The 67,432-nt window shown below is 55.5% G+C and overlaps 6 protein-coding genes across 9 annotated transcripts; 4 read left to right on the forward strand and 2 right to left on the reverse strand.

Moving 5' to 3' along the window:
* Positions 1-1,309: 1,309 nt before the first annotated feature.
* SLC12A9 (solute carrier family 12 member 9) lies at positions 1,310-9,952 on the forward strand. Of its 2 annotated transcripts, XM_068967969.1 has the most exons (13): positions 1,310-1,490; positions 1,706-1,840; positions 2,295-2,426; positions 3,053-3,361; positions 4,191-4,298; positions 4,417-4,528; positions 5,053-5,210; positions 5,323-5,405; positions 5,571-5,695; positions 5,867-6,059; positions 6,223-6,397; positions 6,645-6,791; positions 8,738-9,952. In XM_068967969.1, exons 1-13 carry the CDS (start codon positions 1,310-1,312, stop codon positions 9,622-9,624), a joined length of 2,745 nt encoding a protein of 914 aa, XP_068824070.1. In that variant the 3' UTR covers positions 9,625-9,952. The 2 variants fall into 2 exon arrangements, with proteins under 2 accessions (XP_068824070.1, XP_068824071.1); XM_068967970.1 differs by lacking the exons at positions 1,310-1,490; positions 1,706-1,840 and having other exon boundaries at positions 2,326-3,361; positions 5,053-5,228.
* Positions 9,953-10,451: 499 nt separating this feature from the next.
* Positions 10,452-14,169, forward strand: TRIP6 (thyroid hormone receptor interactor 6). The gene is made up of 9 exons (XM_068969144.1): positions 10,452-10,636; positions 10,888-11,015; positions 11,106-11,231; positions 11,483-11,869; positions 12,190-12,283; positions 12,391-12,560; positions 13,263-13,441; positions 13,695-13,815; positions 13,950-14,169. The coding sequence occupies exons 1-9, from the start codon at positions 10,528-10,530 to the stop codon at positions 14,079-14,081; spliced, it is 1,446 nt and encodes a 481-aa protein (XP_068825245.1). The 5' UTR covers positions 10,452-10,527; the 3' UTR covers positions 14,082-14,169.
* A 973-nt stretch (positions 14,170-15,142) lies between these two features.
* SRRT (serrate, RNA effector molecule) lies at positions 15,143-28,657 on the forward strand. 2 transcript variants are annotated; one of them, XM_068966868.1, is made up of 20 exons: positions 15,143-15,416; positions 15,684-15,823; positions 21,330-21,458; positions 21,698-21,844; positions 22,070-22,258; positions 24,076-24,245; positions 24,372-24,556; positions 24,744-24,842; positions 24,923-25,040; positions 25,234-25,391; positions 25,714-25,775; positions 25,883-25,961; positions 26,247-26,435; positions 26,782-26,955; positions 27,043-27,196; positions 27,346-27,539; positions 27,727-27,883; positions 28,062-28,163; positions 28,271-28,397; positions 28,499-28,657. In XM_068966868.1, the coding sequence occupies exons 2-20, from the start codon at positions 15,702-15,704 to the stop codon at positions 28,572-28,574; spliced, it is 2,631 nt and encodes an 876-aa protein (XP_068822969.1). In that variant the 5' UTR covers positions 15,143-15,416; positions 15,684-15,701; the 3' UTR covers positions 28,575-28,657. The 2 variants fall into 2 exon arrangements, with proteins under 2 accessions (XP_068822969.1, XP_068822970.1); XM_068966869.1 differs by having other exon boundaries at positions 28,074-28,163.
* A 400-nt stretch (positions 28,658-29,057) lies between these two features.
* UFSP1 (UFM1 specific peptidase 1) lies at positions 29,058-29,711 on the reverse strand. Its single transcript, XM_068969316.1, has one exon. The coding sequence runs from the start codon at positions 29,593-29,595 to the stop codon at positions 29,146-29,148; it is 450 nt and encodes a 149-aa protein (XP_068825417.1). The 5' UTR covers positions 29,596-29,711; the 3' UTR covers positions 29,058-29,145.
* Positions 29,712-30,456: 745 nt separating this feature from the next.
* On the reverse strand, positions 30,457-34,372 carry ACHE (acetylcholinesterase (Yt blood group)). 2 transcript variants are annotated; one of them, XM_068969260.1, is made up of 4 exons: positions 33,308-34,372; positions 32,458-32,678; positions 31,493-31,662; positions 30,457-30,578 (listed from the first exon to the last, which is right to left on the reverse strand). In XM_068969260.1, the coding sequence occupies exons 1-4, from the start codon at positions 34,370-34,372 to the stop codon at positions 30,457-30,459; spliced, it is 1,578 nt and encodes a 525-aa protein (XP_068825361.1). The 2 variants fall into 2 exon arrangements, with proteins under 2 accessions (XP_068825361.1, XP_068825360.1); XM_068969259.1 differs by having other exon boundaries at positions 32,458-32,942.
* Positions 34,373-63,901: 29,529 nt separating this feature from the next.
* On the forward strand, positions 63,902-66,892 carry LOC138075654 (mucin-2-like; the record flags this gene model as incomplete). The annotated part of the gene is made up of 6 exons (XM_068967559.1): positions 63,902-64,234; positions 64,316-64,684; positions 64,835-65,290; positions 65,372-65,740; positions 65,900-66,346; positions 66,428-66,892. Coding segments are annotated over exons 1-6 (2,439 nt in total), but the record flags the coding sequence as incomplete, so codon positions are not given.
* Positions 66,893-67,432: the final 540 nt, after the last annotated feature.

The following is a 67,432-nucleotide window of genomic DNA, read 5'->3' on the forward strand; positions in this document are numbered from 1 at the left end:
GGCGTAGGCCGACAGGGCCCAGCCTTCCTAGCAGCGCACCTGGGCCAGGTTTCGTGGCCCCGCCCACCTGCCGGAGGCCTTTCGCCGTCAGGACACGCCCCTTTCAGCAGCGTCACCGCCCAGCTCCGAGTGGGGTCCCGCCCACGCGGCGGGCGCTCGTTTGCACCAGGGTGATGGGTGCAGTGGGAGCTGTGGCCAACGCCGTGCCGGAGACGCGCGTCTGAGGGGCTACCCCTGGCTGCACCCCGATCGCACGTGGGGTGGGGAGCCGCGCTGCCAGCGTGAGCCCGGTGGGGCGGGGCTTCCCCCGGGCGCGCCCAGGGGGCGGGGCCGGGCTCGGGGACCAATGGGGCGCGTGTGTGCTGGTGGGGGGCAGGCTCCGGGCCTGGCATCCCGGTAGCCGCAGCTGTCTTTTCCGGCCCCCGCGCCCCCTCAGCCAGTAGCAGACCCCTCCCGCTGTCGGGGATCACCCCCGAGCGACTGCGTCCTCCAGTGGGTGAGTGAGCGCGCTGCCACACCCGGGCTGTGAGGGTGCGCCTGGTCGGGGAGAAGCGAATCTCGGCCCGCTCCAGCCCGCCCCGGGGAGAAAGTGGGGAGGAACCGGTGCAGGAAGGAGGACCACCCTATGTGGCCGGCGATGATGTTTTTGTTTTGGTCGTCGGGGAGTGGCGGGGACGGTAGAGTTTGGGGGATGCCTTGTGTGGGTGGGAGGAATCTGGTGAGGTTAAAGAGAGAGGAGGCTGTCTGAGATGGGCTGAGGGAAGAGGGTTGATGGAGGGCGGGGCTTTGGAAGATTGAGAAGTTTCCTATTGCCCGGGGATGAGGTGATTGCATGGAGGATCTTGGGGGGTAGCTCAGGACCCCGGAGGAACGGGTGAGGAGGGCCTCCTGTCCATAACTCACTTCCCCTTTGAGGGATTTGCTTCCTCTTGTGCTGCTAGTTAAGAAGGTGGAGGATCTTTGCACCTTTCCAGAGCTGCTGCCATCCCTCCTCTCAGGGATATGGGGGAAGGGGTGGCCCCAGGAGCTGGGAGGGGCCTTCATACCCAGTCGTGAGGCTTGGAGCCTGCCATTGGTGGGGCAGTGGCCAGAATCAGCCTGCTCCCCCACCCCCGCCCCCCCACCCATTGACTCTTGGAGTTGCTGGTGAACGTGAGTGTGAGTGTGTGTGTGTGTGTTTCCTTTTGGAGGAAGTTTCTGGGTGTTTGATTAGAGGTGTTTTGTGGGGTCTCCACAGAGCTGCTTTCACTCAGCAAACTCTTTGCAGGCCTTGTAACCCGTTGGTAGCTTCCTCTGCCCGCTCTGGACCATGGCCAGTGAGAACTCTCCTCTGCTGGCCTACCGGCTCCTGGGGGAGGAGGGGGTTTCCTTCCCTGCCAATGGGGCCGGAGGTCCTGGAGGGGCACCGGCCCGGAAACTCTCCACCTTCCTGGGTGTGGTGGTGCCCACGGTCCTGTCCATGTTCAGTATAGTGGTTTTCTTGAGGATTGGTGAGTTGGCGCTGGTTTACTCGAGGGTGGGACTGGAATGAGGTTGGGGAAGGGCCCTGGGAGAAGCTGGTGAATGAAGGGCTTGGGGGAGGGGCCCCCAGTGGCCTTGGGCTTAGCTCTGCCCTGAGGTAACTGATGACCGGTCGGGGTGGGAGGGATGGGAGGGGCGGGAGGGGTGAGCCGCCATCTGACCTGCTTTGCCACTCCTGTCCCAGGGTTTGTGGTGGGTCATGCTGGTCTGCTTCAGGCTTTGGCCATGCTCCTGGTTGCCTACGTCATCCTGGCCCTCACCGTGCTCTCCGTCTGTGCCATCGCCACCAACGGAGCTGTGCGAGGGGGCGGAGCCTACTGTATCCTCAACCATGGGTGGACGGAGGTCTGGGCTCTTCTGTCTTATGTGGGGAGAAGAGGGCCCCTCCCTGCATCTCCTGCGGGGCAGGCCAGTTCTAATGAACATCCAGTGGACAGGTTGGCATGGAGAAGGTCACCAGCGTGGCCTTACACTGTAGAGCCACCGTCGTCGAGTCCCCTGGGTGTCTCCGTGGCTGCCGTTTTGGCTCTAACAGTCCTGCCAGATGGTCTTCATCTTATGAGCAAGGACATTCAAGAGCGCTAGTGACTTGGACAAAGCCACGTGGCTCGGGAGTGGCCGCACTGGGACACACCACGTCTGGGAACAGTTCCGTGTGTTCAGGGAGACAAGGCCTGGAGGGCCAGCTGCTCAGTGCTTTGTGCCTGGGCCCTGCCTCCCATTCCGGTTCAGTTTCTTTTCCCTTAACACTCACCCCCTACTTCCACTTTCAGTCATGATCAGTCGGACTCTGGGGCCTGAGGTTGGCGGCAGCATCGGCCTGATGTTCTACCTGGCTAATGTCTGTGGCTGCGCCGTCTCCCTGCTGGGGCTGGTGGAGGCCATACTTGACGTCTTCGGGGCTGGTCTGTGCGCCCCACTCTGGTCTGGGTGGCCCCGAGGATTTGCAGGGTCAGGGATTCGGGGATCACAGCACGGGGAGAAGCCCTCTCCTGGGAGAGACGCACTTTCTTGAGTGCCTGCTGTGTGCCCAGCCTCATGCAGACATCCTAGAGAATGTGCTAGCCCACAAGGAGCTCACCATCTAGTCGGGGGGGGGGGGACGGCAGGCTGACAATCTGAAAATTGACAAAGCAAGACTGCTGGCACTGCCCACGGAGGGCTAGGATGCTGGAGTACAGTTGGGTGAAGTGCTAGTCTCTCAGTTATGTCTGACTCTTTGCGACCCTGTGAACTGTAGCCCGCCAGACTCCCCTGTCCATGGGGATTCTCCAGGCAAGAATACTAGAGTGGGTTGCCATGCCCTCCTCCAGGGGATCTTCCTGACCCAGGCATCAAACCCAGGTCTCTTGCATTACAGGTGGATTTGTTACCGTCTGAGCCACCAGGGGAGTCCAGTTGGGTGGGGAAGTGGGAAAGATGGCCTTTCTGAGGACAAGTGGGCCAAAGATGGGGTCTCTGCCTGCTCTGAGTCATGACTGGGGTCCCTCCTTGGAGGCGTGGGCATCTAACTGTTCCTTCCTCTCTGCAGATGCCTCGGGGTCCAGTGGCCTCCGGGTTCTGCCCCAGGGCTACGGCTGGAGCCTCCTCTACGGTTCCCTGCTGCTGGGCCTGGTGGGCGGGGTTTGTACCCTGGGGGCCGGCCTCTACGCCCGGGCCTCCTTCCTCACATTCCTGCTGGTCTCCGGTTCCCTGGCCTCCGTGCTGGTCAGCTTTGTGGCTGTGGGGCCCAGGGACATCCCATTGGCCCCTCGGCCTGGCCCCAATGGCTCCTCCCTGCCACCTCAGGTCGGCCACTTCACTGGCTTCAACAGCAGCACCCTGAAGGCTAATCTGGATGGTGAGCTGGGTGCAGGGGTCCTGGGGGTTCTCAGGGTGAGGGGTGAGCCCGTGGTGGGGGTGGCTTGGAATCTCTGGATGAGAACAGATGTCAGAGGTCATCAGTGGTGACAGACTGGACCTGGAGCAGCGCAGGTTGATTAGAATCTGTTGGGCACGTGTTGGCCACTGTGTGTTTGGCCCAGCAAGAATGACCGTGAGACAATCTCTGCCTTAGAGGAACTTGTTTAATCGAGAGAGATAAGATGTACATTTAGGAAACAAATTGCATATTAGGATGGGGTGTGATTCAAGGAGATAAGAATCACAGAGGAGTCCAGAGGAGGGAGACCTGGGTATAGGCTGGGTGGGAAGGGGGTCAGGAAAGCCGGTGGAGCTAGAAGTGGCCTGAGTGGGGCCGGGAAATGCATTTTTGTCTGTTTTGCTGTGCTGGGTCTTACTTGTGGGATGTGAGATCTAGTCCCTTGACCAAGGATTGAATCCGGGCCCGCTGTATTGGGAGCTTGGAGTCCTAGTCCCTGGACCAGCAGGGAAGTCCCAGGGGTTGGAAAATTCAGATAGGAGGGTGAGGAAAGGCAGCTGGGAAAGAGCATGGATGCAGGTGTTGAGGGAAGAACAGAGGTGCATGCAGGAGAAGGAGGAGATGAAGTCAGCTGAGCTCGGGCCAGAGACAGGGCTCAGGGCTGGGGTCTTGGCGAGCTGGGCAGGGTGGCAGGGAGGCAGGGGGTGTGTTTTAGAATAGGAGGGGAGGGAGGCGAGGCCAAAATGCCTGGATCCCTAGGAGGGATGCTGACGCCCTTTGGTCCCTGGGAATAATCCCTTCTCCTCAGCTGGCTACGCCAAGGACTACACCACAGGGGCCATGATGACCTTCGCCAGCGTCTTTGCTGTTCTTTTTAACGGCTGCACGGGCATCATGGCTGGGGCCAACATGTCAGGTGAGCGTCCCTGGGGGAGGGGGCTGCCTTGCCACCTGGTGCCCCTACAAGGTGCTGCGGGGGCTCAGGGATGCAGGGGCTGGTGGAGGACCTTCCCCCTCTGCTCCCTTCCCTCCAGGGGAGCTGAAAGACCCCAGCCGGGCCATTCCTCTGGGCACGATCGTTGCTGTTGCCTATACTTTCTTCATCTACATCCTGCTTTTCTTCCTCTCCAGCTTCACGTGTGACAGGTGCCTGGGCACGGGGCGGAGTGGGGTATGGGAACGGAGTTGTCACACCTGGTTCACCAAGTGAAGCGCTGGCTGGGGATGGTGGTGGGAGAGTTCCACATGGTTGGGGTGCGTGGAAAATGGGCAGTGAGTCGAAGCTGATACCTGAAATGGGGAGGGCTGGCGCCATGGTAAGGGCCCCCCGGAAGCCAGCGTTTGCTTCCTGCCTGGTGCTGACACGTGGCCTGGGGGTGGGGCTTGCCAGTCAGTTCGTGGCTCTATAAATATGTGGCCTCTTGTGCCTATACCGTTGGGAATGTCCACCCTGTGATGAAATCCACAGGAGCCCAATGACAACCAGTAGAACGCCCAGTCTGACCCCCAGGCCCACTCCGTCTATCAGTATGATCTTTGAGGTCAGGGCTGGGGTCCAGTCCAGAACACCCAGCGCTGAAGCCACCTGGTGTTGAGAGCACCGTTCTCACCAGGTCCCTGGGGGTGGATGCACCTTGATTTCCGGCCTTCTCCCCTCTCCGTGCCTGCAGGGTGCTGCTGCAAGAGGACTATGGCTTCTTCCGAGCCATCAGCCTGTGGCCCCCGCTGGTGCTGGTCGGGATCTATGCCACGTCGCTCTCCGCCTCCATGAGCTCCCTCATTGGCGCCTCCCGCATCCTGCACGCCCTGGCCCAGGACGACCTCTTCGGTGGGCTTCCCCTGCCTGGTGCGAGGCTCTGAGCACACCTTCCCGTGCCTGTCTCTGTCCCCTGCTCGGCCTCCGGCTCACCTTTCTGCTTGCCGCCTTTCTGTTTGCACAGGAGTGATCCTGGCGCCGGCCAAGGTGGTATCCCGAGGGGGGAACCCCTGGGGGGCTGTGCTGTATTCCTGGGGCCTCGTGCAGGTAAGCCTGCCTCCTCAAGCTGCCCTCACCCTCAGCCCCTCCGGTTACACTCCTGGGACCGGGGAGGGTTGGGCATGCGTGCGGGGAGACGTGCCCAAGGCGGCAAGATGTGTTGGCGTTTGATGAGGGCGCAAACGAGTGCCCAGCCTTTCGGTCCTCGTCCAGCTGGTGCTCCTGGCCGGAAAGCTGAACACGCTGGCTGCCGTGGTCACCGTTTTCTACTTGGTGGCCTACGCTGCCGTGGACTTGTCCTGCCTGAGCCTGGAATGGGCCTCTGCTCCCAACTTCCGGTGAGAGAAGGAGCTGCCTGTGTCCCCAGAGGAAGGGTGGGAGTAACGGCGGAAAGACGGCGGGAAGGCCTGGGACCACGCGGGGAGATTTGGGACGGGAGCAGAGGTGATGATGTGATTCCGGGCCACCCCGAGCGCTCTGAGCGCTCTTCCTTCTCTGTCGGCCCCCAGCCCCACCTTCAACCTCTTCTCCTGGCACACCTGCTTGCTGGGGGTGGCGTCCTGCCTGCTCATGATGTTCCTCATCAGCCCCGGGGCCGCCGGCGGCTCCCTGCTCCTCATGGGCCTGCTTTCTGCCCTGCTCACGGCTCGAGGAGGGCCCAGCAGCTGGGGCTATGTCAGCCAGGCCCTGCTTTTCCACCAGGTCCAGGGAGCTGGCGGGGGGAGCATGGGGCGGGTTGGGGAGGAGAGGAGGCGGGCTGGGAACACCCCTGCTCCGGGTAGACCTCGGGTTGATTCCCGTCCCGGGTGATGGATGAGGGCCATCTGCCAGAACCCTTCCTCCCCCCGCCTCCCCTTGACCCCAGGTGCGGAAGTACCTGCTCCGGCTGGATGTTCGGAAAGACCACGTGAAGTTCTGGCGGCCGCAGCTGCTGCTCCTGGTGGGGAACCCCCGGGGTGCCCTGCCTCTGCTCCGATTGGCCAACCAGCTCAAGAAAGGGGGTCTCTATGTGCTGGGCCACGTCACCCTGGGAGACCTTGGTCAGTTACCCTGCACTTGCACCCCCCCCCCCCCCCCCGCCCCAGTCCTCTCTCTCTCCCTCTCCCTCTGGTTCCCAGATGCTCTTTGTGTTCTTGGTGTCCCCGAGACCTCTTGCAGTCTTCCCAGATCGCCCTTCCTACCAGGCACGTCCCTGCCCAGACCCTTCTTTTCTGCCCACGTGGGATCTGAACTTGAGGAGAAAGTACATGAGTCTGGCCTACATGTGTTTGCCTGCCTTCTCTGCAGACTCTCTGCCCTCGGACCCTGTGCAGCCGCAGTACGGGGCATGGCTGAGCCTGGTGGACCGGGCCCAAGTGAAGGCCTTTGTGGATCTCACCCTCTCGCCCTCCGTGCGCCAGGGGGCTCAGCACCTGCTGCGGATCTCCGGTCTTGGTGAGCTGCCCTTGGCCCCTTCTGTGGCCCCTCTCACTCTCTGCTCCCCGCCCCCCGAGAGTAAACCACAGGTTGCGTCCTCCGAAAGGAAGCCACCGTCTCGTGCAGATAGGACTTGATTCTCAAAGATAAAAGACAGTGTGTGAGGAGGTCTCCGAGGAGCTGCCTTAGGACTAGAGATGGAAGGACATGGCTTTTTTGGTTTCTTTCTGACCCGTGATTGGGGCACAGGCTCTGAAGAGCGTGTTGTTTTCCTGGGGACAATGGGAGAAGGATTTGAGGCTGGGCATTGCCTCCATCAAAATCCAGGGCAGATGCTTTCTAACCACTGGAGTTCAGAAAGAGGAAGACGGTGGTCACTGATGTGGTGGGCAAGGTTTTGTGATGAGATAGTATCACAGCTGAGCCCTGAGCAGAGAAGGGGGAAGTGATGTAACTAACGAGGCCCTCAGACACTATAAAGGGTGCCGAGGGTGGCAGGGGAGTGGCTGATGCTCTCAGATGGAGTGGAATGTTCCTGGGTTTGTGACCGTGTCCTCTGGCCCAGCACCCCACCTTCCTCCAAACCCCTGCTGAGCCGCCTCCTTCTTTTTCAGTCTCAGGACTAACGTTTGAGCCCTCCCTGAGTGCGTGCTTCCTGCCCCATTACAGTCTGGCTAAAGTTCAGGTGTTGGACATTGCCCTGCTTGTTTGGTTGGTTTCAATGAGAACCCTGGAAAATGCTCAAGATGGGGTGTGATTAGTTTAATTTGCAAGATCGGTTGGAGTTCCCACCTGGTAAGGAGTGCTAGGGGTGTTACCAAGTATTATCAGATAGTATAAGATAGACCCCGCAGTGTCTCCTCCTGTCCCATCTTCTGTGGGGGAGCCCGGACTAGAGACCACGCCTTTCATGCAATTCATCCCACTGAAAATAACTCACATAGAAAGGGAAAGGTTTCCTTTAAGCAGTCAGTTCCCCAGCAAGGAGAATTTGATTTACTGGTAGATTTTGAGTAAACCAGTTGCCCCTTGAGAATGGGTCTTAGAAGAGGTCTGAGTCTTCCTGTAAACCCAACCCTGCCACAGGGGAAATGATCCCATCCCCGGTTTGTTGTTCAGATGCTAAGGCCCAGGAGCTGTCAGCAAGGACTGGGGGCTTTGTGGTTGGCGCAGCACCCACTTAGTGGCTAAGAGAATGGGCTCTGGTGCCCAAGATATCACGGTCACTTGCTGGCCCCAGTGTCTACCAGCCATGAGCCTTTGGCCTAGTTACTTCACTGCTCTGGGTTTCACGTTCCTTATCTGTAAGAGAGGGTGAGTAATCATCTCTACCTCATAGCGTTGCTTCAGGGATCTGATGAGTTAAAAATATGAAGTACTTTCAACAGGACAGGGCCCCCGGTCAGTGTCCAGGTGGTAAGCTCACCGGAGACCGTGCTTTGGACAGGCCATCATTAGGACTCTGCAGTCCTAGAAACGGATTGTGCAGGCCCCCGTCCTGAGCTTTCATCCTCTGCTAGCAGGGTCTAAGCATTATCTCCCTGGGAGTAGAGGCTATGAGTTTGGTTAATCGAGGGGTCCCATCTGCCAGTGGAGTCAGACTTACTTTCCATCACGAAAAGGTGTGCGGCTTGAAGCCCAGAATGAATGCATCCTTCTGCCATGGACCGGAAGTGCTCCTTAGTTAAAGCAAGCTTTAGGGCGCACTTTGCTATTTAGGTGGGAGAGATTACTCATGGAGATAAATCAAATAAACGCATGTGAAAGTGTTTGGGAACATGGAAAGTCATTATGCAAATGTGCATAATGTGGCCTTAAGAGGCCAAGTACAATGCACATGTCATGCCTGACGGCTGACACATGGTGCCGTCAGTGTGGGAGCGGGTGCCCGTTGGCACTCTGTGAGCTCAGCTCACCCGTCTGACTCCCCTGGGTTCCTTCCCACCTACCTCTCTGCCCCCCAGGTGGCATGAAGCCCAACACGCTGGTCCTGGGTTTCTACGACGATGCTGCACCCCAGGATCACTTCCTGACTGACCCGGCTTTCTCTGAGCCTGCGGATGGCACCCAGGAGGCTGGGACCCCGGCCCTGAGCACCCTGTTTCCTCCACCCCGGGCTCCTGGGAGCCCCCGGGCTCTCAGTCCCCAGGACTATGTGGCCACCGTGGCAGACGCCCTGAAGATGAACAAGAACGTGGTCCTGGCCCGGGCCTGTGGGGCCCTGCCTCCTGAGCGGCTGAGCCGGGGGTCTGGGGGAACCTCCCAGCTGCACCACGTGGACGTGTGGCCCCTCAACCTGCTGCGGCCGCGGGGTGGGCCTGGCTACGTGGATGTGTGCGGCCTCTTCCTGCTGCAGATGGCGACCATCTTGGGCATGGTGCCCGCCTGGCACAGTGCCCGCCTCCGGATCTTCTTGTGCTTGGGGCCTCGGGAGGCCCCGGGGGCGGCCGAGGGGCGGCTGCGGGCACTGCTGAGCCAGTTGAGGATCCGAGCCGAGGTGCGGGAGGTGGTGTGGGGCGAGGGGGCTGCCTCAGAGGAGCCGGAGGAGGAGGAGGAAGGGGACTTTGTGAACGGCAGGCGGGGAGACGCTGAGGCAGAGGCCCTGGCATGCAGCGCCAACGCCCTGGTTCGGGCCCAGCAGGGGCGTGGTAGAGGAGGGCCTGGTGGGCCTGAGGAAGGGGATGGCGAGGTGGGGCCCGCCACTGCCCTCACCTTCTTGTACCTGCCGCGGCCGCCTGCTGATTCTGCCCGCTACCTGCGCTACCTGGCGCTTCTGGAAATTCTGAGCCGCGATCTGGGCCCCACGCTGCTCATTCACGGTGTCACTCCTGTTACTTGCACTGATCTCTGATGCCCATGCCAAGCAGAGAGAGCATCCAGGTCCGGCGGCCCACCGTGAGAGGAGGGTGAGAAGGGGAAGGGCTGCCTTGTGCCAGCCTCGCACGTGGGACTCAGCCCCTGGTGGACATATTAGGGCATCCTGGTCTCCTGGCCCTGGGTGCAGTTACTAACGCAGGGCAGCTGTCCCCACCACCTTCCTGGGGAAGGCGTCCACAGCCCTCCCTGCGGGCCTCCCTTCCTTCACCCGTGCCTTGACGGGGGCTGGGTCTCCGCTTGTGACTCTAGGCTACCTCAGTCTCCCCCCCCTCCCCCGCCACCTCGCCCAACAGACCCGCCCCCCGGACCCCTGAGGTTGTGATGTTTTTGTTCTTTCATTTTTCTAACTGCTCAATGTGAATAAAAGATCAAGACACTAAATACCGGCTGAGCATTTCTGGAGGCAGAGGGGAGGGGGTGGGTACGTGGGATGGAAAGAGGGAGAAATCTGTATGGGGGATGGGGACAGAGGGGCGTTGGAGAGACTCCGAGCAGGGAGGGGGCCACGTGTGGGACCTGGGGCGCCGGCCTGGGGGTGGGGGGGTGCTGGTGGAGATGCAGGCTGCCGGCAGCCTGAAGACTCGAGGCTCCCGGGGCTCCCGAGGAAAGCGCTCCCTGCTCGCAGGAGGGGGCCCGACTCGGGGAGGGACGGCAGTTTAGGGCCTAGGGGGCCACGTGACCCTCCCCCAGGAATGCGATGATGTCACCGGGGGCGTGGCCATCCCCAAAATTAGGGAGGAAGGGGAAAAAAAAAAAGCCAGAAAAAGTTTCTTTCCTGGAGTCCCAAGCAAGGTGTGGGACGGAAGAAGGGATCCAAGTCAGAGCCCCGGGGCTCTGTGGGGCCCGACCGGCTGTCTGGAGTCCCCCTTTCCAGACCATGTCTGGGCCCACCTGGCTCCCCCCGAAGCAGCCGGAGCCTGCTCGAGCCCCTCAGGGGAGAGCGCTCCCCCGAGGGGCCTCGGGGCCACCCCCGGCCCACGGATCAGGTAAGGCAGCCCCAGTGAGGCCCAGAGGCCCCCGGGCCACCAGCGCTCTCAGCTCTGCCTTGCACCGTCCACGCCCCGCTGAGCAGGCCCCTGTTGCCCCTTCCCCTCCCAGCCCTCCCTGCCCCCGGCCCCACTCGCGGACCCCAGGTGCAGGGCGAGGGGTGAAGAGGGACCCCAGACGGTGGCCTCCACGGGTGTCGTCACCCTGACCTTCCTCATCCCCACCTTGGCTCTCTCTTCCCTCACCCCAGCGCTCCAGCCCCACCCCCGGGTCAATTTTTGCCCCCTCCCACCCGAGCAGTGTTACCAGACCCCCGGGGGACCAGAGGACCGGGGGCTGGCCTGGGTGGGGTGCCATGGAGCACCCCAGCACTCGCAGGTGAGCACAGGCGCTGGGGGATGGGGCGATTCGGGGCAGGAGGGGAGACCGTGGGATTGCATTTCTCCCTGCTTTTTGCTCCTTCCCCAGGGCCTCCCCCCAGACAGGGGGGGCTTGCGCCCGGGAAGTCTGGATGCTGAGATAGACTCCCTGACCAGCATGCTGGCTGAGTTGGACGGGGGTCGAGGTCACGCCCCGAGGCGACCTGACCGGCAGGTGACTCCCCTGTCCTGCCCCTGCCCCTTCCGATCCTTGACCCCGCCCCTCCCCTGTTCCCTACTCTGAATCCCCCCCATTCCCAACCCCCCCCCACCCGCCCACAAGCCCCATGTGAGGGATGCTTACTCCGGGCCCTTGTCAAAGCTGGTTCTTGCCTGGGTGCCTCAAGGGGTCGGGGGAGGGGGGTTCCTACAGATGGGTGTCCTGGAAATGGGCCCAGCTCACTCCTGCTCTACGTCTCTCCCCAGGCTTACGAGCCCCCTGAGCCCCCTGCCTACCGCTCAGGCTCAGGCCCCTTGAGGCCGAATGGAGGGGCGCTTCCTCCCCCGCCGCTCCCAGGGTCCCCCTACGGGGCCCCCACTCCGGCCTCCTATGCTACGGCCAGCACCCCCGCCGGCCCGGCCTTTCCTGTGCAAGTGAAAGTGGCACAACCCGTGAGAGGCTGCGGCCCTCCCAGGCGGGGGGCCTCTCAGGCCTCTGGGCACTCCCCGGGCCCCCACTTTCCTCTCCCAGGCCGAGGTGAAGTCTGGGGGGCTGGCTACAGGAGCCACCGCGAGCCAGGGCCGGGGGTTAAGGAGGAGGCCCCGGGGGTCTCCGGCCCTGCAGGCGCAAGAGGAGGCGGCTACGGGTCCCAGGTACGCCCTGGGCCCTGGGATTTCGGGTTCATCAAAGACAACTGGATGCTGACTGGGTGGGGTGTGGGGGAAGGGGTGTTAATGTTGGAGGTCTGGGATGTCGGGGCTCTGGATCCCCTGTGGATGTGGGGCAGGTCAGGACTAAAAGACGGAGGGGCCTAGATCTACACCCTGGCTGCCAGAGGGGCTCCCCCGGCCCCTGGGCTGGGACTTGTTCTGTGATAAGCTTTCTGGGTAGAACGCTCTGGTCACCCTGGGGACCCTCAGTGACAGCACTGGGACCTAGAGGTAGGGTCAAACCCCTGAGTCTCACCTCCCAGGTGCCCCTCAGCCAGCCTCCCGAGGAGGAGCTTGAGAGGCTGACCAAGAAGCTGGTGCACGACATGAACCACCCGCCCAGCGGGGAGTACTTTGGTGAGCTGACCCCCGGCCTCAGGGAGGTGGGGCTGCAGAGTCAGATGGACAGTGGATCTGGCTTCCCGGCCTGTGAGGGGGTTGACCCTGTCCCTTCCTGTCCCCAGGCCGCTGTGGTGGCTGCGGAGAAGACGTGGTCGGGGATGGGGCCGGGGTCGTGGCCCTGGATCGCGTCTTCCATGTAGGCTGCTTTGTGTGTTCTACGTGCCGGGCCCAGCTCCGGGGCCAGCATTTCTACGCCGTGGAGAGGAGGGCTTATTGTGAGAGCTGCTATGTGGTGAGTGCTTGGGGGCCGGGAGGGCTTCCATGCAATTAGAATGAGTTGGAAACTAGAGGAATAGGGCCTGAAGCAGGGGAACTGACACTGATAAACGAGAAGAAGGGATGAATGAAGTAAGGAGCTCCACACTGGCTGCTGGGAAAGAAGGACGATATTCCCTCATACGTGTGAAGCCTTTATTTATCTTTGGCTGCGCTGGGACTTCGTTGCAGCCAGCCGGCTTTCTCTTGCTGCGGTGCGCGGGCTTCTCATGGCGGTGGCTTCTCTTGTTGCAGACCACGGGCTCTAGAGTGTAGGCTCAGTAGTTGTGGTGCATGGGGTTAGTTGTTCTGAGGCGAATGGGATCTTCCCAGACCAGGGATGGAACTCATGTCCCCTGTCTTGCAGGGCAGATTCTTAACCACTGGACTGCCAGTGAAGTCCCAGGCATTTATTTTAGATTTACAGGAAGGTGCTACATTCCCACAATATCCCAGTGAAGCAGCTACTGCTGCTGAAGGAAAATGAAGCTCAGAGAGGTTAAATAACTTGTCCAGGAAGCTGCAGTGCTGGGGTCAGTACTCAGATCTGTTCAAGGTCACCTTTCACTGAATCCCATGCAGGGGGCTACAGAAATAAGATGGACGGGCTGGCCGGATGCCTGTAAGGGCTCCTGTGGGTCTCCACAGTCCCCGACCTTCCTGCCCTCTTTCCTGCCAGGCCACCCTGGAGAAGTGCTCCACGTGCTCCCAGCCCATCCTGGACCGGATTCTGCGGGCTATGGGGAAGGCCTACCACCCAGGCTGCTTCACCTGTGTGGTGTGCCACCGCGGTCTCGACGGCATTCCTTTCACTGTGGATGCCACGAGCCAGATCCACTGCATCGAGGACTTCCACAGGTCAGCAGGATCCCCAGCTTCTGTCTCAGCATGTCTGGGCTGACCTTTCCCATCTTCCTCATGACTCCTTCCTATTGCAGTACCAGCCTCTCCTGTTTGGCAACCCTGGCTGTGCCTCTTTCCCTAAGATCCCAAACCCTACCTACCTTTGGTCTCTCCCATCCTCTGCTTCGTCCCGCCTTCTTTGGGATCCACTGTTAGTCCCCTCCAACCCTGGGGCTTGACGGCCTCCTGGGTTCCCTTCCGCCCCCAGGAAGTTTGCCCCAAGATGCTCAGTATGTGGTGGGGCCATCATGCCTGAGCCAGGTCAGGAGGAGACCGTGCGAATCGTAGCTCTGGATCGCAGTTTTCACATTGGCTGTTACAAGTGTGAGGTAAGGGGGCCTGGGCAACAGTTGGGGGAGGGAAAGGGTGGTTGGGGTCCAGGGTGCTGGGTGTGGTAAAGCATGCTGGAGAACGATCTCAGGGGTCCAGGCCTGATGGAAAGCGGTTGCTTCTTTCTAAACAGGAGTGTGGGCTGCTGCTCTCCTCTGAGGGTGAGTGTCAGGGCTGCTACCCACTGGACGGGCACATCTTGTGTAAGGCCTGCAGCGCCTGGAGGATCCAGGAGCTCTCAGCCACCGTCACCACCGACTGCTGAGTCTCCCCAGGAGCGTCTGCTGTGCCCTCCCTTCCCGTCCACCACCCTCCCTGACAACTATCTTTATAACTTTGTCACCAAATGCTGTCTCCTTGTCCTCCGGTCATGAAATAACAACCCCACCAGAGTTTACAAAACACTTTGAAGTCTTTGGTCTCATCTGATACTCTCACATCAACCCAACACAAGCAGGCTGTGGTGACTGGTCTGCATTTTTAGGTGAGAAGTGACTTCCTCAGGTTGCATGGCTCCCAAATGGCAGAACCAAGATCGGAAGGGTCTTCCTAGTCCTGGGCCAGTTTTTTGCAACTCCATTGTACACGCTTTTAAAAGTAGTTTCTGTAGAGACACTCCCCCCTCCCAACCCCCTCTCAAGCCCTGGGAACAAGGCTGCAGTATGTGCAAGAAAGGCAGCATTTCCTAAAGTCTTCACACTCAACTCACTTAACAAGGACTTTTTTGTTATCCCTGGGGTAGTGGTGCATTTAATCTGGGGCAGCCCAGATCCTGCTTGGCTCTCAGGCTCACAACCTACAACCGATCTCATCAGGGTGCTGGTTGGGGTCTGCCACTTTTACTTAAAGATCGGGTGCCTTTGTGGAAGAAGAGCAGGATCAATGGGTTTTGCAGGTAGAGCATACTGACAACCAATAACGGCTGGTTCTCTGGTGGGATCACAAAATGGTGGGAAATGCTCTAAAATGGTTGCTGTATCCGCGAAAACGGAAGAGTCCCTAAACCTCTGCCCTGCGCAAGGAGAGGGGAGAACCACTCCCGATGAAGTCGGGGGGCTCCGCGATTAAACATAGGGGGAAAGCGGCTGAATGCCAACTGGTTTAGACTTCGGACACATCCGAGGAAGCGCGACCTTCGACCTCGGCGGGAGGAAGCGCTCCCTCACGGCCGAGGGGGGAGAGGGAGTTTACCGCCCTCCCGAGGCTTGGTCCCGCCCGGCTCCCGTAGTTCCTCTTGCCCTCACAGTTCTCGTCGCGCAGAGCGCGCGAGACTTCTGGGTGCCCGCCCCTTCCCATGAGCCCCCGGTGCTCCCCACCTTTCCCTCTCCGAGTTAGTTCTCCACCAGGCCCTGGTGGGTGCAGTTTGTGGTTCCGGGCGCTGGTCTGTGGGTGACGCAGGCGCAGCTCGAGCTGCGCGCCCCCGACAGTCCATCCTCGGCTGTCCCGGTTTCTTCGCGTCTATTCGGCGCCGTCGCCAAGAGCCCCCAGTCTCCTACCCTCCTCGCCGTCCCCGTCGCGCGCCCGAGGCAAGGGGCGGGCCCAGATCTCCCAGAGAACCTGCTGGCTGGACCGCGAGACTAACGGCCGCGACCGCTTCCAGGTGGGGGGAGGGGCCTGGAGCGGGAAGAGCCGGGCTGGGGCGGGAAGCAGGGAGAGGGGCTTGCGAATGGGCGGGGAGGCCCCTGGGGGCGACTGGAGAGTCGAAGGCCTCCAGCTGCAGAGGCCGAGGCCTGATGATGGAGGGGTCGGCGGAGGGCTGGCCTTTGTGGAGGGAGGAGGGCATGCTGCTGCAAAGGTGGGGTGGGGTGGGGTCCTTTGCTCTTGCCGTCATTGTTGAACGCCCAGATTATCCCTCTCCGGATTCCAGGCCCCCTCAGCCAGAGCCATGGGTGACAGTGATGACGAGTATGATCGAAGGCGCAGGGACAAGTTTAGACGAGAGCGCAGCGACTACGACCGTTCCCGGGAGAGAGATGAAAGACGTCGAGGGGATGATTGGAATGACCGGTAAGACAATTTTTTCTTAATTTCGTCTTCCTCTTTTATTGTCTGGCATTCAAGTTTCATTGCAGTTTTCTTAAAGCTTTATTAGGTCGAGCCATATGAAATCGCTCGTTCTTCACTGTTTTATGTGGTTCGACTTCATTGCTCTATGGCTTAATTTTTGAAATGTCCAGAAGATCAGAGCAACGGAGGTAAGAGTTTGAGTAGGAAAAAGCAGTGTTTGTGTGTGCATTCTATTGTTTGTAAATTATACCCCCAGAAAGTTGACTCAGAAAAAGTAGTAATACAGAATTGGCTTGATTGGAGAGGTTGTCAGACTAGTTCTCTATTAGGATATGATTAAATTTCTTGTAATAGTGTAGCCTAGAATCAGAAAGAGTTCTTTGAGCAGTGATCAGTTCAGTTCAGTTGCTCAGTAGGGCCTGACTCTTTGTGACCCCATGGACTGCAGCATACCAGACTTCCCTGTCCATCACCAGCTCTTGGAGATTGCTAAAACTCATGTCCATTGAGTTGGTGATGCTATTGGTGATCCATGGACAGGATTAGTTGATTAGGTTTGATGTAGCTAGTGATTAGCTTTCTGGGATGTTCTAAAGTAGATTAGAGTTGAGGTTTTTTCTGTTAAATAGTTGACATTTAAAGGAATTGAGGAAGATTTTTATCTAAGGAATGTCATAAGTATCTAGTCAGTTGATATCAGACTTGATTTGGAAATAGGTTATCAGAAAAAAAGTTTGAGATGGCTTATTGCAGTAGCATTTATTCATCTAGTGTCGTCTTGAAAAAGAAATTTAGTAAGTTGTTCAGTGTTTCTCTCAACGTATCTCTTCACTGTGGGGACTGTCTACGGCACCTTGTTTTCTTTAGTATTTTTCTAAGAAAGTCAGGAGACGCTTTTCCAGTAAGCAGCCTGGGGTGACTTCTAAAAATGGTGTGCTATTCACTTGATCCAGAAAACCCCACAAAATCATGCAGATTAAGAGGTTCAAATCTTTGTGTTCATTTAAGAACATTTAGGAGACTGCCCAGGCAGTTAAGGGTATGCATATCTGAAAAGCCACCAAGTATCTGAAGGCTGTCACTTGAAAGAAGCAATGTGTGCCATTCCGTTGTAACGGTGGAGTTGGTAGGTGTGCACAGGCCAAGCAGTGAGGCTGGACCCAGGGTTGGTGGCCCAAAAAAAGTGCTGAATTTTTACTGCACGTGCTCAAAAATGCAGAGAGTAACGTTGAACTTATGGGCTTAGATGTAGATTCTGTGGTCATTGAGCACATCCAGGTGAACAAAGCCCCCAGGATGCCGTGCAGGACTTACAGAGCTCATAGTCGGATCAACCTGTACATGAGCTCTCCTTGCCACGCTGAGGTGATCCTTACTGAAAAAGAACGGCTTGTTCCTAAACCAGAAGAGGAGGCTGCCCAGAAGAAAAAGATATCCGGAAGAAACTGAAGAAACAAAAACTTAAGGCTCGGGAATAAATGCAGCAAAAAATAAAAGCAAATAAAGGTGTAAAAAAAAAAAGAAGACAACCAAAGCATTCTTCTGAATTCTGAAGATGGCCAAGGGATAGTTCTTGTCTTTAAGGAATTGACAGTCAGGGGCTTGGAGTGTGGGGCAAAATGGCCTTGGGTGTATGCTGTAAATGAATATATTTATCTATGAGAGGTCATGATGAAGATGTGAAACGTTGAGGGAACAGATCTCAGGGAGGGGAGAAGTGGTGGAGGTGTTGTAGGGGAGGCTGACAGGAAGGGGACGCTTAGGAAATTTTGGAAAGATTAGTGGGGATTCCTCAGACACAAATTGGGTGTACAGCTTGGAGTTAGGGACATAATGTTGTTCACAGAAAAGAACATAGGTTCTAATTTTTTTAGAGTAGTGGTTCTCAAAATCCCTCAGAGGTCTGTGAGCCTACAGCTGTTTTTTATCTTAAAAAAATTTTTTTTTAAATTCTTTTTCACTAAGGTTTATCACAGAGTACTAAATAGTTTCCTGTGCTGTACAGTAAAACTTGTCACTTACCAATTCTATATATAATAGCTTGCACTTGCTAATGCCAAACTCCTGCTCCATTCCTCTCCTCCCTTGGCAACCACAAGTCTGTCCTGTATGTCTGTGAGCCTGTTTCTGTTTCATAGATATGTTCATTTGTGTTATATTTTAGATTCCACGTGCAAGTAATATAAAGTCTTTGTCTTTCTCTTTTGGAGTTACTTCACCTAGTATGATAATCTCTAGGTCCATCCATGTGGCTACAGTGGGATTACTTCATTCCTTTTTATGGCTAAGTAGTATTCCTTTGTGAATACCATACGCCATGTCGGTTTATCCATTCCTCTTTAGGTGGTCATTTTTATTGTTTGCATGTGTTGGCTGCTGTAAATAGTGCTGCTGTGAACATAGGGTTGCATTTATCTTTCTGACTTACGATTTTGTCTGAGTGATGCCCAGGAGTAGGCCTTCTCTGGTGGCTTAGACGGTGAAGAATCTGCTTGCGATGTGGGAGATCTGGGTTGGGAAGATCCCATGGAGGAGGGCACGGCAACCCGGTCCAGTATCCTTGCCTGGAGAATCCCCATGGACAGAGGAGCCTGGTGGGCTGCAGTCTGTGGGTTTGCAAAGAGCTGAACATGACTGGGTGACTAAGCAGGATTGCTAGATCATATGGCAAGTGCAATATCAGTCTTTTGAGGAACCTCCATCCTGTTTTCCGTAGTGGCTGCAGACAGCTTACATCCTGCCAGGAGTGTAGTGGGGAGGTCCCCCTTTCTCTACACCCTCTCCAAGCATTTGTTATTAGCTTGCAGCATTCTTTTAGTAATACTAGGGTAGTAGTGTTGCTTTCACTGTATTGACATTTGGTGCTCTAGCGGTGAGTAAACCTGCTTTGATTTGTGCTGGTGCCCTAGCACAAATCAAAGCAGTGGCACCAGTGTTTGAAAAAGTTTCATGTACTGTCATTGATGAAGCAATAACAATTTTAAGCTTTATTAATTCTTAACTTCTTAATATAGTTTTTAATACATGTGATGAATAGGAAGTATGCATAAAGCACTTCTGCATATGGTATCACCTAGGCTACCTACCAGGTGACACAGTGGTAAAGAATCGCCTGCAAGGACGGGGTTCGATCCCTGGGTTGGGAAGTTCCCCTGGAGTAGGAAGTGGCAGCCCACTCCAGGATTCTTGCCTGGAAAATCCCATGGACAGAGGAGCCTGGCGGGCTATAGTCCATGGGGCTGGAAGGAACTGGACACGACTGGCCAACTAAGCCTGCACGCCTGTGGTACAGTGATTATCTCGAGGGGAAGCTTCTGTGGGATTGAGTTGTGAGCTGAATTAACAGCTCTGATCCCTCCTCTTCAACCTGTGAGATGCTATTTTTGTCTTTTACCTGAATGGACGGCTGTCAAACAGTGCTCATTCGTATTTGGATTTTTGGTAGACGTTTTCTTGGGAATAAAAGCTAAGAGAACGTGCTCCTCTTGTTCAGTCACTAAGTCATGTCCGACTCTGTGACCCCATGGGCTGTAGCACGCCAGGCTCCTCTGTCCCCCACTGTCTCCCAGAGTGTGCTCAAATTCATATCCATTGAGTTGGTGTTGCTGTCTAGCCACTTGTTACTTTAGGGAAAATTGGCAGTTTTGTTGCCGATAAGAAAGTGGAACTTTCCAGTGAAAACTAAATTTTGGAAAACTTTTTATCCACAATGTCAGTTTGTCAGCTCCCCATTGCTTTAAAGACTTTTGTGGTGAGATAGGTAGTGATACTAAATGATTATATTTTAATACTGTGTAATGAGATGTGCAAAGGTCCATTAAAAGAGCAAAGTAGAACAATGAACTTTAATGTAGCAGAGTACAAAATGTTCATTGATTTGGTTTCAGATTCAACATTGCAACTAGCCTTTAAGATACTATCTCTTGCCGAATTTTGGGGAGTATCAAAAACAGTGAATAGTGAATTCCCTGGCAGTCCAGTGGTTGGGGACTCTGGGCTGTCACTGCCGAGAGCCCAGGTTGGATTTCTGGTTGGGGAACTAAGATCTTGAAAGCTGCATGGCACAGCCAAACCAAACCAGCAATATCCCCAGTAATCCGAAAAGGTTGTTAAAGTACTCCCTTTTTCAAGTACTTATCACTGTGAGGCCAGATCTTCACATTTTCCAACCAAACAACGCATCTTAACAGATTGAATGGAGAAGCATATACCGTGAGAATCCAGTTGTCTCCTTTAAAATTAAGCCAGACCTTGAAAAAATTTGTAAGGGGGAAAAAAACAGTGCAACTTTTTTCACTTAATTTTTTTTTTTTGGAAAATAGCCATTTCTTGTACAAATATATAATTTGTATTACTGTGTGACTTCAAAGTTAATAGTTTTTTTTTTCTGTTCTGATTTTGAATACAGTTAAATGTTGATAAATATAACTCATATAAGCAAAAGCTCTTTAATTTTTAAGAGTGTAAGGAGGTCGTCCCAAGACTGAAAAGTTTGAGAACCACTGGGTTATAGCAGAGGATTTTCCTTTGTTAAGATGGAGATGGGGTTCACTGGTGATTGGTAGAGAATCTGGAATGGTCACCAGGAACCTACGTTTTGAATTTAAGCAAAGGCATGACATGTTCGCATTTGTGTTTGAGAAAGAGCCCTTTGACCTTGGAGAGGAGGAAGGGGAGAGACCAGAGGTAGGGAATACAAACCAAGGCTGAAAAGGAGAAGTGGCCAGGACCAGGGCACATGGACCTGGGCTGAGTTTATGGGGATGGCAGGGGAAAGGACAGCCTTTGTTGGGTTTGAGGCAGAGAATTAATAAGCTGATAACAAGTTAGCGGTGGGAGTGACCCTTGATAACTGGATCCGGGGCAGTCTGTTGGTGCAGCTGAAAGTGGGAAACTGTGGGTGCGGGGGGCGGCGAGTTTGGGCCCATAGCGATGAAAATAACAGGCTTGATTCTGGTCATGTTGAATTGGAGGTGGCAATAATAGAAGGGGTTGGTAACGTTGGTCTGGAGTTCAGAAAAAAGGCCAGGCTGGAGGAAGAGTTGACGAGCCATCAGTTTGTGGGTAGTGGCTGAAGTGATGGAAGTAGACAAGTCTTTCCGCTTAGAGGGTTCTTTTGGAATACAGTTTCCAGCTTTTAGTCTGGGTGTCTCAGATCCAGTACTTCAGCTACCTGATGCAAAGAGCCGACTCATTGGAAAAAACCCTGATGCTGGGAAAGATTCAAGGCCAAAGTAGAAGGGGCAGCAGAGGGTGAGAAGGTTAGAGGGCATCACCGACTCAGTGGACATAAATTTGAGCAAACTAAGAGCACCCTACTCCAGTACTCTTGCCTGGAAAATCCCATGGCCGGAGGAGCCTGGTGGGACCATGAGCTTGCAAAGAGCTGGACACGACTTAGCGACTGAACAACAACTCAGATAAGATAGAAAGAGCCTGCTAGGAGTGTGATCTTGGGATACCCAGCTATGTCGTCGTATTTACTACCACTTGTTCTTACCTCCAGAGAGTGGGACCGTGGCCGGGAGCGCCGCAGTCGGGGCGAATATCGTGACTATGACCGGAATCGGCGGGAGCGTTTCTCCCCTCCCCGGCACGAGCTCAGCCCCCCGCAGAAGCGCATGCGGCGAGACTGGTGAGATGGCAACAGTCTCTCTGTCTTCTCTCCGGGCCTCAGCTCTCCTCCCTCACTTCCGCTGAGAACTTTCTTGGTCATTTCCTTTGCTCAGACTTCCCCTCAAGTCATCTCTTTTGGTCCCTTTAAGCCCTTGTGGGAGAGACCGCAGTCCACGTGCATCCCCCCTCGGTCCCATCCTCTGTCCTCTGGAGAGCTGCTTGCCTTCTCCGTCTGACTTTTGTGTCCCCCACCCTCAGGGATGAGCACAGCTCTGACCCATACCACAGTGGCTATGAGATGCCCTATGCTGGGGGGGGTGGGGGCCCAGCTTATGGCCCCCCTCAGCCCTGGGGCCACCCAGACGTCCACATCGTGCAGCACCCTGTTCTGCCTATCCAGGCCAGGTGAGACCTGCGCTTCCGGGGGGCCGGGAAAAGGGGGTCCACATTTGGGGATGAATTGGGTTGGGCACACAAGGGCACCAGTGGGTGGTGGCAGCCGTTGGTGCCTCGGGCGATGGTCTTGGTGGGCAAAGGGAGAGGGCAGCTGGCTGCCTTGGCCCCCGATTTCCCCACCCTCTTCCCCCACATCCGAGACTTCCTGACCGGTGCGTCCGCCTGCCCCCCTAGGCTGGGCAGCATAGCAGAGATCGACTTGGGCGTGCCGCCCCCCGTTATGAAGACCTTCAAGGAGTTCCTCCTGTCCCTGGATGATGCTGTGGACGAGACCGAGGCGGTCAAGCGCTACAACGACTACAAGCTGGACTTCCGGAGGCAGCAGATGCAGGACTTCTTCCTGGCTCACAAGGATGAGGAGTGGTGAGTGCCCCTCCTCACCTGCCGTCCTTTCCCTGGCATGTTTCCCCTGGCCCCGCCAGTGGAGCCTGCAGCCCTGTGCTCTCCCCAGCTCCCCCAGTCCAGCACTTCTGGGGGCGGGGGAGGGGAGTTTGCCAGCCCTGGCTGATGGGTCTCCTCACCTCCACTTCCGCCACGGCCCCCCCATCTCCCTTCCCCGCCGTCCTCGGTGAGTGAGCCACCTCCAGGCAGCTGGCCAGAGCCACCTGTTCCTCTGAGGCGGCAGACGCACCGCCTCCCCCTTGCCGTTCGGGGTCACCGCCATCCCTGATCGCCGGGACCCTGTGTGGTGGTGGCGTCCTCCCAAAAGCAACGAGTGAATCCAGACAAGAAAAGCAAAGCTCTCAGGATCGTTTGACAGAAAAAGAATTTTGATTTTTTCCCTTTTGTGGATGTTTTAATTTTAATCAACCATCTTTTCCCCCCTTCCTGCTCCTCCTCCTCCTCATCCTCTTTCTGCTCCTCCTCCTTGAAAAGAGCCAGAACTGGGAACTACACCCGCTCATCGACGGAGCTCGGAGCAAACCCACCTCCACCCCCACCATACCCAGCCCATACATGAGCCCCCTGGGCTGACCGCGCTGCCCGGGCCAGGCAGACAGGCAGGGCACCGTTGTGCACAATGCAGCGGTTTAGCTGAATGTGATTGCTCAGGCAGCTAGTCAGTCAGGGCCCCCACCGCGGAGTCCCGCGGGGGTGGGGCACCCGGGCCGGGCGCCCCAGCCAGGAGCCAGCCGTGGCCCACCAGCCAGCATGGGCCCTGGGCGCGGCTAGTTAAATCTTGAGCTCTGTTTGACCAAGCGGCCAAGGTAAAGATCCTGGAGGTGACGCCTGCGGCTCTCCCTTCCTCTTCTGCTCAGCTTGTGGTTCTGTTCTGTCACTGTCTCCTCTTTCTTCCTAACCCCCGTCTTTGTCTTACTCGCTCCTAAACCTGTCATTCTCTCTCTGTCCCCATTCTTGCTCCTGTCTAACACTTCTTTCCACTGGGTTTTTGTTTTTTCCTAGTTTTCATTTGGTCTTTAGTTTTCCTCGTTTTTATTCTGGGACTTTCTCACACTTTGTCCTTTCTTCTTTGCATATCCTAATTTCTTCTGTCCTCCCCACCCCCTCCTGCCCAGGGTCCTATTTTAAGTGTTTCTTTTTCATGCTCTAACCTAACCCTCCACCCCTGTCCTCTCCTGATCCCTGTGGGCAGTACCTGAGGTTATAAGGGCACTTCAGTTTCTCCCTTCGGTCTTTCCCTGTCCCTTCACCAGCTGCTTACCTCCCCTAGAGGGGAGAAGGGCGTCCTGCCTTTTGTGGCTTTTCCTTTCTGGTGATTTCAGGTTTTCCTGTCTTCCACCAAGGGATGGAGGGAGCTGGTGGGAGCAGTCCTTTTAATGATTCTAGTTGGGTTGGCAAGGAGAGGGAGGTTCTTTGGGACCTGCTGTTTCTTTAGTGTTAGTCTGGGAAGCTGTGGGAAACTATATTCCTTAAAATTTGTGTTTCCCAGACACTTCGGGCGTCATTCTGCCTCCAGCCCTGACTCCCCCTGTAGTCATACTCTTTGCAAATCTAGAGCTTAGTTCCTGGCTCGCCCCCAGGTCTTCTCAGAGCATAGCCTCTGTTCCTTTCGGGGGGTGGGTGGTTCAGGTGCACCCCTTCCCCTGACCTCCGCTGTCATGACCTTCTGTGGGTGTGAGAGGATGGGGGCTGTGCCCTGACTTTCCCGGGCCCCTCCCCATGTCCTGGCTCTGGCCTCCAATGACTGTTTGGCTCTTCCCTCCCCCCTTCCTCCTCAGGTTTCGGTCTAAGTACCACCCAGATGAGGTGGGGAAGCGTCGGCAGGAGGCCCGAGGGGCCCTGCAAAACCGACTAAGGGTGTTCCTGTCTCTCATGGAGGGTGGCTGGTTTGATAATCTGCTGCTGGACATAGACAGAGCTGATGCCATTGTCAAGATGCTCGATGCAGGTGTGTGGGCTGGGAGGGTGGGCTCGTCTGCTGACCAGGGTCCTGGCTGAAGGTGAAAACTGATAGCAAGTCAGAGGCAGAAGGCCAGGACCTTTGGATTGAGACCTCTGTTCCCTGTGTTGGTAGCTGTGATTAAGATGGAAGGAGGCACAGAGAATGATCTGCGGATCCTGGAGCAGGAGGAGGAGGAGGAGCAGGCAGGAAAGCCTGGGGAGCCCAGCAAGAAAGAGGAAGGCCGGGTTGGACCAGGCCTGGGTGATGGAGAGCGCAAGGCCAATGAAAAGGATGACAAGAAAGAAGACGGCAAACAGGTCTCAGTGCTGGGGCTTCTGGTGCTGTCTGTGAGGCCTGGGGGCCGGGAAATGGAGCCGCTTTAGGGGGTTGGGTATTGGGTGGGCGAGAGGCAAACTTGGACTGAGCTGCTGGAGGGTGGGCAGGGCCCTCTGAAAAAGGCTGAAGGAGAGAATGATGTTCCTGGTGATTTGTTTCTACCTATAGGCTGAAAATGACAGTTCCAGTGATGACAAAACTAAGAAATCTGAAGGTGATGGGGACAAAGAAGAGAAAAAGGAAGACTCTGAGAAAGAAGCCAAAAAGGTAGGTTCTTGCTTGGATAAGGTCACAGCCCGGGCTGGGTCCTGGTACCTGACTCCCCCCACTTGCTGTGGGTCTCACAGAGCAGCAAGAAGCGGAATAGGAAGCACAGTGGTGATGACAGCTTTGATGAAGGCAGTGTGTCCGAGTCGGAGTCAGAGTCTGAGAGTGGCCAGGCCGAGGAGGAGAAGGAAGAGGCTGGTAGGTTTTATTTTCAGTCTCTTCCTACTGACGGTGCTGGGGAGGGTGAGGGGGCTGGTGTGGAGGCAAGAGGCGGGTGAGATTAAGGAGGGGGCCCTTTTGGGAGAGACTGGTTGGGGGAGGCTTAACAACTTCTCTATCCTCCCCTCACCCAACAATAAATTTTCGCCGGCTCCCACTGCTCCCTGCATAGATGAAACACTCAAGGAAAAGGAGAAGCCCAAGGAAGAAGAGAGGGAGAAGCCTAAGGACGCCCCCGGGCTGGAATGCAAGCCCCGGCCCCTGCATAAGACATGCTCTCTCTTCATGCGCAACATCGCGCCCAATATCTCCCGGGCTGAGATCATTTCTGTGAGTGGGGCAGGGGTGACACCCAGGCTTTGGGTGGGGATGACGGGGACGGAACCTGGCGCTGCTTCTGAGGCACACACGCCCCTGTTTCTCTAACAGGGAGGCCCCTTTCCCCTTGGCCCTCGGCCTTCAGAGAGGCCAGCCCTGACTGCACAATTTGCTTTTAGCTGCTGCTATTCTTAAGCCCTTGTATTGTTTTTTTTCCTAGTCCAAGGATAGATGAAAAGGCAGTTCCCCAGGGTTCTAAGGACATAGGGATTGGAGGAAGAAGTCGATTGTTGAAGTCAGTCACTAGGTAGGGTTTCTGTTTCTGCTTTTCCAGCTTTGTAAACGATATCCAGGCTTTATGCGTGTGGCGTTATCGGAGCCCCAGCCGGAGAGGAGGTGAGGAAGGCGGGAGGCATGACCCTGGACACCTTGGGGAAAAGGTTTAGGGAAGATGAGTGGCCAACATCACCTCCATCCCAGGATTATGTGGGCATTTTCTTCAGGTTTTTCCGCCGTGGTTGGGTGACCTTTGACCGCAGCGTGAACATTAAGGAGATCTGTTGGAACCTGCAGAATATCCGAGTGAGTGCCGGGAGTGGGGCTGTTGAGGAAGAGAAAGTGGGGCCTTGCATGCTCCACACAGTCTTGTTCCTTTGTTCATTGACGGCTTCATCTATCCAGTCCCTATTTCACCCATGTTGCCTGCTCCCTGCAGTTGTCTCTGGGTGTGGCCCTGAGACTGTTGAAGTGAACAGGACATCCTGGTCCCTGTACTTGGGGCTGGGTCTGATCACTGGCGTGGTCAGTTGGGCCGTCTTCTAGTGGCTCTTCTCGGGTGAGTGTTGAAGAGCTTTCGGTCCCTTCCAGCTCCGGGAGTGTGAGCTGAGCCCTGGCGTGAACAGAGACCTCACTCGTCGTGTCCGTAACATCAATGGCATCACCCAGCACAAGCAGATCGTGCGCAACGACATCAAGCTGGCAGCCAAGCTGGTCCACACACTAGACGACAGAACCCAGCTCTGGGCCCCGGAGCCCGGGACTCCTGTGCTGCCAGCGGTCAGTGACTCCTCGGGGAGCTTGTTACCACCTCGTCAGCTGTGGGCCTTACCTGATCTGTAGCTTTGACCCCTTGTACCCACCCATGTCTTTGCCCTTCTCCTGGGCAGCACCTTCAGCTTCAATGAAACAGATTGATGTTAGTGATTATTTATGAGCTAAGGCAGAACAGACACGTAAACGTGATGTTATATTTAATATAATATTATATAGAATATTATGTTAAAATCTAATAAGGGCAAGGTAACAGGCCAGCTGAGTCCTGAACTCCTTTCTGCCCCACTTTGCCTTTTCACATGCGAAGGTTCCTAGGCTGCCTCTGTGACTTCCCCTCTCACCCTTCCAGAGTCTGCCCTCACAGAACCCGATCTTGAAGAATATCACTGACTACCTGATTGAGGAGGTGAGCGCTGAGGAGGAAGAGCTGCTGGGGAGCAGTGGGGGGGCCCCTCCCGAGGAGCCTCCGAAGGAAGGGAACCCTGCGGAGATCAACGTGGAGCGGGATGAGAAGCTGATCAAGGTGCCAGTGGGCGTGGGGCGTGGGAGAGCCTGGCTCGGGCGGTAAAGCGGCAAGAGGGATGAACTCACCGCTTCTCATTTTTTTTAGGTTTTGGACAAACTCCTTCTCTATTTGCGCATCGTGCATTCCCTGGATTATTATAACACGTGCGAGTACCCCAACGAGGATGAAATGCCCAACCGTTGTGGCATCATCCACGTTCGGGGGCCCATGCCACCCAACCGCATCAGTCACGGGGAAGGTGAGTCCCCGCTCCCCATCCTGGTTCGCTTGCTCCCAGCTGCCTCTGGCCTTGGTTCTGCTCTGGTAGTACTGCTCTGCACCCTTTCCTCCAGTCCCCTCCTCCTGGCTCCTTTCTCCAACCTGCTCCTGTCTGTATCCCAACCATAGTCCTAGAGTGGCAGAAGACATTTGAGGAGAAACTGACTCCGCTGCTGAGTGTGCGAGAATCTCTCTCAGAGGAAGAGGCCCAGAAGATGGGTCGCAAAGACCCTGAACAGGAAGTGGAAAAGTTTGTGACCTCTAACACCCAGGAACTGGGCAAGGATAAGTGGCTGTGCCCTCTCAGTGGCAAGAAGTTCAAGGTCTGTGATGACAATTGTGTAGTTAGGACAGTGGGAAGAGAGGGTTGAGCCAGGAAGCCTCCTCAAGCCTGGGGAGGAAGTGTTCACTGGGATTGGAGAGGGGAGGACTGTCATTGAAGCTTGGGTCTGGGCAGCGAGGAAGCCCACACTGTTCAGTCTGTCCTGATCCCCTCTTGTCTTTGCCCAGGGCCCCGAGTTTGTACGTAAACATATCTTCAATAAGCATGCAGAAAAGATTGAGGAAGTGAAGAAGGAGGTAGCCTTTTTTAACAACTTTCTCACTGATGCCAAGCGCCCTGCTCTGCCCGAGATCAAGCCGGCTCAGCCACCAGGCCCTACCCAGAGTAAGATACGATCCATGAGGGTCTGCCCCATTCCCTGTCCCTTGACTGTTCAAAGACTCTCGGTTCTAACTGGTGAGACCTAAGTTTCTACCCCACTCTCAGGCCATATTACTAAAAGCACATTGTCCCCCGCCCCCCCCCCCCCCCCCCGCAGTAATTCATGTCCCTGTCCTTGTTGTACTCCCCCCAGGTCTGACCCCGGGACTTCCCTACCCACACCAGACTCCCCAGGGCCTGATGCCCTATGGTCAGCCCAGGCCCCCCATCTTGGGCTATGGAGGTAAGTGTAAGAGGGAGCTGAAAGACTTGAACTGGGGCTGGGAGAAAGAAAACTTAGGGTATAGTTGAGGTCACAATGTTTCAACTCTGTGCTGATCTTTTTCCTAGCTGGTGCTGTTCGCCCTGCAGTCCCCACAGGAGGACCCCCATACCCCCATGCTCCCTATGGTGCTGGCCGAGGGAACTATGATGCCTTCCGAGGCCAGGGAGGTTACCCTGGGAAACCTCGAAACAGGTGAGAATGGGCTAAGATGGTCACGTTTTCTTGGCCCTCTGCAAACTCCCTTTCAGAGACCCTCAACTCTAACCCCATCTGAACTCTTTCTGACCGCACAGGATGGTCCGTGGAGACCCACGGGCCATTGTGGAATACCGCGACCTGGATGCTCCAGATGATGTGGACTTCTTTTGACTCCCCTACTTTTCCTCACTCCTGACATCATCTGTACTTGTGACTGCCTTGTCTTATCCAGCTCTGAGAAGTTTTTGTACGTTCAGCCCTACTGCCAGTAAAAGCACTTGCGTGGTGACTCTTGGCTTAGTATATATGAAGTGTTCATTGCTCAGTTGTGTCTGATTCTTTGTGACCCCATGGACTGTAGCCCACCAGGCTCCTCTGTCCACGGAGTTCTCCAGGCAAGAATACTGGAGTGGCTTGCCATGTTTTTCTCCAGGGGACTTTCCTGACCTAGGGATCAAACCTGGGTCTCTTGCATTGCAGGCAGAATATATACACGTGTGTGTGTGTATATATATATAGAGAGAGAGAGAGAGAGAAAGAAAGTACAATATAGACCTCCCTGAATTCTCCCCCCAAATTGCTGGGGCCATGGTTAGCTGGGTCTTCGCACTTTATTGACAGCAAAGGTCCCAGGCTTTGCTGGAACTTCCTGGGGGTCTGACGTTAGGCAGCCTCTGCCTTTGAGATGAGGGTGGATGAATGTGTGCAGGGCTAGAGGCAGCTCAGTGCTGGGAACTTAGCCTCAGTCCAGGGCACAGGTCTGCTCTTCGGAGTTACAGCTGGTCATGCACAGGTTGTAGAAGGAGTGGGGGTCAAAGGCTGTGCTTACCTCTTGCCAGCCCACCCAACCAGCAGCCTGTAGTTCGCTGGGGTTCTTCGGAGCACCCCAGCAGTGAGGGTCCAACACCAGGACGTAGGCTTCGGTGCCTGGGCCCAGGCATACTCCCAGCAAGGCCTTGGACTGGGCATCTGCATCCCCGCCAACCATTACAGGCCCCCCGCCCCCCGTGAAGTGGGAGTACAGCCTCTCCAGTTCCCCCTGAAGCCCTGCTCCACGGGTAACATGACGCAGCCGCCCTTGGGGCCCCCCGAAGTGGTCCAGGCAGAGGCTGGCTTCTACACAGCCGATCCAGCTCTGAGAGCCCCGGAACCCGGGGGGCTTGTCGCCCATGTCCTCCAGGGCCGCCTGCATTGCACCCAGTTCGGGTACGCCCACGGGCCGGCCCTCTGGCCATGAGAACAGCGTCTGCAGAGTGCGGTAGCCACATCCCCAGCCGCGGTCGTCCACTCCGTCGCAGCCGTAGTGGTAGTAGAGGTAGTGGCCCGAGACGAAGGCCAGGCGGGTGGGGCCGCGGCCCGGCAGGGCCAGGCCCAGGTGGACGTCTTTCAGCAGCTCCAGGGCGGTGGGCGGGAGCGGCGGTTTTCGGGCCAGGCAGGTGCGTCCTCCAGGCAGCGCGGCGCGAACTCCAGGTTCCAGCTCTCCTTCTCCGCCCCGAGTCTAGGGCTGATCGCAGGCAGCACCGGCGCAAGGGCCCCGGGATCGCTCGTCCGGCCCCTGGTAGCAGCACATGGCGCGATCGCGGCGGTGAGGAACCAAGGAGGTCCTCGGGTCTCCCACAATGCACCGCCGCGCCCGCACCGCCAGCCCTACTGCGCAGGCGTGAACTCCTACTCGCGGGCTGGCCCTACCGGCTGCGGCTGGGAAGACGGTACGCTGCGCCCAGCTTCCTCTCCCCGCTCCGACTTTAGCACCCACCCCTTTATTCACTCCGCCCCAGAGGTTGGAGCATTCTACCCGGACCCCGACTCCCCAGTCGCATACACTCCCGTGGCTGTTAACAGTTTATTGGCAGCCCAGAGGGCGAAGGCACCGCGGGGGAGGGGGCTCGGCCCGAGGCATGCAGAGGGCCGGGAGCCCCAGGGGAAAGTCGGAGGTGGGTGGGCAGGGTCTAGGGATCCTCCGTGTAATATCCCAGCCCATAAATAAATAGTATATACAGCTGAGGGGCCAGGCAGAGCGGGCAGGGCAGGGGATGTGGGGGTCCCGCCTGGGTCACAGGTCTGAGCAGCGATCCTGCTTGCTGTAATGGTCAAACTGGTTCTTCCAGTGCACCATGTAGGAGCTCCAGCGATGGAACTCGGCCTTCCACTGGCGCTCCGCCTCGTCCAGCGTGTCTACGGCCAGAGTGCCCGGCAAGTGGGTGGGGAGAGGACATAGGGAAGAACGGGAACGGACATGCGGGGGTTGGAGAGGGGGTAGCGTGAGTTCAGAGAGGACACGGAGAATGCAGGTGACCGCGTGAAGTGGTGGAAAGAGGATCAGGAGAATATGCGAAAGACAAGACCAGAGGGCGGGCGAGGGTAGAGGCGGAGCCAGAGAAGGATGGCGGTAAGGAGGAGGGAGGGGAAGATGACCGGAAGACAGGAGGACCGAAGGGATCAGAGGAGGAGGTCCGTGGGTTGGTGGGGAAAAGAGAAGAGACAGAAATGGTTGGCGTTTATAGCTCCACTAGGGGGTGCTATCTAGCCCCAGGGCCTCCCTCACCCCCCAACACCGAGCTCAGGCTCCAGAGAATAATTTTATATATAAAAAAAGAAAATTGGCTTTTTCATTTCCATTTAAACAATGAAGGTGTGTGGGTCCCTGAGATGGGTCGTAGGTGTACCGCCCCCCTCCCCCCACCCCTCCTCTCTCCCTTCCCTGTCTAGTTTCAGTTTCTCGGTTTGAGGAGGGAGGGGGCGCTGGGTCGGAGATCCCTGAATGAGGCCCTTCCCCACGATCCGACCACTCTTTAGAGGAGGGGGTGTGGGCCCTGAGGCCGGAGGGGGAGAGGCCGTGGTCACAGCCGCAGGAGCCGGGAGAGGAGGAGAAAGAGGAGGAGAAGGAGGGGCAGGGGGAGGCCGGGCCTGGGCCTCGGGGCTGCCTCCCCGTGGGCGGGGCCTGAGCAGGTGCAGGGGGCCTCCGAGGCTGGGGGGAGAAGAGACGGGTTACACCCGGCCAGCTCCCAATCCCCTCTCTCTCTTTCTCCACGCCCCTTTACGCCCCCGCCCCCGCTCCGCCCAGCCCCTGCCCGCAGGCCCCGGCGTACCGGTGGCGCTGAGTAGTTTGGGCAGGAAGCGATTCCAGAAAGCGCAGGCCTGGGCTCGCAGCCCTCGCCGCACCTCTAGCGGCCGCAGATTCAGGCTCACATACTGCTGTGCTCCCGCCGTATACGGTGGCCACTGTGGGGCTTTGGGGTCCCGGGGGTCATTGGGGTCTCTGCGGAAGGAAAGGGGAGGCTCAGCCCCTGGGGTCTGAGGAATGGAGATGGAGAGTAGGAGGGGGCGGCCTGCTTCCTGACCCCTGCCCTGCCCTCTAGGCTCCCGGGAGAGCCCATTTCCCCCCCTCCCACCGCCTCATTAGTCCTTTCTCTTTTCCGCTATGCTCTGTCCTCTGGGGTCTTTCCTCCTCCTGCCCTCCCTCTTTCTGTCGTTCCTATTCTTGTTCTTTGGTGTGGGTTTTTTTGGCCACACTCTGCATGCAGTAGTCCCACACCCTCTGCTGTGGAAGCCGGAAGTCTTAACCACTGGACCATCAGGGAACTCCCCGTTGTTCCTCTTCTTTACCCTCAATTATTTCTGTGCCATCTTTGTTTCTCCCATTTAAAAAATTGCTATGATTTACTGGGCCCTTTCTCTATAACCAGGCCCAGTCATAGCTCTAGGAACATCATTACTTTGGCCGACACCCAGGTGATGGGGATATTTATGGTCCCCTTCTTCAGACAGCTAATAAAGTCATCACTGGTCCGGCTGGCGCAGCTCTACAGTCCCTGCTCCTATCTGCTATGGTGACCCCTTTATCCCTCCGCTCTGTTCTTGTATCATCAGGATCTTGCCTTCCTCCTTCCCTTCTCTCAGGGTCTCCTTTATCATTCTTTCTCTCCCTCTTTGTCTCCTTTCCTTTGTGAACTTGCCCTCTCTCTTTGGCCTTTTGTTTCTGTGCCTGTTTATCTCCCCCTCTGTCTGTTTATCCCTGGCTCCTGGAGGCCCTCCTTCCCTCAGCACCGCTGACCCTGTGCGGGCGAAGTTGGCCCAGTATCTCATCAGTCGCTGGGCAAAGGTTCTCTCCTCGATGGTGTAGTTGAGCGAGGGTTCCAGGGGGAGCCCGAAGATGAACTCGATCTCGTAGCCATGGGGGACCCCCATCCAGAGGGGCCAGGAGAGCGTGGATGCACGGTGTTCAAAGATGTAGGCATAGACGCGAGCGCCCTGAGCGGCCAGTCGCCCAGCCAGCTGGGCCACGGGGCACACGACGTTGTGGTCGCCCACCACATCACTCAAAGCCTCCCTCAGGCGTGCTGGGTCCTCAGGGTGCAGCCAGTCTGTGTAATGCAGGACCACAGCCTCGGCAGCCAGGTCACTTGCCTGGGGGACCCCGACCCGCACCCCGGCCAGGAACTGGGCCCGGCTGATGAGAGACTCGTTGTCTTTGCTGAAGCCTGGGGCCCCATAAACCAGAAAATAGGAGCCCTCATCCTTCACCACACCCACCAGCACCTAGGGGGACAGGATGGAGGGATGGGCGGGGGAGGGGAAGCACAGACAGACAGGCAAACAGAAACAGATGGACAAAGAGCCAGAGAGATGAAGAGTTATAGATCCGGAACCAGGGAGGAAGAGAGTTCGAGATTGGGGAAGGGAAAGAGAGAAAGAGAAAATATACCCACATTTCCTTTCCTCTCTGTCCCTCTGACCACCCTGGGATGGAGCCCTCAGGGAAGAGGAGGGGGCCACAGGTCCCAGAAGCCTGGGCCTTTGAGAGTGGGTCTGGAGGCACCCTCATGCCTGGGTCCCCAAGGGGCGGGGTGGGTGGGAGAACAGGCCTAGTGGAACCAGCTCCACCCACTCTAGCCAATAGTCACCTGCAGGCCATGGAAGTCTCCAGCATTGATGAGGGCCTCGGGTGTGTCAGTGAGGAAGTCTCCATCCACCACAGGCACGAAGGAGAAGCGGAAGACGCTTTCCTGAGGCAGCACGCGCCACTCATGGTCCACCAGGTCCTGAGCTGGCCGTGCCCGCAGGCAGGCCACCAGCTCTGTGTCATTGCCACCAGCCCCACCCGGGGGACAGCCCACGAGGCGGGCCAGCAGTGTGGCCCTGCGGCGGGCCTCTCCTACGCCCACTGTGGCCCAGGGCCCATTGGGTGCCCCGCTCTGCAGCACAGCCCTGTGGAACAGGCCCCGGCTGGGTGGGGACAGCAGATGCATGCCCACGGAGGCGGCACCTGCACTTTCCCCAAACAGAGTCACTGACGCTGGGTCCCCCCCGAAGGCTGCCACATTCTCCTGCACCCACTGCAGTGCCAGCCTCTGATCCAGTAGCCCCACATTGCCTGGGGCCTCCCTGCTCCCCGGCAGTGCCAAGAAGCCAAAGGCGCCCACCCGGTAGTTCATGGACACCAGCACAGTCCCCTCGGCCTGGGTCAGGAAGCGGCCATCGTACACGTCCAGGGAGGAGGCCCCACTGTAGAAGCCACCCCCATAGATCCAGACGAGGACAGGGGTGGGGGACGATGGCCGGGGGTACGGTGTCCACACGTTGAGGTAGAGGCAGTCCTCACTCAGCTCGCGGTTGGGGTTCCACATCTCGGTGCCCTCAAAGCCAGGGTACAGAGTGTCCACATACTGGTAGCAGACGCTTTGGAAGGCTGTGGCATTCAGCACCCCTGGCCAGGGCCGCTTGGGCTCCGGTGGCAGAAAGCGACGGGGGCCCACAGGTGGCTCTGCGAAGGGGATGCCCAGAAAAGCAGAGACAGGGCCCCTGGGGGCCATTAGGCGGAGGCCCCGCAGCCGGCCCCCACGCACCATCACCAGCAGCTCTGGGTCCTCCGGGCCCTCGGCCTCTGCCCCTCCTCCCAGAAGGAAGAGGAGGAGAAGGAGCGGGGAAGCCAGGGAGGGCGTGTGCAGGGGACACCACGGGGGCCTCATGGCTGCCAGGGCAGGCAGGCGTCTGCTGGGAGAAAGAAAGGCAGAGGCTGAAGGCTCAAGGCTGCCAGGAGGGAGGAGATGATTAGGTAACACTCTTGCCCAGGGGTTATCACTGAGCTGCAGAGGAGGTGGGGCAGTTTGGCAGAGAGGAGGAGAGAGTGGAGGGAGGGAGGAAGACAGGCAGAGACAAGGACATACAAGAAGCTAGAGGGGACAGAGATCAGGCACACGCACGCGCGCGCACACACACACACACACACAGACAAATGCAGGGAACAGAGACAGACCTGCCCAGCAATACCCTCCCCTGCGAGGCAGAACCCACTGCCCTCACCTCCTTCCCCCAGTGGAGCGCCTTGGGCCCAGCGGAGGCACCACAACTAGAGGCCGCAGGCCACCGACAGGGGCGGGGCCCTCACTGACGGGAGGCGCCCGATGGGGGAACTTGAGGTGGCGTGAAGGCGCAGCCTCTCCTGCAGTTGGCCAGGGCCGGGCCCTGGAGGGGTATGGGTTGGGCATTCACGGTGTGGGAGTCACAGGCCCTGGAGTAGCCCAAATCCTGCATACTCCATACCCTGCTCCACCCAGCCCCGCCTCATCCACTGTCTGACACAGCGCACTGATACCGGCGGGTGCCCGTCTACTGCGCACCCCTCTCGCCTAGCTTCAGACAACAGGCTAGCCAGCCCTGGCCCCCCAAGACTCAAGTCCTCCATCCATCCGATGCTGCGGTGCACGCTGCCGCCGGCGGGGGGCAGTAGAGACCGAGAAAAGGACGGCGCTCCCCGCCCCGAGTCCAGGAGCCGGGAACTTGGGGCGGGGGTCTGGGGGATCGCGGGCATTGCCGAGGGGTCTGAAGGGCGAGCAGGGACGCCTGTATTCTCGAAGCTCCGGAGATCCCCGGCTGCAGGGGCAGGGGCGCTATTTTGGGGCAGCAGCTGCTGCGGTTCCGGCATCTCCAGCCAAGAGATCAAAATTCCCCGGGTCGGAACTACCCCCCTCTCCCGCCGGTCACCCCTCACCCAGCCCCCGCCGTCCTGAGCTGGGTGATGGTGATGGAGATTAACTAGGAAACCCGAGTGGGGCTAATTATAACTCGGGGCTTCCGCTAAGCCTCCCCTATCCCCAAAATAGAGACGGAGTCCCCGCGGGAGGGGGACGCCTGCGTCTGTGAGGGGGCTTCGGCTGGCGCTGCGCAGGGGCACTGGGGTCGAGGGATCCCGGAGGACCCAGCCGCGCTCCAGGAACCTGCGCAGCTCAGATTCCGCCCCCAAGCTGGGGGCATCTTCCGGGGGGCTCCGGACTTGGGAGAGAGCAGGGGCAGCGGCGGTCGGGGGTCCCCACAGGAATCCGGGAGCAGAGGCGGCGGCGGGCCCTGCGGGCTGCCGTCTCCCGCGCGGGCAACCGTGAGTATGCGGTGGCGGCGAGGGAAGAGTTAAGGATGAGTGTGGGGCGGCGGGGGGCGTCGCTGGGCAGGCCCTGGGGGCGCAGGGGGCGTCCCGTTTTGGGGGCCTGGCTCCCTCGGGGAGCTCACCGTACCCGGGCCGCGGGATGGACCGCTGCCCGGAGTGGTGGTGGTGGGGGTCCCGGGTGGGGCGGGAGACTCACCTGAGGCGGCCGGGCCAGGCCGGGCCGGGCCACGCCGGGAGCTGGAGGCGGCCGATGTTCCCCGGCGCAGGCTGAGCCGGCTCTGACAGCCGCCGCCTCCGGCCCCCCGCACACACCCCCTCCGGGCCGCTCGGCGCCCCCGCCCGCCCCCGCCCCTTGTCTCCGCCCCCGCCCCTCCCTGCCTCCCCCGGCTGCCACCTCCCCTCCCTCTCCCTCCCTCCGAGCCCAGACCCAGAGACCCCGGGGCCCAGACGGACTCCAGTGACAGACGCCGACAGACGGACAGACACGCGCTGACAGACACGACCGAAAGAGCCTCAGCGGCGGAGCAGACACCCACAGGGACAGGCAGACGGACAGAAGAAGCCCGCGGAGACAGACACGTGCGGACGGCCTCCTGCAGTGACAGCCGGAGACAAATGCAGAGACCGTCACGGACGGACGGACGGACGGACACACTTGGACAAGTCGGGGCTGGGGGCCGAATAAATGAGCATCCCTGGCCACGACAGCGCAGGGGTGGCGTGGGAGGACCAGCACGCGAAAACTTGGCTGACGACCCTCTCAGGGGGCCGGGTAACACTAGTGCAGGAAAGGTGACACCTGTGGGAATGAGGCTGTGAACAGGAGATCAGAACGCGACAGGAAGTGGACCCCTGAAGAGGGAGGAGACCCCTCGCGGGAGGGAGAGGCGACCCCGGGACGCCCGCCCAGGAAGGCCAATGTGGTGGCACGCGAAGAGGCTGCGGGGCGAGGCAGCATGCCGCCGCCGCCGCCGCCGCCGCAGTGGAAACTTCCGGAACCCCCGCGGGTGGGATCGCGCCGGTTCCCTGACGGGTGACCTCGGACTTTCGTCACGAGGGTCCGCTCGGGGCATGACATCACCAGGCCAGGCTCTCATTGGTCGCCGCGGCCGGCAGGTGGGAGCGGCCTGGCCCGGGCGCCCCTAGCCGGGTCGGAGGGGCCTGGGCCGCACAGACCACCCGCCCCCCTCCACCCCCCAGGTCCCGCCCTACAGGGGGTCACCCATGGGGACGGTGCAGCTACGGCGGCGTCCCCGCGCCCGAGGTGAGGTGGAAAAAGTGGGCAGCGGTGTGCTCACGCGAGCGCGCCGCACGTAAGCCCCTTCCTCTCCTGAGGCCGCCGGCTCGGGAGCCCGCTCACTGCGTGGGAGACCCGCCGACGCGGGCGAGCTTCGGGGTGAGCGTGCGCGTGCACGCGCGCGCGGCGGTGCGGGGCGATGCGTGGGGTGGGCGCGCGCACGCTCACTTGGCCGCCAAGCTCTCCTCAGCGCCCCAAGTCGCCGTCAGCCGTCGCTAGGGGCCGGGGGTGGGGGGGGGCGGGGCAGGGCGCGGGGTCTCGGGGTCTCGCGAGGACCACGGGAATCCAGAGCTGTGCCCCGCCCGGGGCCGCTCGTTCACGGCTCTCCAAGCTAGGCGGCCCCCAGTCTGCCCGCCCATCACGCGGGAACAAACACCGGCCCTTGCTAGCGCGGGACCCGGCGCTGGGTCCACGTTCCGCTTGCGGGCGGCGGCCGCCAGGTGGCGCGGAATGCAGCCTCTCCGGCCTCGGAAACTGGAGGCCTTTGCGGGTAGTAGGGGTGCAGCTCCCGAACCGTCTGTGCCACGCGTGCACCTCACTTGACTTCTCTAGTCATGAGGTCCTAGGCTGGAGCACGGAGATAAGGGAGATGAAGCACAGCTTATAGCCTGGGGTTGTGAACTAGTGATAGCTTAGAAAGTGAAAAGAGAAGGGCGTGTTCTCAGAGTAGACTGCTTGCTCTTGCCCACTTGTGGGGCAGTACCTGTGGAGCAAGGCAGGTTGTGGAGCTTTCCGAAGCCAGTCAGAACTTTATTTTTGGGGGAGAGGGTGGAATATGGAAGGTCAGCCAGTAGGAGAGGGAAGCGGAAGTTGCCTCTGAAGATGCTTGAGATTCGGGGGCGGGAAGGGGTTGCAACGTTATGTCATCACTCTCTCCTCCTACCCCTGGCGTGGGGAGGGCAGGGCCAGAGCTGCAGTAGGGAGATGGAAGGAAGGGCAGGCAGGCAGGACGGTAGTGGGGTAGGTGGGGGATCTGAGGAGGGTGTTCTGTTCTTGGAGCCCCTACTATGCTTCCCCAGGCGCTAGGGGGAAGTTGAAAGTCCAGTCAGAGGAATCTGCAAGTCTTCGTGGGGTCCTGGGGCTCACAGGCCCTGTGCCTCAGCAGTAGGTGCTGCAGAAAGAGGCCCCTGCTCTGGGAGATGTGCGAGGGGCCACCCGGCATCCTCAGCCTGCAGTCTGTCATAGGATTGTGAGGATGGAGGAGACCATGCAGGTTGTGTCCCCATCTCAGAGAATTTTAAAATTAGCAGCAGACCACCAGAGAGAGCCAAGATAAAGGGTGCAGGTGTTGGGAGATCCACAGGGCATTGGAGGCATCCCTGGACTGGGTTCTTAGTGTTCTGCTGACTGGCAGGGAGGTCTCTGCAGGGGCCCCAATCCTCTGGGCCTCAGTTTCCCAACTTGTCAAAAGGTGGATTGGACCTCAGTATATGTCAGACTCACAGGGCTATTAGAGGGGCTGATCCATCGGGTATTAGGTGGAGTCCTTAAGTAGGCATTTTTAACAAGTGGCCAGGGCAGATCCGTGAGGAGAGGACCACAGGAGGACAAATGCTGGATGAGGTGACCCCCCAGTGGGGCCAGACTGACCTCCTTGGGATCAACAGGCTGTGTAGGTCAGTAGGAGGTGCTGTGGGCAGTCAGCGGATATAAGAACTAACAGGGAGTCCTCTGGCCACCAAGCTAGATGGACAAGGATTTGAGCCTGTTCTTTAAATTGGATAGAACTTCTGGGAACAATTCCTCTTTTTACCTTGAGCCTCTCCCCAACCTTTGTCAACATGGGGACCTCCCCTGTCTAGCCGTGACACCTGTCCCTCGTAGTCCAACATGGTCGCCTCCCCAGTGTCCTCTGTGATCCCACTCTCGGGCATGACCACCACTACAGAGATGTGCTGACCCATTTCTTCCTTCACCATGTCTGTTTATTCAGGAATCAGTCAGGCTCCTACCACCAGTGATGCCAACTCTACTTCCCTTGTGCCTCTGTCTCCCATGTTTGCTAACACAGGGGACCCCCACTTCCATTATAATCCTTGCCCCACTCCTGCCAACAAAAAGGATTTTCATGTCCTCTGCTTATTGGTTAGGATTTGGTTCAGGTATGTGAGACACACTATAATGGCTTGAATGGAATGTAATCAAAATGTACTTCTCTCTTAGATAAAAGGGACCCAGAAGCAGGCCATTCAGGGTTGGCGGGCTGTCCTTGATATCAGGGACCTGGTTCCTTTACAGAGAATTTTGTTACCTGTCTTCAGTATGTAGCTTCCACTGCATGGTATAATGTGGCTGCTGGAGCATCAGCCATCACATCTACATTTCCAGCCAGCAGGAAGGAGGAAGGTTCGAAGAAAAGGTCATTGCTCTTTCCTTTAAGGATATTTCTTGGGAATCACAGACACAGCACTTCAGTTTATATCCCACTGGCCAGAACTTAATCCTAAGGTCATAACTGGCTATACAGGAAGTTCAGAGATATAGTTTTTGTTCTGGATGACTGTATACTCATCTAAAACATGGCTGTCCTGCTACTAAGGAAGAAGGGGGAGCAGATACCAGGGGTACTGGGGTTTGCCAAACCCCATAATGGCCTCCTTCACCTCTGTCAGTGCAAGACTGAAAGACACTTCTAAAATGTTTCAACTCGGGAATGATGTCCCTGACCCTGTACCCTCATCCTCACCCCCCCCTTTTTTTGGCCATACGCCAGGATTTATGGGATATAAGATCCCTAACCAGGGATTGAACGCTGAGCCCAGGGCAGTGAAAGCAGGAAGTCCTAACCACTGAACCTCCAGGGAATCCTGCCCATCCCACTTCTTTCATGTACATCCCTACCCTGCAATTTCTGTGACTTGGGACCTCTGCTAAACCCGGCTGCTTCTCCAGGGATATGTACTGGTTCTTGGGCGTTGGGTGAGGGTCTGGTGGGGGCCGGGGTGCTGCTGCCACAGCTGCTGGTAGCAATGAGCTGAGGGACGTGGTGACGTGCTCCTTCTCCCAGAGGAGGCTGGTGAGCACGCTGGGGTTGGGAATGAGGGCGGCCAAGGGGCTCCAGATGCTGAGCTCGCACTTGGGTCCTCCCCGTGCTTGTGCTCGGAGCGAGGCTGTGCCGTGGTTTCAGGCCAAGGATGCCCTCTAGGACTGCCCCCACCTCAGGCTGGAGGGCGCCTGACATGACCTCTGCCCCAACCCGCATTAAGCCGGGTGGTTGAGCCCCAGAGGTGGGCTCCTAAGCCATGCAAGAAAGAGACCCTCCTCCCCTCTGTCCACCCTGCCCTGCGACCCTATCTGAAGGTTGGCCTAAAATTCATTCTTGCTCCAAGTTACATCATTTCATCATTCCTCGTTGGAGTCATTCATCCATCCTGTTTGTACCTTTTCCCTCTTTTGGTAGTTTTGAGCATTTCACACTTTTAGTCAGTCTCTGGATAGTCTAATTTTATTTTCACATTTCTGTTAACTATTTAACTTGTTTAGTTGCTAAGTTGTGTCTGACTCTTTGCCACCCTATGGACAGTGGGCTGCCAGACTCCTCTGTCCATGGAATTTCCCAGGCAAGAATACTGGAGTGGGTTGCCATTTCCTCCTCCAGGGGATCTGCCTGACCCAGGGATCAAGCCTGCATCTCTTGCGTTGGCAGGCGGATTCTTTACTGCTGAGACACCAGGGAAGCCTGATATTTAACTAGTTTACAGTATGTCCCATGCAGTTCATCAAACATCCTTTATTCGCCTTCCCTTCCTAGCTGAGGGCAGGGTGGAGTGGGGGTTTCATATCTTGCGCCCCAGATTGATTAATTATAAACATCAGTATGCTTCTCGAGTACTGATTTCTATCCAGAAACATACAGGTTCCGAAAGAAGTGAAATGTGTAATTTAATTCACAGTGAATGCATTTAGCCCCAGGTTATCATTTATCTGCTCTGTGTCAGAATCCTGAAGGAACTCAGAATCTACGAGTGTGACTCAGCACCCATCTGATGGATCCTGGAGCACTGACCTGTTGCCTTCTCAGGTCCTAGTTTCAAACAGGCTCCAGCCAACCCTGATGATGGCTTTGGTTTACACGTTAGCAACGCATCTTGGCTGACTCCTTGGGAACAGCTGGCGAGGTTGAACGAGGTACCATCTATGTCTGACACCCAGGGGATTCCTGTAAGTGTTCCCAGCCACTCCTGGCTGCCCTGCAGGTATCAGCTAGCCAGTGAGAGTCAGCCCAAAGCAGAGGTTTCTTGAATGAAGCTGGCTGTGGTCCACCGACACTGAGCACTGGACCCAGGAGTGGTGCAGAGGACAGCAGGGCCTGTTTGGGGCTGACTGCAGAGTTAGCCCCATGGCCAGTGGTCTTTGGACAGCTGGAGTCCCAAGTTGAATGTCCACAACATTGGGGACACCAGAGTGGGGTTGGTGTGTAGCCCAAACTCAGCATTACTCCCACATCAGCATTTACTGGGGACTTGTTTGCTAGCCACTGGCCTGACCACTTGGCAAAACACCATCGTATTTAATTCTTGCTCACAACATCCCAAAGGGATACATCCTGTAATCCTTACAAGATAACAGACAGGAAAGTGAAGTTGACACACAGAGAGGTTAAGCATTCGCTTCCTTTCACCAGCTGGTAAGAGGAGGCCCCAGGTTTTGGATGGGAACTCTGGCCTGTGATGGAGTTGGCACGCTTTGGAGCCAGTCTCCTCTTCTGTGACTTACCATATGACCCATCGATCCCTCTCCTAATGTTGGCATTCGAAAAGTAAAATTTTCTGTTCTCATAGAAATGCCACACATTGGAAATGATCCAAACGTTCATCCAGCAGTGAATGACTAAACAAACTGTGGTACAGCTACACCCCAGAATAAGTCCGCGATAAAATGAAAGAACTATTGTGCTCAGTCAGTCATGTCTGACTCTTTGCGACCCCAGGGACTGTAGCCTGCCAGGCTCCTCTGTCCATGGGATTTCCCAGGCAAGAATACTGGAGAGAGTTGCCATTTCCTACTCCAGGGGATCTTCCCAACCCAGGGATCGAGCCTGTGTCTCTTGCATCTCCTGCATTGGCAGGTGGATTCTTTACCACTGGTGCCACCTGGAAAGCCCAAATTGATATACCAATAACTTGGATGACTCTCAAAGGCATTATGCTGAGTGAAAGAAGCCAAACTCAAAAGCTTCATTTATATGACTTCTCACAAAGACAAAGCTGCAGGAATAGCGGGCAGATTAGTAGTTTTCAGAAGCTAGGGGTGGGAAGAGGTTGTGACACACAGAGTGCTGGAGGGAGGTCTTTGTTTTGAGTTTTTTCGCTGTGTGCCATGTGGCATCCTAGTCCCCCATCAGGGATCGAACCCGCAACCCCTCTCACCGCGAGTTTAATGTAAGAGTTGTAACCAGGGTACTCTTTGGTCTTAGACTCTTCCTCTTTTTCTTTGTATTGCAGCTGTGTCTGTGAATCCACACACTGGATCTTTGTTGTTTTCAAAACATTGTGCTCTAAACTCTTAGCCTTGGATACCCTGGCAGATATTCCAAAGGAAAAAAAGATTTATAGAAAGGAAATAAGGAATAAAAGGATTATAATAAATGAGAATAATATTTTGACCTTCACTTTCTCATTTGCATTTGCCTAGGAAACTTTTGGCCATCCAAAGTTTCTGAATCGAGAAAAGAATTTCAAAAGAGTGAGCACATGTATTTACGTAACTGAATCACTTTGCTGTACACTTGAAACTAACACAACATTGTATATCAACTGTACTCCAATCAAATTAAAATATTCAAAAAAGTTTCTGAATCACTTTGAGATGTATCTTTTATATATAGCAGAGTTTGATTTTTCTTTGTGTGCCAGTGTTAAAATCTTTGAAATATAGGTGAACTCAGTTCATTTTCTTTTATTATTTGACAGCTTTTATTTTTCTTACATTTTCTCCCCTATTTTTTGTAACTTAAAAAACACTTTTATTGTTTGGACTCTGCTTTATTTTGTGTATGTTTCTTCTGATAATTTGGAATATTAAGTTATTTAACAATGGTTAGTGTTATAGAATATATAACTTATAGCTGTTAATTCTGTTTCTTTAGGAATTAATTCCCTACTATGAGCAATAAGATCAATATCTTGATACTTTTCTTCTTCTGCCTTCCCGCCCTTCCTTTGTTTCTATTTATTATCTTTTTATCTTATAATTTTTTATTTTTTAGTAGAGTGGTTTTACAGTGTAGATTCTGGTGTACAGCAAAGTGATTCACTTATATATATATATTTATATATATACACACATATATTTTCACATTCTTTTTCATTATAGGCTATTACAAGATACTGAATATAGTTCCCTGTGCCTTACAGTAGGACCTTATTGTTTACCTTCTTACCTGTTTTAACATTTTCCTTTGAACTGTTAAGTAGTTTTATAAGTTTAGTACTTGTTAATTCGTTTTAAATAACATGTATCCAGGAAATGTTCGTGGTGAAAGAATACACACCCACTGAGATTTGGATCCGACTCGATGGATATGAGTCTGAGTGAACTCCGGGAGTTGGTGATGGACAGGGAGGCCTGGCATGCTGTGACTCATGGGGTCGCAAAGAGTCGGACACGACTGAGCGACTGAACTGACTGACTGACTGAGCTTTGGATATAGGTGCCAAATTTCAGCTAAAGGCCAGGGAAAGTTAGCAGGCATGGTTGGTGTGGCCATGGGATATGAGAGGTGATGGTTTCCCTGACCCGGTGGAGGCAGAAAAAAAGTACAGCACCAGACACTCTAGCCTCCGACAAGCCTGCAGGAGGTTCAAGGTCCTCACTCCCTTAGAGATTGGATTATTCTATCTGGCAGGGAGGCTTGCTCAATGACAGGGACCTTCCTGGGCATGTGGGACCCCGGAAATCTCTAGAGGAGGTGCAACAAATTCATAGGAAGTTGGGAATGAGGCAGGAAGTCTATGTGCCCCCGCCCTTTTAAAAGTTATGTTTTATTTGTCTGTACTGGGTCTTAGTTGCAGCATATGGGGGTCAGGTTGCCTGACCAGGGAGTGAACCCAGGCCCCCTGCATTGGGAGTATGGAGTCTTAACCACTGGACCACCTGGGACATCTGTTATTTATTTGGCTGCACTGGGTCTTAGTTGCCCATTGCCCCTGTCTTTAAAGGCCCTGATTGGGCCACCTTCACTGCAGGAATGAGAGCTAAGATGCTCCCGTCCAACTCTACCTGGTGTGGGAAGGGTTAGCCATGCTGAGCCCAGTTGTGACTCACGATATTTATGACGTTGGGCCCCGCATTGCTGATCTGGGGGAAACTGACAAATCCCAGGAATGGGTGCAGGCTGGGGGAAAGGCAAGAGATGGAGAAACGGCTCAGAAAGCCAAAGGGGCTATGCTAATGGGCTCTAAAGGGTCAGGGGAAAATGACCTGGAAGCACATGTGGTTTGACCTCATGGCTGTGGGGACCCCAGCGGAACAGCTGGACCAACAACACATTGTTGAGTGGGAAGTCTTAAAACTCGAACAACAGGAACTTGCCTGATGGTCCAGTGGATAAGACTCCATGTTCCCAGTGCAGGGGGTCTGGGTTGATCACTGGTCAGGAAACTAGATCCCACATGCCACAACTAAAGATCTGTGTGCCCCAGCTGAGACCTGATGCAGCCAAATAAAAAACAAAACCTGAACAACAGATCAGACCTGCCCCCTCCACCCCCACCATCCCTGAGGCCCCGCCTACTCCAGCAGAGCCTTCACGGGTACAGTCTTATTCTTTTCTCCTAATACAAAGAACATGGTGGCTCAGCTGGTAAAGAATCCACCTGCAGTGCAGGAGACCTGGGTTCGATCCCAGGGTTGGGAAGATCACCTGGAGGAGGGCGCAGCAATCCACTCCAGTATTCTTGCCTGGAGAATCACCATGAACAGAGGATCCTGGCAGGCTGCAGCCCACGGGGTCTCAAATAGTCAGACACAACTGAGCGACAGAACACACAATACAAAGAATATATCCTTTGGCATCCTGGAAGGTCAGACTCTGCCACCTCTATCAGTAAATTCTGCCGCCGGGTTTATCAAAAGCTGAAGGAAAATAGCAACTGGGAGCTGGTAGTCTTGTCCCTCCTGTGCTGCCAGGTAAAGAAAGGTACATATGGAACTGGGGATCAGAGCAGAGAACTGCTTTTGAGAAGGCAAAATACTAGTCAAATAGCTCAGGGTATCTCTCCAGCAGGCCTGCCATTTGCATTAGATGGGTCTGCGACTCCGGAAGGTATGGCTCAGACATTGTGGCACAGACAGCAGGAGGGGAGGACTCCCCTAGGATTTTTGTCCCAGTTCTGGAAGGGGACAGAAACCACATACACTCCCACAGAGTCACAGCTCCTAGCAGTGTTCACGTGCTTCTCCAGGTGGAGCTCTCAGAAGGGAGTAAACCACAGCCACCAACGGGCTGACCTCAGAGTGGTCTGGCTGGTGATGGCGCATGAACCCTGGTTGTTAGCTCTTTGAGCTGGGCTATTCTAAAGAGATTAACCCTATGGCTTGGACAATGGGAAGCCGAGAGGTGGATGATTCATGAGTGGGCACTTGGAGTCAGGGTGTGTGGTGGGAAAGTGAAACGGAGCAGGACTCTGTGGTCCTTGCCATGTCTTCTGCCTGCCTTTTGCCTGTGGAAAACTTTAGTCAAAAAATAAGTTTAATCAGAGAAGTAAAAAATGATGAAACAAAGGAAAACAGTCTAAGGAGACTCAGTTCAGTTCAGTCGCTCAGTCGTGTCCGACTCTTTGAGACCCCATGAACCATAGCACTCCAGGCCTCCCTGTCTATCACCAACTCCCGGAGTCCACCCAAACCCATGTCCATTAGTCAGTGATGCCATCCAACCATCTCATCCTCTGTCTTCCCCTTCTCCTCCCGCCCTCAATCTTTCCCAGCATCAGGGTCTTTTCAAATGAGTCAGCTCTTCGCATCAGGTGGCCAAAGTATTGGAGTTTCAGCTTCAGCATCAGTCCTTCCAATGAATTTCCAGGACTGACCTCCTTTAGGATGGACTGGTTGGATCTCCTTGCAGTCCAAGGGACTCTCAAGAGTTTTCTCCAACACCACAGTTCAAAAGCATCAATTCTTCGGCGCCCAGCTTTCTTTATAGTCCAACTCTCACATCCATACATGACCACTGGAAAAACCATAGCCTTGACTAGACGGACCTTTGTTGACAAAGCAATGTCTCTGCTTTTCAATATGCTGTCTAGATTGGTCATAACTTTCCTCCCAAAGAGTAAGCGTCTTTTAATTTCATAGCTGCTATCCCCATCTGCAGTGATTTTGGAGCCCAGAAAAATAAAGTCAGCCACTGTTTCCATTGTTTCCCCATCTATTTGCCATGGATGCCATGATCTTTGTTTTCTGAATGTTGAGCTTTAAGCCAACTTTTTCACTCTCCTCTTTCACTTTCATCAAGAGGCTCTTTAGTTCTTCACTTTCTGACATAAGGGTGGTGTCATCTGCATATCTGAGGTTATTGATATTTCTCCTGGCAATCTTGATTCCAGCCTGTGCTTCCTCCAGCCCAGCATTTCTCATGAAGTACTCTGCATATAAGTTAAATAGGCAAGGTGACAATATACAGCCTTGACATACTCCTTTTTCTATTTGGAACCAGTCTGTTGTTCCATGTCCAATTCTGTTACTTCCTGACCTTCATACAAGGTTTCTCAAGAGGCAGCTCAGGTGGTCTGGTATTCCCATCTCTCTCAGAATTTTCCACAGTTTATTGTGACTAAATAATAATAATGTAGTCACTAAGCATAGTCAAGGACCCTTAGTTCTTTCTCAAGGGCTACAGATAATATTCTGAGCCATATCTTGTGAGCTGTCATAGATACCAAAATACGAGGTGGAAAAGTTAACTACATGATGACCGGACTGTACCCAGGACTTGAGCTGCCACAGTTCTGAGAATTGACTGCAAAGAAATTTGAACAGGTTCACCCTGGAACTAAAGATGATTAACTATACCTAAAACAACCGAGGTGATGCTAGTCAGACCACTGATTTGAAAGTGACTATTAGAGATGACTGTGCTGTTTCTGCATGGACCCCTCCCACCACTCGCCCCCAACCAGCTATAAAAGCTCTCACCCCCTGCTTGTCAGAGGTGGGGAGAGTCGTCCTTTGGGCAGATGTCCATCACCATCCCCCTACTAGTTGCCAGCATCTAAAATAAAGCAAACTTCCCTTTCCTGGAAACTTTCCTCAACCTGGCCTGTTTACTGGCTTTTGAGTGGCAAGCAGCTGACCCCTCATGCATAACTCTCAGTAACAAAAGGACATTTGGGTTTGCCTGCAAGGGTCTGAGGCCATCTTTTTTCCCCCCACATCCCAGCTCATAAGGCACTGGTTAATCAATTCCTCACCAATTGGAACCCTAGTGGATGGCCCCAAACTCTTGGTTGCCTTGGGTGTTGTTTAGAACAGGACATGCTATTACTGCATTAACCAAGTCACTCTATCTCAAGAGTAACCCAACACCTTTGACAATATACAATCCCACCTGGGCACTGCAGTGGTCACTCTTTCAGTCTCCTTGCCCTGCATGTATGGCATTTAGTTTTTAAACCAAAAAGGAAACCAGTCCATTTCATCTGGGGAGAAGGAAATGGCAACCCACTCCAGTATTCTTGCCTGGAGAATCCTGTGGACAAAGGAGCCTGGAGGGCTGCTGTCCATAGGGTCTCACAGAGTTGGATGTGAATGAAGTGACTTAGCATGCATGCATGCATTGGAGAAGGAAATGGCAACCACTCCAGTGTTCTTGCCTGGAGACTCCCAGGGACAGAGGAGCCTGGTGGGCTGTCGTCTATGGGGTTGCACAGAGTTGGACACGACTGAAGTGATTTAGCAGCATCAGCAGCCATTTCATCTGTTTCATCTGTTATCAAATGTGTGGGCATAGAGTTATTCTTAGTATTCCTTTATTATCTTTTCAATGCCTGGGGGATCTGTAGTGATGTCCCCTCTTTCATTTCTGATATTAGTAATTTGTGCCCTTTCTCTTTTTCTCTTAAAAGTACTTTTATTTATTTGTCTGTGCTGGGTCTTAGCTGTGGCATGTGGGATCTAGTTTCTTGACCAGGGATTGAACCTGGGCCCCCTGTATTGGGAATGTGAAGTCTTAGTCACTGGACCACCAGGGAAGTCCCTCTCTTTTTCTTAGTTATCCTTATTGATCTTTTCAAAGAACCAGCTTTTGCTTAGTTGATTTTTTTCTCTTGATTTCCTGTGTTCAGTTACATTGACTTCTGCTCTAATTCTTATTGTTTCTTTTCTTCAGCTCGCTTTGGATTTAACTTGCTCTTTTTCTGAATTCTTAAGGTGGAAACTTAGATGATTAAGTTTAGATCTTCTTTTTTAATACATGCATTCAATGCTATACATTTCCTTCTAAAGCATTGCTTTCACTGCGTCCCACAAATTTTGATAAATCGTATTTCCATTTTCATTTAGTTCAAAATATTTTAAAATTTCTCTTGAGATTTCTTCTTTGACTCATGTTATTTAGAAGTGGTTTGTTTTTCTAGTTATCTTTCCATTAGTGAGTTTCAGTTTAATTCCATTGTGGTCTGAGAGCAGACATTGTATGATTTCTATTTTAAATATGTTCAGGTGTGTTTTATGGCCGAGAGTGTGGTCTATCTTGGTGAATGAATGTTCCATGTAAACTGGAGGAATAGTAGTTTTCTTTTAACAGTCCAATCAACAATGTTTTATTTTAAACCCATTAAATGAAATTTCCTGTAGTATAAAGTGTAAGAATGGTCCTGGACCTGGTAATATTTTTTAAAATATGGCATTCATTCACGTCATAAAAGTGGAATGAATTGTAAAAGCACTACCCAGAAATGAAGAGTGTGACCCAAAAGCTACCTGTAACAGTTACTGAGTAATCCATCATTGTGTACCACAAGCCAAGTTTTCTAGATGTGTTTAGTATATATTTTATCTTAAATTTTACTTCTGAATAAAATGCACACTTGAACCGATTCACCAAGCCTAGATGCTATAGCTACTTCAGACTGCAGTTGGAGAATAGAACTATTAAAATTAAAACTCCTAAGATAGTTTTTTTTTTTTTTTTAAGGTTTTCCTGGTGGCTCAGTGGTAAAGAATCTGCCTGCTTGTGCAGGAGATGGGGTTTGATTGCTGGGTGGGGGAGATTCTCTGAAGAAAGAAATGGCAACCCACTCCAGTATTCTTGCCTGGGAGACCCCATGGACAGAAGAGCCTGGTGGGCTACAGCCCATGGGGTCTCAAAAGAGTCAGACGTGACTTAGTGACTAAACAACAAAAAGGATAGTTTTTAAGATCACCGACATGGAAAAAACAGTTTTAACTTCTGAAACATTCCTAAGACTTGGAAGCAAAGGGGTTTCTTAGTGTGGTTTCAGTTGGAAGTTGGTTTAGATATCAGAATTGAAAAAAAAACAAACCCCAAACTCAGCAAGAACTGAGGTTCATCAAAGCCAGAAGACGACTTGTGCATTAATTTTTTAAACAAACAAACAAGAAACCAAATCCTAACAGCAAATTCCATGGAGTGTATAGTCCATGGGGTCACAAAGAGTTGGACATGACTGAGTGACTTTCACTATTAAGAGCAAATTTATATTTATAAATGTGTAGTTTTACAAAAGCAACTTTTCCAACCAGAAAACAAAGACAAACAAAAAACTCCAAGAGCTTCAAAGCAACAAGACTGTAACTAATAGGAAGTAAAACCTGAGTGACAGATTATGGTCTGGGATACTCAACACACACAGGTCTTTCAGTTTCATCAGTTTTGGTCCAAAGCTCCAATTACATTTTAGTTGCGTGTTTACTGTTCAGTGTTCTGTTGGCATTATAGTGAAAGTCACTCAGTTGTGTCTTGACTTTTTGCAAGAATATACCCTCCATGGAATTCTCCAGGCCAGAATGGAGTGGGTAGCCATTCCCTTCTCCAGGGGATCTTCCCAACCCAGGGATCAAACCGTGGTCTCCTGCATTGCAGGCAGATTCTTTACCAGCTGAGCTACCAAGGAAGCCCATTGGCATTATAAGTAGTAGGGCAATAGTGCCCTTCATATTTATAGTTGTTCCTGGACTGACTGTATCGGGTAGGCTAGTGTTAACAGAACTTTCTAATACACCAGACTTTAGGAAGGTGACTAAGAGAAGAAATAAATGCTAGGGAAAGGTGAGATTAAATTTCCTTGCGTTGAAATCCTTTTGGTGAACCTTCAGAAGTCCACAAGCTGACTAGGTCTTCCTTATACACAGCCCCCAGAAGTCAGTTGCCATGTGAGAAATACTTGCACAAGCTTCCTGTGAGTTTTTTTTTTTTTAACTCATAAATCTATAAATGGTGGCATTCATTTCTCTAACTTAATGTGAGCATTCCTCCTAAGAGGATAAATCTCATACTGAAATTAATTAGGGTATTAGTCCTCATTAGAATGAAAATGATGGCAATAATATCAAGTCATATTGCAAACGGAAACTGGCAAACTCTTGTTCTCTTACTGCCTCCCCGTCCCCCCACCCCCTGCTTGCTTTTTCTCAGGCTAGAGTGTTTGCGTTAAATCATAAAGCTTATATAATGGATTTATAGGAACTACATTAAAGCAGTGGTGATAAAATAAAACTGCCAACACGAAAGTTAAGAGCAGAACTGGCTGCCACTTGAAATGCCACTTTATGATCGTGGGTACATGAATAGGGTGAGCTAGGTACTCCCTTCTTAGGAATCACTGTGCCTACATAAAACAAGGAAGAAGAGAGAAGCAGCGGAGAGGAGAGAAGGGGGATATTGATTAATGGGAAAAATTTCACAAGGAACAAACTTCACATGGAAACAGAAGTTTCAAACAAATATACTGAAAAGCATTTTACCCGTGACGTTCCTATATCATAAACATACTACAGATACACAGAAAGCCAACACGTACAAGAAAATGTGCTCAGCATCATTGATCACCAGGGATATGCAAATCAAAATCTCACTAAAGTGAGATATCACTTTAACACCCGTTAGAATGGCTGTTATCAAAAGACAAGCGGTAACAAGTGTTGGAGAGGATGTGGAAAAGAGGGAGCCCCTGTGCACTGTTGGTGGGAATGTAAGTTGGCACAACCACTATGGAAAAAACTATGGAGGATCCTTGAAAACATCAAAAGTAGAATTACCATATGATCTAGCATTTCCACTTTTGAGTATTCATTCAAGGAAGATAACCCACTAACTTGAAAAGATATCTGCACCTTCATATTCACTGCAGTATGATTTACAATAGCCAAGACAGAGAAATGTCCATTCACAGATGAATGGAAAAGGAAATGTGTATATATATATATTATTCTACTATCACAATCTGATGTTATTTAGCCATAAAAAGAAGGAAATTCTGACACTTGCAACAACGTGGATGGACCTTGAGGGCATTATGCTGAGTGAAATAACTCAGGCAGAAAATGACAAGCACTGCATGATCTCAGGTAGACGTGGAATCTAAAACCAAAACAAAACTCACTGATACAGAGAACAGATTGGCAGAGTCTTCTGTAGTTCCATATAAATTTTAGAACATTTGGTTCTATTTCTGTGAAAAATATCATTGGGGTTTTGGTAGGGGTTATACTGAATCTGTAGATTGCTTTAGGTAGTGTGAACATTTTAACAATGTGAATTCTTCTAATCCATGAGTACAGAATACCTTTAAAAAAATGAATATGCATATGGCACACTGGGGTCAACTGAAGGGAACTTGGGGATGGCTATATGGGGCATGAGCACAGAATATCTGTTCCTCTGTGTCTTCTTCAATTTCTTTCAGCAGTGTTTTACAGTTTTCATTGTGCAGGCCTCTCAGTTAGTTAAATGTATTCCTAGGTATTCTACTCTTTTTGCTATGGTTATAAATGGGATTGTTTCCTTAATTTTTCAGTTAGTTTGTTGTTAGAATATAGAAGTGCAACATATTTTTGTATGTTGGTTTCATTCCCTGCACTTTACTGTATTCATTTGTGTTTTCAAGTAGTTTTTTGGTGGAGTCTTTAGGGTTTTCTATATATAAAATCATGTCACTTGCAACTAGTGAAAGTTTCACTTCTTCTCTTCCAATATGGAGCCTTTTCTTTTTCTTGCCTAGGATTTCCAATCCTATGTTGAATAACAGGAGCAAGAGTGGGCATCCTTGTTCTGTTCCTGATCTTAAAGAGGTAGCTTTCAGTTTTTCCCCACTGAGTATGATGTTTGCTGTGGACTTGTCATAGAAGGCCTTTATTATGTTGAGGTATGTTACTTTCAGACCCATTTTATTGAGAGGTTTTAAAAAAAATCTTAAGTTGTTGAATTTTGTCAAGTGCTTTTTCTGCATCTAATGAGATGGTCATATGATTTTTATCTTTCACTTTGTTAATGTGGTGTATCATGTTGATTGTTTTGCAGATATGGATTCATTCTTGCATCCCTGGAATAAATCCCACTTGGTCATGGTATGTAATCCTTTTAATGCAATATTGACTTTGGTTTGCTAATGTTTTGTTTCTTGTTGAACAATAAATATTTGAATCTAATAGTGTGGCAACTCTGAAAATCAGATTCTCCTCCTTCCCTAGGGCCTGTTGTTTTCTTCTATTGTTTTCATTTATTTTTTGACTATTGTGCTCTGTCTCTGTGCCAAGGATCTCAGCATAATATACAAATTAAAATCTTGTCAGGTCTTTTCTAATACATCCCCTGGGCATGCATGGCCACTTTCAAATCTTCCCCATATATGCAGTTGGTTTTGAATGTCCTAGTCTTTAATATCTGACTCTCTAAAGGAGAAAAGACAAAAAAATGAAGGGGGGAGGTCTGTTGGCACTTTAAATTACCCAGAAATCATTTCAGGTGGAGAGGGAGGTCTTATAAGGATGCAGGAGAAATGCAATGACTACGGCCATCTACCTCTTTTCCTGCAATCAGTAGCAATCAGTGGATCAGAGCACAGATCCTTGACATTTGGAGTACATGGTCCTTTTTGCCTACCCTAGCTCCCACAAGCTGTGTGTGAGCAACTCCAGGAACACAGGCATAGCTGCCTGCCATGTGGCTGGAGGTGTTGAATGGGTAGCTGCTACTGTGCTAAGAACTAAAATTGACCAAAATTTGCAATTTACCATCCAGGTCTTCCCCTGCAAGTTTTAAGCCTTCAACAGACTCTAAAATTCCAAAATAGTTAAATCAGACAGATTCTGCTAATGCAGTTGTTTAGCTGGGAAGATGAAGCCCTGATGTATCCTAGCCCACAGCCTTCCCAGAAAGTTCCTCTAAAGTACTTTTTAATTACCTTTTAAAACATATTCTCCAAGTTGTCAAAGATAAACAAAGCCAGACATTAAAGTGGTAAAGGACAGATCTTAATCTGTAATACACTATTTCAATAGGAAAAAGAGTCTAGCATAAATTGAATTCCACTTAGATTTGCACAGAAGTGATACTTTAAAGGGTTTCCCAGGTGACACTAGTGGTAAAGAACCCACCTGCCAATGCAGGAGACATATGAGACGTGGGTTTGAACCCTGGGTCGGGAAGATCCCCTGGAGGAGGGCATAGCAACTCATTCCAGTATTCTTGCCTGGAGAATCTCGTGCACAGAGGAGCTTGGTGGGCTACAGTCCACAGGGTCACAAGAGTTGGATGTGACTGAAGTGACTTAGCACGTGTGCGTGATATTTTAAAGGGAGAGTGAAGGTGTAGGCAAGAGAGAAAGTGAGGGCTCAGCAGTTTTGGGAAAGTGAAAAATTCCCCAAAGGGGTGAGTAGTCCATGTGAAACTCATCTTGACTTGCTACCTGGCTTCCCAGGTGGCTCAGTGGTAAAGACGCCACCTGCCAAAGCATGAGACACAGGATAATGGGGTTCGATCTCTGGGTTGAGAAGATCCCCTGAAGTAGGAAATGGCAGCTCACTCCAGTATTCTTGCCTTGGAGAATCCCATGGACAGAGGAGCCTCACAGCGTTGGACGTGACTGAAGCGACTGAGCTCGTGTGCATGAGCAATGCATTCTTATTCATTCTTACAAATTTAGGCTCCTGTCCTTCACAAAGGCCAGGTGACAGGAACCCTATCCTCAGCTGGTGGCTAGAACAATTAGTAAGTTCTTCCGACAGCCTTGAGTTTTCTTAGATTGGCACTTTTAAGGAGGGCTGGGGTCATCCTGGGGACCTTGAGTGGTAAGAAACTCTGTTAGTGTCTGTCCAAGTCTTTATAGTTCAAGGTTGAGGCTCAGCAGAGAAGGAGACTCAGAGGGCCAGGCTAGAGTCTGGTCAAGGAGACAATGCTTATCAAAGTAAAAACTATGGATAGGGCCAGAGTTGCCTGACAATCATTCCCAACATGAGTTCCTTTATGCTTCTTTGAGCTAACCTTACCTCTGTTATTGGAGTGAGTCTCTTTCCAAAGTTTGAATGCACTTATACATATGTATGTGTATACGTGTATGTATTCATAGGAAACATATATGTGTATGTTTTAACAAAACTGTGTACTGGATTCACTGCATAAACCATTCTTAGAGCCTTGCCATGACCGTACCATTATTTTTGATTTGAACATGGTAGTCTATGTTATGACTTGTCCATAGTCCTTCTAGTTTCCTATGGAGGGCTATTTGGGTTGTTTCCAGTTTCTACTGGAAGTGCAATAAACTGGATGGCAATAAACACTCTCATGAATGCCTCCTTAAAGTGCTTCTTGAACACAGAGATGGAAAGTTGGAATTACTGGGTCCTTGAATGTGCATTTAAAATTTTAATGGATGCCACCAAATTGCCTTTTTAAAGCAGCCCAACCCACTTATACTTCTGCCCGCCAGGTAAAAGTGTTTATTCTTCCCACTTTGCCCAACACTGGATAGAATCAAAGTTCCTAGTACTGGCTAATCTGCTAGGTCAAAAGTAGTCGTTTTATTTGATTGTTTCCACTAGCCATTTGCGTTTCCTTTTCTGAGACCTGGACCAAGTCCTCAGATAATAAAATGACTTCTGATGAATTCTGCACTGTTCCCTGACTCTAGCAATGGGGTCATGGCCCCGAGTCATGCTAAGGGCAAGATGGAGAGGGGGAAGAGTGAGGGGCAGAGGGAGTGAAGAAGAACACATGTTCCTCTCCCCCGAGAGCAAAGAAAGTGAGAAGTTAAAGTGAAGTCACTCAGTCGTGTCTGACTCTGTGACCCCATGGACTGTAGTCTACCAGGTTCCGCCATCCATGGGATTTTCCAGGCAAGTGGGTTGCCATTTCCTTTTCCAGGGGATCTTCCTGACCCAGGGATTGAATCCAGGTCTCCCGCACTGCAGGCAGACACTTTACCATCTAAACCAATGGGAGTGAAACTAAGGAGAGGCCCCAGACGCCAGAGTCCAAGGTCTTGGCCAAGTGAGTTCTCTGTCCAGTTTTGCTAGTTCTTGGTGGAGGGCAGGGGAAAGGTAAGGAAGTGAAGTGTCCTAGGAACTGCTCTGAGTGGGCCAGGCATCCTGGGGTTGGGCCACCAGCAGCTCTTCCCTGCTGACACCCCCTGGGCTTGTCTTATCTTCTAGGTAGTCCACCCTCCCTGCAGCGACATCAGATCCAGGGAGGAGGGGGGAAAGGGGGAAGGCGGAGCCCTGCAAAAGTGAAGCTATGTTCAGCCCCCACGCCCAGCAGGGCAGATAACTTCATCTGGTGCTGCTGTGCACACGTGTGGCCTCCCCACTGCAGTCCCCTGTGCTGACGCTGGCCCTGCTCCCAGCCTCCGTGGCGCCTCCGGACCCATGCAGCTGTTCAGGGTGCTGCGTCTCCTCTGGATGCTCAGGGGCTTCCTGGGGTCCACAGGTGAGGAGGCGCGGTGGGGGAGGTCTGCGGAGACCATCCTGATGTCCCAGGACAGAGTATGTGTGTGTTTGGGGGGACTCTGAGGTTTAAGGAGCCCGAGGAGGGGTCCCTCAGAGCTCTCTGTGCGGCCAGAACCAAGGTGGGGAGGGGAGGGAAGCTGGGTCCCAGGGGTGCTGCTCTCCCCCGGGACCGAGCAGGTTGGCAGGAGTCTGCGTGCGTCAGTTGGATGGGATAACCTCTTTCTGGAAGAGTGCTCTTCCCACTTGGACTCAGTTTTCGGAGCCCCTTTGCCCTGTTGCTCCTGCTCCCCCAGCTCTGATGCTCCCTCCAGCCTGGATCCTCTCCCTCTGTGCGTGCCTGCTCAGTCGCTCCAGTGTTGTCTGCCTCTTGGCAACGCCATGGACTGTAGCCCGTTGGGCTTCTCTGCCCATGGGATTTCCCAGGCAAGAATACAGGAGTGGGTTGCCATTTCCCTCTCCAGGGGATCTTCCCAACGCAGGGATCGAACCCACGCCTCCTGCGTCTCCTGCATTGCAGGCAGATTCTTTACCATTGAGTCCCCGGGGAAGCCCCATTCCTCCCTTTACTTCCATCCATTCAGCCCTCCTGAGGGACCTGCATCTGCCCTGGGAACCCCTCCTTTCTCTGGGCATCTCCACTTTTGGTCACGGTGGCCCCTCCTCCAGCTCTGCCCCTAACTCTCCCACCCCAACCCAGCCCGCGTTTCTGGACACAGCTGTCCTTGGCAGGGTGGTGGGGGGAGATCCTGATGGCTCCCAAGACGTGCTGAGTCTAGTTGAGGACACTAACCCAGAGAGGGCAGGAGGTCTGGGTGTTTCCTGATCGCAACTGCTGTGTCTGTCGGTCACCCTCAGCGTCATGAGATCTTTGAGCCTCACTCTGGTAAGAGTGGTAACCTGTAAAATGGGGTTAAGGATACTGTATCTGTAGAGAGAAGGGCTCATGTTTGTAGACTAGTTAATCAAGATAGAATAGGTAATAGAAAATACATCTTTTTGGTACCTTTTTAAAAAGAATATTATTTGGTTGCGCAGTGTCTTAGTTTCAGCTTGAGGGGTTTAGTTCCCTGACCAGGGATCAAACCCAGACCCCCTGCACTGGGACCGTGGAGCCTCAGTCACTGGACCATGGGGGAAGTCTCAAAAACATGACTATCTTTGTTATTAACACTCACAGCTACACATTAAGGTCTCCCAGGACTCACGTCTGCCTGCCTAGGTGTTTCTTTCTGGAAGTTTCCTTTTCTGTCCTGTCTCTCAGCCTGTGTGTGGTCCTCTCTCCTTGCCCCTCAAACTCAGTGAAGTCTGAGCTTCAGTCTCCATCTTCCCCTTTGGTATTCTCTTGGCAACTTTCCGCTCTCCCTGGAAACCCTGTCTCCCAGAGTCCATGATGGGTCCCTATCCTCAGCCCAGGTTTGGCTGGGTTCTCTGTCTCTCTCTCCAAAGCGGAGAGTCAGCCCAGACAGCAGTGGGTCACAGGGAGAGGGGCAGAGGTGGGTCAGAGGGTGGGGCACGGAACCAGAAGGGACGAGGACTCTGGGCAGCAGGAGAAGGTGGGAGGAGGGAGCAGAGTAAGGGGAACGTGGGTGTGTGAGGAGGGAGGAATGGAAGAGGAGCTGGGAGGAGGTAGGGCCTTTGCTGAGCCTGCGTGCTCAGCAGCACCATTCCAGGACCATTAGGTCAGTACTCAGACAAGATGGCCACGGAATCAAGGGTGTCTCCACTGAAACTTCCCATGGGGAGGCTGCCCTGGGGAGCAGACAGATGTTTTGGCCCTCATTTATTTGTTATTATTTTAGAACATATTTGTGTATTTGGCTCCATCTGGTCTTAGTTGCGGCACATGGGATCTTCAGTTGCGCCACATGGGATCTTTAATTGCGGCACATGTGATCTTTCAGTTGCGCCACATGGGATCTTTAGTTGCGGCACATGTGATCTTTCAGTTGCGCCACATGGGATCTTTAGTTGCGGCACATGTGATCTTTCAGTTGCGCCACATGGGATCTTTAGTTGCGGCACATGTGATCTTTCAGTTGCGCCACATGGGATCTTCAGTTGCGCCACATGGGATCTTCAGTTGCGTCTTGCGAACCCTTAGTTGTGGCACGTGGGATCTAGTTCCCCAACCAGGGATCAAACCTGGTTCCCGTGCACTGGGAGCCTAGAGCCTTAGCTACTGAATCACCAGGGAAGTCCCCAGATGTTGGCCTTTAGAACCCGGAATGACCCCGGCCCCAAAGTGCTCTGCTGGGGGAATAACTGGTGGCACTTCCTACCTTCTGTGACACGTACCTGGAACATGGGGAAGTGAGTAACCTATGTGGTGTTAAGGTGACAGGCCGACCCACCACTGAGGTCCTCTGTTCTACCGCCAATACAGGAACTTCAGCCACGGCCACATCCACCTCTAATGAGCTCTGGCGCACTGCTCTGAGGAACCCCACACACTCCAAAGGCACAGCAAAGTGGCCACTGAACAGCCCCCAAACTTCTCCCACTCCTGATGCGAGGGAAAACATACCCAAGACTGTCAGCACCTCCCCCCACTCGAAATCCCTGTCTGAAACGGTGCTCAAATCACCCATCAGTTCCAACCCCCCAACAAGCCCCACGTCCAAGTTTGTCTTCAAGGTTGAAACCAGCCCACCTACCATGATCGTCTATATGGGCTCGACAGAGTGCGTCAGTCCGACGAGCCTCATAATCACCACCACTTACCCCACCACCACCTGCGTGAGCCAGACCCAGGTGTCCTTCCCCAGCTCTCACACCACCACCCCTGGGACAGAGACACCACGGACAACCATCAGCAGTACTTATCCCGTGTCAACAACCAAGAGAGTCAGCTCCGCCGTGACCCGTCCCCCCACAGTCACCACTGCAGGGAAAACTCCCACAACCATGGCCCCACCCTCCTCCTTTGTCCCAACTATAAACACAACCCCAGATACTCTGATCTCCTCTATGACTGGTACCACTAAAAGGACTACCCCAGCTGCTGCAAGTGTCCACACAACAGCGTCTCCTACCCCAACAGTCGTGCCTACCTCTGCTACTACCCCTGCTCTGACTGCTAGGAACACCTTGATAACAACAGACAAAAGCTTCTCACCCAGCACCCATGCTATGAGCACTACTTCACTTCCAGACACTCTCAGTACATTTAGAACATCCACAGCCACCATGCGTGCTCTGACCTCAACCGGTTTACTGACAACACCTACAACACCAGTTGCATCAACTGCCACTGAAGCAACCACTGGAATAGGTACACCAAACACAACTCCTGTGAACACAACGGGCTCCGTGAAAACGACATTCATTCCAAGGACTGACCTTCCCACAGAAACTCTCACTGGCTCAGTTACTTCAGTTTCTCCAGTCATGTCCTCAACCAGTCCTGCCACATTCCCCACATCCAAATCCCGCCCGGTGCCAGCCAGCACGGATACACACATGACATCCGCTAGCAAGGGACCACCCTCCTCCACTGGAGCCACAACAGAAATAGGCGAAACAAGGGACCCAGCATCTCATGCTTCTTCCACCAGGAACACCACATTTCTTACTACCACTGATGTTTCTACAGAATCTGCAACGACAGAGATTACTTCTGCAGCCCCAGTCGTCACACCATTACATACTCTCACAAATACAGTCATTTATCCAACTACTTCTACTTCAGTGACCACCAATACCTTGACATCACCCATCAGTAAGCCTCAGTCTCAATCTGCTTCAACCACAGAGCAGGCCTCCACTTCAACCAGAGACAGGAGCCCTTCCTTAACTCTGACTACCAGATTCCCTAATACCCACACCACTGCTGTCCTTTCAACTCACAAGAGCAATTCCACTGGATCCGCAACAGAAATCACCATTCCCACGGACACTGCAGAGCGTGCCACCTCAGCCACAGCCACTATGCCCACTTCTTCCACGACAAAAACAAGTGAGAGTTTGAAAACATACATGTTAACCACACTCATGCTGACCACACCACCGAGTACTCTAGGCAACATATTTGAAACTGGTTGCAAAACACGAAGCACAGAAACATCTGCAATAACCTCAGTTTTCCCTAACCCTAGATGGACACAGAGAACCACAAAAATAATCCTATATTCTGGTAGTATGGGTGAAAATACCATATTACCAACAACCACTAAACCCAAAACAAGGCAAAGCACTAAGTCAATGAAAACAATGAATGACAATGATTCCAAAATTACGCTATCCAGATTACTGAAAACACAGCAAAATAATACTGATTTTTCCGACACCAGCTACAATATTCAAAAAATATTAGGAAAAATGAACACAAATAATATTAGACCTACAATGACATGGAGAACTGCACATACTAACAGGACAAAAAATACGCCTCTAAATCCAAGAAATCCAGTAAAAATGAAAAGGTCTCTTTCAGAAAAAAATCACAAAACAACAACAAATAAAACAACGACCATCAACAAAGCAACAGAAGGCACAAAAACAGATCAAATAATGTCAGTGACCAATAAAAGGAAAAGTTCAGAGACTAGCTTCAGGACACATAAGAGGGACACTAACCAATTCACGATATTGGAAAAAGACAGAAACAAAGAACATTATGTACTCAACAGATTCTTTCCCCATTCAGGAAAATGGCAGAATTACACACACACACTTCCATGGATTCTATCCACTGTGCTAGCTTCACACACCACCGGGGCGGCTAGCAACCTCCGGGTGACCACACCCATGCCCACGGCACCGCCCAGCGCTCCGGTCCTCACCTCTTCCACCATCTACTCCAGCGGGAGCACCCTCACTTCCGCCTTCACCTCACCCCTCCCGGCCTCCGCCACGCTGCACACATCCACGACTCTCCCTCCCTCCTCGGTCAGGACGCGAGCCCCCAGCTCCACGCCCGCCACCACCGAGGCCACATCCACCGGGCCCGCGGCTCCATCCACCAGCGCCCCCTCCGCCGTGGACCTCGGCTCCACACGCGCTCTGGCCAGCCCCTCAGACACACCCACCCCCACCCCCACGGCCTCGGCCACGCCCACGGCCTCGGCCACGCCCACGCCCGCGGCCGCCGCCACCCCCACCACCGGCATCATCTCCTCCGGCCCCACCACCCACCGCACACACAGCACCTTCCCTGTCCAGGCAACCTCGGCCAGCACGCCGGCCGCCACCTCCATCTTCACCACTCCCCGCAGCACGGCGACTCCCTTCGGCTCCAGCACCATTCCCGCCACATCGCTAGGCGCCTCCTCCCCGGCCTCCGGCAGTACCAGGGCCAGTACCACCGCGGCCGAGGGGGCCAGCCCACCTGCCCCGAGCACCAGTGGGCCGCCCCCGCACCCCACCACCACGGGCACTCCTCCCACTGACGCCTCTAGCCAGCCTGTCGCCACGGAGGTGCCCTCTCCGCCGTCCGTCACATCCTCCGCCACGCCCAGCAGCACACTCTATGCTCCCGCGTCCACCACCTCCACTCCCGTGGCCACCAGTAGCCCGACCTCGTCCACGGGGGTGCCTCGCTCCCCTCCACCCGCCCCCAGCACACAGCCCGCCTCCGCCTCCACCCCGAACACCAGCCCTCTGCCCACCGACATGACCACACTCCCCACCACCCACGCCACTGCCGGCCCCTCGCCTCCCGCCAGCACGCCCACCGGGTCCAGCACGCAGGTCGCCACTCCCAGGGACACCGCAGCCCCGGCCACCTCCCTCACGGCCACTCTGCCCTCTGCCGCCGCTGCACACACCACCGGGGCGGCTAGCACCCTCCGGGTGACCACACCCATGCCCACGGCACCGCCCAGCGCTCCGGTCCTCACCTCTTCCACCATCTACTCCAGCGGGAGCACCCTCACTTCCGCCTTCACCTCACCCCTCCCGGCCTCCGCCACGCTGCACACATCCACGACTCTCCCTCCCTCCTCGGTCAGGACGCGAGCCCCCAGCTCCACGCCCGCCACCACCGAGGCCACATCCACCGGGCCCGCGGCTCCATCCACCAGCGCCCCCTCCGCCGTGGACCTCGGCTCCACACGCGCTCTGGCCAGCCCCTCAGACACACCCACCCCCACCCCCACGGCCTCGGCCACGCCCACGGCCTCGGCCACGCCCACGCCCGCGGCCGCCGCCACCCCCACCACCGGCATCATCTCCTCCGGCCCCACCACCCACCGCACACACAGCACCTTCCCTGTCCAGGCAACCTCGGCCAGCACGCCGGCCGCCACCTCCATCTTCACCACTCCCCGCAGCACGGCGACTCCCTTCGGCTCCAGCACCATTCCCGCCACATCGCTAGGCGCCTCCTCCCCGGCCTCCGGCAGTACCAGGGCCAGTACCACCGCGGCCGAGGGGGCCAGCCCACCTGCCCCGAGCACCAGTGGGCCGCCCCCGCACCCCACCACCACGGGCACTCCTCCCACTGACGCCTCTAGCCAGCCTGTCGCCACGGAGGTGCCCTCTCCGCCGTCCGTCACATCCTCCGCCACGCCCAGCAGCACACTCTATGCTCCCGCGTCCACCACCTCCACTCCCGTGGCCACCAGTAGCCCGACCTCGTCCACGGGGGTGCCTCGCTCCCCTCCACCCGCCCCCAGCACACAGCCCGCCTCCGCCTCCACCCCGAACACCAGCCCTCTGCCCACCGACATGACCACACTCCCCACCACCCACGCCACTGCCGGCCCCTCGCCTCCCGCCAGCACGCCCACCGGGTCCAGCACGCAGGTCGCCACTCCCAGGGACACCGCAGCCCCGGCCACCTCCCTCACGGCCACTCTGCCCTCTGCCGCCGCTGCACACACCACCGGGGCGGCTAGCACCCTCCGGGTGACCACACCCATGCCCACGGCACCGCCCAGCGCTCCGGTCCTCACCTCTTCCACCATCTACTCCAGCGGGAGCACCCTCACTTCCGCCTTCACCTCACCCCTCCCGGCCTCCGCCACGCTGCACACATCCACGACTCTCCCTCCCTCCTCGGTCAGGACGCGAGCCCCCAGCTCCACGCCCGCCACCACCGAGGCCACATCCACCGGGCCCGCGGCTCCATCCACCAGCGCCCCCTCCGCCGTGGACCTCGGCTCCACACGCGCTCTGGCCAGCCCCTCAGACACACCCACCCCCACCCCCACGGCCTCGGCCACGCCCACGGCCTCGGCCACGCCCACGCCCGCGGCCGCCGCCACCCCCACCACCGGCATCATCTCCTCCGGCCCCACCACCCACCGCACACACAGCACCTTCCCTGTCCAGGCAACCTCGGCCAGCACGCCGGCCGCCACCTCCATCTTCACCACTCCCCGCAGCACGGCGACTCCCTTCGGCTCCAGCACCATTCCCGCCACATCGCTAGGCGCCTCCTCCCCGGCCTCCGGCAGTACCAGGGCCAGTACCACCGCGGCCGAGGGGGCCAGCCCACCTGCCCCGAGCACCAGTGGGCCGCCCCCGCACCCCACCACCACGGGCACTCCTCCCACTGACGCCTCTAGCCAGCCTGTCGCCACGGAGGTGCCCTCTCCGCCGTCCGTCACATCCTCCGCCACGCCCAGCAGCACACTCTATGCTCCCGCGTCCACCACCTCCACTCCCGTGGCCACCAGTAGCCCGACCTCGTCCACGGGGGTGCCTCGCTCCCCTCCACCCGCCCCCAGCACACAGCCCGCCTCCGCCTCCACCCCGAACACCAGCCCTCTGCCCACCGACATGACCACACTCCCCACCACCCACGCCACTGCCGGCCCCTCGCCTCCCGCCAGCACGCCCACCGGGTCCAGCACGCAGGTCGCCACTCCCAGGGACACCGCAGCCCCGGCCACCTCCCTCACGGCCACTCTGCCCTCTGCCGCCGCTGCACACACCACCGGGGCGGCTAGCACCCTCCGGGTGACCACACCCATGCCCACGGCACCGCCCAGCGCTCCGGTCCTCACCTCTTCCACCATCTACTCCAGCGGGAGCACCCTCACTTCCGCCTTCACCTCACCCCTCCCGGCCTCCGCCACGCTGCACACATCCACGACTCTCCCTCCCTCCTCGGTCAGGACGCGAGCCCCCAGCTCCACGCCCGCCACCACCGAGGCCACATCCACCGGGCCCGCGGCTCCATCCACCAGCGCCCCCTCCGCCGTGGACCTCGGCTCCACACGCGCTCTGGCCAGCCCCTCAGACACACCCACCCCCACCCCCACGGCCTCGGCCACGCCCACGGCCTCGGCCACGCCCACGCCCGCTCCCGCCGCCACCCCCACCACCGGCATCATCTCCTCCGGCCCCACCACCCACCGCACACACAGCACCTTCCCTGTCCAGGCAACCTCGGCCAGCACGCCGGCCGCCACCTCCATCTTCACCACTCCCCGCAGCACGGCGACTCCCTTCGGCTCCAGCACCATTCCCGCCACATCGCTAGGCGCCTCCTCCCCGGCCTCCGGCAGTACCAGGGCCAGTACCACCGCGGCCGAGGGGGCCAGCCCACCTGCCCCGAGCACCAGTGGGCCGCCCCCGCACCCCACCACCACGGGCACTCCTCCCACTGACGCCTCTAGCCAGCCTGTCGCCACGGAGGTGCCCTCTCCGCCGTCCGTCACATCCTCCGCCACGCCCAGCAGCACACTCTATGCTCCCGCGTCCACCACCTCCACTCCCGTGGCCACCAGTAGCCCGACCTCGTCCACGGGGGTGCCTCGCTCCCCTCCACCCGCCCCCAGCACACAGCCCGCCTCCGCCTCCACCCCGAACACCAGCCCTCTGCCCACCGACATGACCACACTCCCCACCACCCACGCCACTGCCGGCCCCTCGCCTCCCGCCAGCACGCCCACCGGGTCCAGCACGCAGGTCGCCACTCCCAGGGACACCGCAGCCCCGGCCACCTCCCTCACGGCCACTCTGCCCTCTGCCGCCGCTGCACACACCACCGGGGCGGCTAGCACCCTCCGGGTGACCACACCCATGCCCACGGCACCGCCCAGCGCTCCGGTCCTCACCTCTTCCACCATCTACTCCAGCGGGAGCACCCTCACTTCCGCCTTCACCTCACCCCTCCCGGCCTCCGCCACGCTGCACACATCCACGACTCTCCCTCCCTCCTCGGTCAGGACGCGAGCCCCCAGCTCCACGCCCGCCACCACCGAGGCCACATCCACCGGGCCCGCGGCTCCATCCACCAGCGCCCCCTCCGCCGTGGACCTCGGCTCCACACGCGCTCTGGCCAGCCCCTCAGACACACCCACCCCCACCCCCACGGCCTCGGCCACGCCCACGGCCTCGGCCACGCCCACGCCCGCGGCCGCCGCCACCCCCACCACCGGCATCATCTCCTCCGGCCCCACCACCCACCGCACACACAGCACCTTCCCTGTCCAGGCAACCTCGGCCAGCACGCCGGCCGCCACCTCCATCTTCACCACTCCCCGCAGCACGGCGACTCCCTTCGGCTCCAGCACCATTCCCGCCACATCGCTAGGCGCCTCCTCCCCGGCCTCCGGCAGTACCAGGGCCAGTACCACCGCGGCCGAGGGGGCCAGCCCACCTGCCCCGAGCACCAGTGGGCCGCCCCCGCACCCCACCACCACGGGCACTCCTCCCACTGACGCCTCTAGCCAGCCTGTCGCCACGGAGGTGCCCTCTCCGCCGTCCGTCACATCCTCCGCCACGCCCAGCAGCACACTCTATGCTCCCGCGTCCACCACCTCCACTCCCGTGGCCACCAGTAGCCCGACCTCGTCCACGGGGGTGCCTCGCTCCCCTCCACCCGCCCCCAGCACACAGCCCGCCTCCGCCTCCACCCCGAACACCAGCCCTCTGCCCACCGACATGACCACACTCCCCACCACCCACGCCACTGCCGGCCCCTCGCCTCCCGCCAGCACGCCCACCGGGTCCAGCACGCAGGTCGCCACTCCCAGGGACACCGCAGCCCCGGCCACCTCCCTCACGGCCACTCTGCCCTCTGCCGCCGCTGCACACACCACCGGGGCGGCTAGCACCCTCCGGGTGACCACACCCATGCCCACGGCACCGCCCAGCGCTCCGGTCCTCACCTCTTCCACCATCTACTCCAGCGGGAGCACCCTCACTTCCGCCTTCACCTCACCCCTCCCGGCCTCCGCCACGCTGCACACATCCACGACTCTCCCTCCCTCCTCGGTCAGGACGCGAGCCCCCAGCTCCACGCCCGCCACCACCGAGGCCACATCCACCGGGCCCGCGGCTCCATCCACCAGCGCCCCCTCCGCCGTGGACCTCGGCTCCACACGCGCTCTGGCCAGCCCCTCAGACACACCCACCCCCACCCCCACGGCCTCGGCCACGCCCACGGCCTCGGCCACGCCCACGCCCGCGGCCGCCGCCACCCCCACCACCGGCATCATCTCCTCCGGCCCCACCACCCACCGCACACACAGCACCTTCCCTGTCCAGGCAACCTCGGCCAGCACGCCGGCCGCCACCTCCATCTTCACCACTCCCCGCAGCACGGCGACTCCCTTCGGCTCCAGCACCATTCCCGCCACATCGCTAGGCGCCTCCTCCCCGGCCTCCGGCAGTACCAGGGCCAGTACCACCGCGGCCGAGGGGGCCAGCCCACCTGCCCCGAGCACCAGTGGGCCGCCCCCGCACCCCACCACCACGGGCACTCCTCCCACTGACGCCTCTAGCCAGCCTGTCGCCACGGAGGTGCCCTCTCCGCCGTCCGTCACATCCTCCGCCACGCCCAGCAGCACACTCTATGCTCCCGCGTCCACCACCTCCACTCCCGTGGCCACCAGTAGCCCGACCTCGTCCACGGGGGTGCCTCGCTCCCCTCCACCCGCCCCCAGCACACAGCCCGCCTCCGCCTCCACCCCGAACACCAGCCCTCTGCCCACCGACATGACCACACTCCCCACCACCCACGCCACTGCCGGCCCCTCGCCTCCCGCCAGCACGCCCACCGGGTCCAGCACGCAGGTCGCCACTCCCAGGGACACCGCAGCCCCGGCCACCTCCCTCACGGCCACTCTGCCCTCTGCCGCCGCTGCACACACCACCGGGGCGGCTAGCACCCTCCGGGTGACCACACCCATGCCCACGGCACCGCCCAGCGCTCCGGTCCTCACCTCTTCCACCATCTACTCCAGCGGGAGCACCCTCACTTCCGCCTTCACCTCACCCCTCCCGGCCTCCGCCACGCTGCACACATCCACGACTCTCCCTCCCTCCTCGGTCAGGACGCGAGCCCCCAGCTCCACGCCCGCCACCACCGAGGCCACATCCACCGGGCCCGCGGCTCCATCCACCAGCGCCCCCTCCGCCGTGGACCTCGGCTCCACACGCGCTCTGGCCAGCCCCTCAGACACACCCACCCCCACCCCCACGGCCTCGGCCACGCCCACGGCCTCGGCCACGCCCACGCCCGCGGCCGCCGCCACCCCCACCACCGGCATC

This window comes from Capricornis sumatraensis, chromosome 3 (genome assembly GCF_032405125.1).
Source record: "Capricornis sumatraensis isolate serow.1 chromosome 3, serow.2, whole genome shotgun sequence".
NCBI classification, from domain to species: domain Eukaryota; kingdom Metazoa; phylum Chordata; class Mammalia; order Artiodactyla; family Bovidae; genus Capricornis; species Capricornis sumatraensis.

Coding starts and splice junctions, on each gene's coding strand:
- TRIP6 (XM_068969144.1), top strand. CDS start 10,528: ATGTCTGGGCCCACCTGGCTCCCCCCGAAGCAGCCGGAGCCTGCTCGA. Junction 11,232..11,482: donor CGAGGCGACCTGACCGGCAG/GTGACTCCCCTG, acceptor GTCTCTCCCCAG/GCTTACGAGCCCCCTGAGCC. Junction 11,870..12,189: donor GAGGCGGCTACGGGTCCCAG/GTACGCCCTGGG, acceptor CTCACCTCCCAG/GTGCCCCTCAGCCAGCCTCC.
- UFSP1 (XM_068969316.1), bottom strand. CDS start 29,595: ATGCAGGCGGCCCTGGAGGACATGGGCGACAAGCCCCCCGGGTTCCGG.
- SLC12A9 (XM_068967969.1), top strand. CDS start 1,310: ATGGCCAGTGAGAACTCTCCTCTGCTGGCCTACCGGCTCCTGGGGGAG. Junction 3,362..4,190: donor CCTGAAGGCTAATCTGGATG/GTGAGCTGGGTG, acceptor CCTTCTCCTCAG/CTGGCTACGCCAAGGACTAC. Junction 4,529..5,052: donor TCCAGCTTCACGTGTGACAG/GTGCCTGGGCAC, acceptor CCGTGCCTGCAG/GGTGCTGCTGCAAGAGGACT.
- ACHE (XM_068969259.1), bottom strand. CDS start 34,372: ATGAGGCCCCCGTGGTGTCCCCTGCACACGCCCTCCCTGGCTTCCCCG. Junction 32,943..33,307: donor GAGACTTCCATGGCCTGCAG/GTGACTATTGGC, acceptor CTGTCCCCCTAG/GTGCTGGTGGGTGTGGTGAA. Junction 30,579..31,492: donor CAAACTACTCAGCGCCACCG/GTACGCCGGGGC, acceptor CTCTGGCCGTAG/ACACGCTGGACGAGGCGGAG.
- SRRT (XM_068966868.1), top strand. CDS start 15,702: ATGGGTGACAGTGATGACGAGTATGATCGAAGGCGCAGGGACAAGTTT. Junction 21,459..21,697: donor AAGCGCATGCGGCGAGACTG/GTGAGATGGCAA, acceptor CCCCACCCTCAG/GGATGAGCACAGCTCTGACC. Junction 25,392..25,713: donor CCCGGGCTGAGATCATTTCT/GTGAGTGGGGCA, acceptor CTGCTTTTCCAG/CTTTGTAAACGATATCCAGG.